This window comes from Budorcas taxicolor, chromosome 6, assembly GCF_023091745.1.
Source record: "Budorcas taxicolor isolate Tak-1 chromosome 6, Takin1.1, whole genome shotgun sequence".
In the NCBI taxonomy this organism is placed as follows: Eukaryota; Metazoa; Chordata; class Mammalia; order Artiodactyla; family Bovidae; genus Budorcas; species Budorcas taxicolor.
The window spans coordinates 20,642,224-20,714,312 of NC_068915.1; positions in this window are offsets into that span (position 1 = coordinate 20,642,224).

Sequence of the window (72,089 nt, forward strand, 5' to 3'; positions counted from 1 at the left end):
GTATCTGAGAAGGTTAGACTCTTGAATCAGTAAGGAAAATATATATTCGTGAATAAAATATTTGTCCAGTATGCAACCAGTTGGGGAAGGGTGTCAGTTTACAGTGCTCTTTACATTCTTGATACTTGTTTAAAAAAAGACAAAAGTAACAGACAAAAAATATGGGCAAATTTTAAAGAGAATATTGGGGTGGAGAAGGATGATTTTCTTCAGTATGATGTGAAAGCCAGAAATGATAAAAAAAAAAAAAAAAGCAGATTGATAAATTTAACTGTGTGCTCAGTCACTTCAGTCACGTCTGACTCTATGTGACCTCATGGACTGTAGCCTGCCAGGCTCCTCTGTCCATGGGATTCTCCAGACAAGAATACTAGAGTGGGTTGCCATACCCTTCTCCAGGGGATCTTCCCAAACCAGGGATCAAACCTGAATCTCTTACATTACTTGCATTGACAGAGAGGTTCTTTACCAATAACGCCACCTGGGAAGCTCTATTTAACAATGAAAGTTAAATTTTATAAATGGAATGAATACTGCACATGAGATTTAAAGAACAATGGGCAGGAGGAGAAAGTATTTTTCACATGCATGATAGCCAGAGGTCTACTATCCTTAACCTACAAAGTGACGTGCAATGAAAGTCGCTCAGTTGTGTCCGACTATTTCTGACCCCATGGACCATACAGTCCATGGAATTCTCTAGGCCTGAAAACTGGAGTGGGTAGCCTTTCCCAATCCAGGGATCAAACTCAGGTCTCCCGCATTGCAGGCAGATTCTTTACCAGCTGAGCCACAAGAGAAACCCTAACCTACAAAAATATCTTGCAAATTAATAAGAATATAACCCCCAAGAGAAAAAAATGGGGAAAATTAAAAAGATACAGCCTACCCAAGAAATGTTTTGGCTGTGCAATAAAATTAGTGGGAGATGAAGATCAGAAAAGGAGGAGAACTGACTAAACTTAAGAGGTAGAAGTAAAAAAAAACAAAGCAAAACAGAATTCTGACTAGTTAGTGGAAGAGGCAAATGTTTTTGTTACGGTGTAACTATTTCAAATTTTATTACATTGTTATATAAATGCTTGTATTATATACTGAATGTGATTCTAGTCTTCAGCAAAGGTGAAGGTCTTTTAAAATTAAACTTAAGGAAAAAAAAAAAAAGTTAAGTAAAAATGGGTAGCAATTGGGTCACATAACTGAAAAGTCCAGAGAGTGAACTACCTTCAGGCATGGTTGAGTTTAGGACCACAAACTTTATTCCTCTGCACTGACTCCAGTCCCTGATTGGCTCAGTGTGGCAGGCCCTGTTTATTTAAGAATTTCATCTTATAAAACTAAGCAACCTTAGTAAAAGGTGTTTTTCTTCCTGCACAGTTCAGTTGAGTACCATTGTACCAACTTGAATCATGTGACTGTTCTGGAACATGTCACTAGGATTCAAGAGATGGAGTAGGCTGATGAGGTCTGAGTCTCATGTCTACCCATAAATGAGACCATCTGAACCTCATGGACTGAAAGTAGGGACAGGTGGTTCCAAAAAACATGAGGCCTTGTTATAAGGAGATGGGATGGACTCGATAAGGAGATGAAACAGATTCTGGGCAAAAATTAAACCTTCATTTTGAGATAATTCTAGGTTCATTTGCAGTTGTAAGAAATAATATAAAGAGATTCCTTTAACCAATTTCCCCCAACGGGAAATCTTGTAAAGCTATAGTACAATATCATAACCTGGCTATTGCTGTTAATGGAGTCAAATACCAGAAGGTTTCTATCACCACAAGGATTCTTCCTGTTGCTCTTTTATAGCCACACCCACTTCCCCTCTGCCTTTTTCCCATCCTAAACCACTAATCTGTTCTCCATTTCTATAACTTCGTCCTTACAAGATTGTTGTATGAATGGAATCATACAGCTTGTAACCTAAACCTAAAGTGGTTAGTTTTTTTCACTCAACATAATTTCCTGGAGATTGATTTAGGGTTTGTTGTGTATATCAATATTGCTTTTTGTTTTTGAGTAGTATTTCATGGTATGGATGTATTGCAGCTTGCACAACCATCTACCTGTTGAAGGTCATCTGGGTTGTTGCCAGTTTTGGGTACTAGATATAAAGTTGTTAGAAACATTAGTATATAGGTTTTTGCGTATACCAAAACCTGGGATTTCATTTCCCTGAGGGTAAACTTGCAAAAGTAAAATAAAAGTGCTTTTAAAGGAAGACTATTTTATCCTAAAGAATGTCCCCACACTTTTTAAAAAGTGTTTTCCAAGGGTGTTCGCTTGTTCTCAGCTAAAGGGCTGCTGATGAAAACAGAGTTAAGGGGGCAAAGAGAAAGTGTTTGGTATACTCACAGAAATAGAATGGATGTGAAACAAGTAAAAAGACAATGGGAAATCACTCTGCTCCAATGATTCCTTAGGATGATAAGGTAAGGCAACTTCGAGCAAAATTCCATAAAGCCAGAAGACTTCCTAGGAAGTTTTGAGATACGACAAATGCTGTGTGACCATCTCAGGACTTTTGACTATACCGTTTAAAGTGAAAGTTACATGAATGAGTTTGAACTTTTTCTTTAATAATTATATGCTCCTTATAAATGTAATAGTTTCAAAAATGACTAAAATAAAATCTCCCAGGAATGCTTTTAAGCAGAGGTAGGACTTAAGCTTATTAAAAAAATATTTACTTTTATTTTTGGCTGTGCTGGGTCTTTGTTGCTCTGCTCGGGCTTTCTGTAGTTGCAGTGAATGGGCTTCTCATTGTGGTGGCCTCTCTTGTTGCGGAGCACAGGTTCTGGGTGCACGAGCTTCTGTAGTTACGGCTTGCTGGCTCTAGAGTGTCGGAGCTTCAGTAGTTGTCCACAGGGGTTCATTGGTTGTGGCTCAGGGGTCCTAGAGCATGCAGACATTGGTAGTTGGGGTGTGTGGGCTCTAGAGCACGGGCTCAGTAGATGTGGCACCTGGATGGCCTCAGCAGCTCCAAAGCATGTGAAATCTTCCCGGACCAGGGAGGCAACCTGTGTCCCCTGCATTAGCAGGCAGATTCCTATCCACTACACCACCAAGAAAGTTCTAAGCTTTCTTTTTTATTCGAAAAATCTTTTTTGCCCCATTTTGGATTTCTTGTAGGAAAGAATAATTTTTCTCCCCTAGAACTGAGAATCATTACAGCTTGATAATGTTTTTGAGAAGTAATTTATTATGATAAATTAGGAAACTGACACTCTGCAGTTGAAGTCACACCAGTGTAGATATTGAAAAACATCATTTGAGCCCAATACATTCCTAATATGACCTGGCTAGGCTGACTGACAAACTGTATGTAACATGCATTCATATCCATAAAACATTTTTATTATAGGATCTCATGCACTTCAAAAACATAAAGTTGCAACCATGTCAGAGAATCTGAATAATATCCATAGCAGTATTATTATAATTTAATATTCACTGAGTGCCAGCAGTGATCTAGGCTTTCTATAAAACACAGGGGAGCTGGTTCCTGTCCTCTGGAAAACCACTCTTTATACAAAATTTTTACTGAGGGCTTTTGTTTGTTTGTAAAACAAAGCACAAGAAATTGTCATTGGAAAAGTATAGAATGATTCTGATTAGAAAGCTCAAAATTTAAATTAGCTATAGCACCATACCTTATGTCTCATCAGTTCAGTCCCGTTCAGTCGCTCAGTCATGTCCGACTCTTTGCGACCCCATAGTTAGCGAATAATTTTTGATTGATTGGTCTAGTCATTGACCATTTATTTAAACTTTGAATTTTATCAACCAGATCACATCATATATTTTATAAATTTATGAAGTACTTGCCATATGCAAATCTAAGTGGAGAAAAGATAGGATGGTAAGAAAGTGTGTGATGTTTGGGCAAGGATTAATTATCCAGTGGGACTGCACTACATGAAGCAGAACTGACCAGACAGGCTGCTTTGGCTGCAAGTATCAAAAATTGCAAGTAGTAGAGGCTTACATAACTAGGGTTTCATTTTTTCTCACATAGCAGGAAGCAAGAACATAGATGGTTACTGACAATATTTACATTGCTCACAATGCTATCAAAATTATAGCCTCAGTCCAGTTTTCCATTCTGCCTTCCTTCATTTACTGGGTTTTCCCTATTCTGCTTGAGGCCCCCATGATTTTTAATATCACTACCATAGAGTTTCAAAGCAAGAAGAGATAAGAAAGCCTTCTTCAGTGATCAGTGCAAAGAAATAGAGGAAAACAACAGAATGGGAAAGACTAGAGATCTCTTCAAGAAAATTAGAGATACCAAGGGAACATTTCATGCAAAGATGGGCTCGATAAAGGACAGAAATGGTATGGATCTAACAGAAGCAGAAGATATTAAGAAGAGGTGGCAAGAATACACAGAAGAACTGTACAAAAAGAATCTTCACAACCCGGATAATCACGATGGTGTGATCACTTATCTAGAGCCAGACATCCTGGAATGTGAAGTCAAGTGGTCCTTAGAAAGCATCACTACAAACAAAGCTAGTGGAGGTGATGGAATTCCAGTTGAGCTATTTCAAATCCTGAAAGATGATGCTGTGAAAGTGTTGCACTCAATGTGCCAGCAAATGTGGAAAACTCAGCAGTGGCCACAGGAGTGGAAAAGGTCAGTTTTCATTCCAATCCCAAAGAAAGGCAATGCCAAAGAATGCTCAAACTACCGCACAATTGCGCTGATCTCACACACTAGTAAAGTAATGCTCAAAATTCTCCAAGCCAGGCTTCAGCAATACGCGAACCATGAACTTCCTGTTGTTAAAGCTGGTTTTAGAAAAGGCAGAGGAACCAGAGATCAAATTGCCAACATCTGCTGGATCATGGAAAAAGCAAGAGAGTTTCAGAAAAACATCTATTTCTGCTTTATTGACTATGCCAAAGCCTTTGACTGTGTGGATCACAATAAACTGTGGAAAATTCTGAAAGAGATGGGAATACCAGACCACCTAACCTGCCTCTTGAGAAATCTGTATGCAGACCAGGAAGCAAGTTAGAACTGGACATGGAACAACAGACTGGCTCCAAACAGGAAAAGGAGTACGTCAAGACTATATGTTGTCACCCTGCTTATTTAACTTATATGCAGAGTACATCATGAGAAACGCTGGACTGGAAGAAACACAAGCTGGAATCAAGATTGCCGGGAGAAATATCAAAAACCTCAGATATGCAGATGACACCACCCTTATGGCAGAAAGTGAAGAGAAACTAAAAAGCCTCTTGATGAAAGTGAAAGAGGAGAGTGAAAAAGTTGGCTTAAAGCTCAACATTCAGAAAGCGAAGATCATGGCATCTGGTCCCATCCCTCCATGGGAAATAGACAGGGAAACAGTGGAAACAGTGTCAGACTTTATTTTTGGGGGGCTCCAAAACCACTGCAGATGGTGATTGCAGCCATGAAAGTAAAAGATGTTTACTCCTTGGAAGAAAAGTTATGAGCAACCTAGATAGCATATTCAAAAGCAGAGACATTACTTTGCCGACTAAGGTCCGTCTAGTCAAGGCTATGGTTTTTCCAGTAGCCATGTATGGATGTGAGAGTTGGACTGTGAAGAAGGCTGAGTGCCGAAGAATTGATGCCTTTGAACTGTGGTGTTGGAGAAGACTCTTGAGAGTCCCTTGGACTGCAAGGAGATCCAACCAGGATCCAACGAGGAGATTCATTCTAAAGGAGATCAGTCCTGGGTGTTCTTTGGAAGGAATGAGGCTAAAGCTGAAACTCCAGTACTTTGGCCACCTCATGTGAAGAGTTGACTCATTGGAAAAGACTTTGATGCTGGGAGGGATTGGGGGCAGGAGGAGAAGGGGACGACTGAGGATGAGATGGCTGGATGGCATCACTGACTCGATGGACGTGAGTCTGAGTGAACTCCAGGAGATGGTGATGGACAGGGAGGCCTGGCGTGGTGCGACTCATGGGGTCGCAAAGAGTCGGACAGGACTGAGCAACTGAACTGAATACCAGGTATCCTATCCATACAGGAAGAAGAGAGGAAAGGAACTTTCAGCAAAGCCTATCCCTTTTTATCAGGAAATATGGTCACTCCTAGTTGCAAAGGAGGGTGGAAGCATAGTAAATATTGACTTAAAATGATCATAATCCACCCCGTGGAAACGAATCCATCCAGACTAGAGTTCTGATAGCAGAAACAGGGCAGACAGACTGCTTGCAGAGAACTTAAAAGTATTCCACAGAGGCGGAAGAAAATCAAGTTGGTTGCAAAATCCTGGGGTTCTTTCAGGCAGGTTTAGGAGTTTTAGGCTTTATCAACAAAGATTAGTATTTGATAAGAGTCTCTGGTTAATGGATTGGGTGTTTGATTGCATAAACTACTGGAATACTTCTAGGGTTTTAGTTTGCATTGTGATTATGAAAATTTTCTTGGTATTCTAACTTTACGTCATAGAAAAATACTTGCCAAACAGGTTTTACAGAGGGAAACTTTTGCAACCTATTTGGCAAAATAGCCTAAAAAATAGCCTATTTAGGAGAATGTAAGAAAAGATGGACCTATTATTCATCCACCACAAGACAGCTTTACCCTGGAGCAGCCTATGTAGCTTCAGAATTCCCTGAAGATTTGAGGGAGAGAGACGCAAGTTTTCCCTACAACCTGGCAGTTTCAAGTGACTGGCAGGCTGTTTTCCCTCCAACTCATGCACTGACTGGCTCTAAGGGAATTTGCGGATACTCAGTCAACACATACATACTCAGTGCCTCATGTCTAAATGTGATATGAAGGCAACAATGGAACGTTTTTGAAATAACATCTGTATACACAGAATTTGCCTATGTGTCACCATGTTATGCTAAAAGTGTTCATTTGATTAACTCTCAACATAAATTTAACTTACTATTAAAATACCCTGGTGGCTCAGACGGTAAAGCGTCTGCCTACAATGCGGGAGACCTGGGTTCAATCCCTGGGTCGGGAAGATCTCCTGGAGAAAGAAATGGCAGCCCACTCCAGTATTCTTGCCTGGAAAATCCCATGGATGGAGGAGCCTGGTGGGCTACAGTTCATGGGGTCGCAAAGAGTCGGACACGACTGAGTGACAACTCACTCACTCACTCACTTATTAAAATACCAATAATCTTTGACCTAATATGGCAGATACTAGGAAGTCTAAAATACTATGATTTACGATGTTTGGGGAAAAGATTCCTTTTAAGGAAACTGTTACAAAGGAAATCTCTGAGAATTTAACCAGCTGTTTCCCTACCTAGTGAATATGCGTGTCCTTGGTGTATGTATGTATGATATGGCACTTATGATGTGGTGGTGAGTGGCACCTATCTTTTTTGGTATTACTTGGTCCTAATTTTTAGTGATTATGTAAATTAGATAAATCTTTGACCTTTTGGAGGTTTGTTTCCTTTTCCATTATTGTTTAAAGAGTTTTTAATAAGTTCTAGATCTTTGTGAGAAATGGGATCAGTATTGGGATGATTTCTTAAAAGCTAAAATCCTTAGTGGTTTTCTTATTTAGAATGAGAGAATATATAAAAGGAAGATTCAGACTTCTTCAGGAAAGAGGGGAAGATCATGATGCGTTAACTTGCTTCTGTCATATCATGTTCCTTTCCTGTGGGAAAATATGAAAATGTGGTGGTTCATTAAGACATGTCAACCAGGAAGTAGAGTCCCTATGGCCATCTCACATCTAGGAGCAAAATTATATAACTGTTGCTAAGACAGATTTAGTCAGCAAGAACCAAGGCTTGAGGCAATCACAGATAAACAGAGATATAAGTACTGGTGACATTGTAATTTAAAAATCTAATAATTTTTAGCTGATCTAAAAGACCATCTAAGAGCATTTTTTAAGACTTCTTGTATCATCATTTTCATATAGGCTATGCTACCATTTCATGGACTGCTGTTCTGCTAAATCCACTGGAAATTAGGGACTTTAGTAATAGGGGCTAGCTGATGCAGCCTGGGTCTAGAATGTACATTTTCAGAGCAAATATGCAAGGGTCTACCTATAAAGATGATAGATCTAGGTGAATTCTGAACGTTATCTCAAAACCTCTGCATCTTGAAGTTGCAAGCATAACTTTATTTCTTACATTGGGATTTTTCTTTATAATAATGTTATTTCTTTTTATCTTTTGTGTCTGTGGTATGCAGATCACTTCAGTTTTCAGTGGGCTATTTAAAGTTTTCAACACAGATATGTTCTGTAAATACAGGTGAACCTTGAAGGTTAATCTGCATATAACTTAGAGCTGGACCTCTATATGCATGGTTCTGTATCCGCGGATTCAACCGATCATGGATTCTGTAGCGATGGAGTATATTTTAAAAATGTCTGCATATAAATGGACCTGGATAATTCAAACCCTCATTGTTTAAGGGTCAACTGTAATGATGGCTGTAGTTGGGTTGTCAGAGGATGATAAGATCTGAGAGTGTTCCTTTGGCATTGTGGAGCAGGATGCAAGAGGAAGAGGGTTCCTCCTTCCCTCTGTCCTTCCTGGCTTCCTAGATAGCTTGAATTTCCTCTTGAACGAAATATTTCAATGCCTATAATTAGAAAAAAATTGACAAAAAAGAAAACTGAACATTGAGTGGCTCATAGCTGCAGAGTTAGAAATACTGGTCAGGTCTTCCCTCTTTTGACTCAACGTACTTTCTAATACAGCATTCTTTTGGGTACAGCATTGTTTCTCTGGCATATGTAGTTTCAGAAAGTATTCAGTTGAATCTCAAAATGTAATCTAGGCCATTAATATTAGTCTATGAAAGAATATTTACACATGTTCTTTATCCTGCAGGTTTCCCTAATAGCTCAGTTGGCAAAGAATCTGCCTGCAATGCAGGACACCCCAGTTTGATTTCTGGGTCGGGATAATCAGCTGGAGAAGGGATAGGCTACCCATTCCAGTATTCTTGGGCTTCCCTTGTAGCTCAGCTGGTAAAGAATCCACCTGCAATGTGGGAGACCTGAGTTCAATCCCTGGGTTGGGAAGATCCCTTGGAGAAGGGAACTCCATATTCTAGCTTGGAAAATTCCATGGACTGCATTAGTCCATGGGCTTGCAAACAGTTGGCCATGACTGAGTGACTTTTGCTTTATCCTGTTTCTGGCTTTAATGGGTCTGGGGTTTCCTAGGTGGCTCAGTGGTAAAGTCACTGAGTGGTAAAACTCGCTTGTCAATGCAGGAGACGTGGGTTTGATCCCTGAGTCGGAAATTCCCCTACTCCCCTGGAGTAGGAAATGGCAATCCACTCCAGTATTCTTGCCTAGGAAATCCCATGGACAGAGGAGTCTGGCGGGCTACAGTTCATGGGGTCTCAAAGAGTCAGAAATGACTGACTGAGCACATACACACACATGCATTTACCCAGAAAATAGCTCCATTCGAGGAGACTTTCCACTAAAAAGACACCACGATATTTCCAGTGTGGTGAAATAAACCGCTTCTGTTCTGAAGAGCACTGGATTGCTTATGAAGGGTGTTGGCCCCATTAGAACTATATAGCAAACAGGGTGAGAATTTCCAAATCACCTTTGTATTCAGGTAGGTAAATGCCAAAAGCTTACAGAAGAATTAATGCTTACTTTATGGGAAGGGTTGGTAGGAAAGCCTTCTTATGAATCATGTGTTACAGGGAAACTGCTCTCCAGACTCCAAGTATGGTAAAAAGCAAAGAAGGAGATATAAGTTGCTTTCAGTTACTGGTGGAAGGATTTCATAATGTGCTAGGAGGACAGTGATGAATCTCCAGTGTGGAACTATGAGTGTGAACTGTACATTCAGGGTGAAAATAACATCAGTTATGGAATTCTTTAAGTTGCTTGACATGACATTTTATACTTTAAGCCTGTCTGCTTTCAAATATATCTTAAAGGCAATACTATATATAAATATAAATATATAGATAGATAGATGGAGAAGCTCTATACAGGCAGGAAAAACAAGACTAGGAGTTGACTGTGGCTCAGATCATGAACTTCTTATTGCCAAATTCAGACTGAAACTGAAGAAAGTGTGGAAAACCACTAGACCATTCAGGTATGACCTAAATCAAATCCCTTATGATTACACAGTGGAAGTGACAAATAGATTCAACAGATTAGATTTGATAGAGTTCTTGAAGAACTATGGATGGAAGTTTGTGACATTGTACAGGAGGCAGTGATCAAGACCATCCCCAAGAAAAAGAAATGCAAAAAGGCAAAATGGTTGTCTGAGGAGGCCTTACAAATAGCTGAGCAAAAGAAAAAAAGACACAAAGGCAAAGGAGAAAAGGAAAGATATACCCATTTGAATGCAGAGTTCTAAAGAATAGCGAGGAGAGATAAGAAAACCTTCTTCAGTGATCAGTGCAAAGAAATAGAGGAAAACAACAGAATGGGAAAGACTAGAGATCTCTTCAAGAAAATTAGAGATACCAAGGGAACATTTCATGCAAAGGTGGGCACAATAAAGAAGAGAAATGGTATGGACCTAACAGAAGCAGAAGATATTAAGAGGTGGCAAGAATACACAGAAGAACTATAAGAAAAAGATCTTCCTGACCCAGATAACTATGATGGTGTGACCACTTACCTAGAGCCAGACATCCTGGAATGCAAAGTGAGGTGGGCCTTAGGAAGCATCACTATGAACAAAGCTAGTGGAGGTGATGGAATTCCAGTTGAGCTATTTCAAATCCTAGAAGATGATGCTGTGAAAGTGCTGCATTCAATATGCCAGCAAATTTGGAAAACTCAGCAGTGGCCACAGGACTGGAAAAGGTCAGTTTTCATTACAATCCCAAAGAAGTTCAGTTCAGTTCAGTTCACTTCAGTCGCTCAGTCGTGTCCGACTCTTTGCGACCCCATGAATTGCAGCATGCCAGGCCTCCCTGTCCATCACCATCTCCCGGAGTTCACTCAGACTCACGTCCATCGAGTCAGTGATGCCATCCAGCCATCTCATCCTCGGTCATCCCCTTCTCCTCCTGCCCCCAGTCCCTCCCAGCATCAGAGTCTTTTCCAATGAGTCAGCTCTTCACATGAGGTGGCCAAAGTATTGGAGCTTCAGCTTTAGCATCATTCCTTCCAAAGAAATCCCAGGGCTGATCTCCTTCAGAATGGACTGGTTGGATCTCCTTGCAGTCCAGGGGACTCTCAAGAGTCTTCTCCAACACCACAGTTCAAAAGCATCAATTCTTCAGTGCTCAGCCTTCTTCACAGTCCAACTCTCACATCCATACATGACCACAGGAAAAACCATAGCCTTGACTTAGATGGACCTTAGTTGGCAAAGTAATGTCTCTGCTTTTGAATATGCTATCTAGGTTGCTCATAACTTTTCTTCCAAGGAGTAAGCATCTTTTAATTTCATGGCTGCAGTCACCATCTGCAGTTATTTTGGAGCCCAAAAAAATGAAGTCTGACACTGTTTCTACTGTTTCCCCATCTATTTCCCATGAAGTGATGGGACCGGATGCCATGATCTTCATTTTCTGAATGTTGAGCTTTAAGCCAACTTTTAGGCAATGCCAAAGAATGCTCAAACTCCCGCACAATTTGTACTCATCTCACACATTAGCAAAGTAATGCTCAAAATTCTCCAAGCAAGTCTTCAGCAGTACATGAATCATGAACTTCTAGATATTCAAGCTGGATTTAGAAAAGGCAGAGAAACCATAGATCAAATTGTCAATATCCATAGGATCACAGAAAAATCAAGAGAGTTCCAGAAAAACATCTACTTCTGCTTTATTGACTACACCAAAGCTTTTTTTTTTTTTTAATATTTATTTTTACTTTATTTTACTTTACAATACTGTATTGGTTTTGCCATACATTGACATGAATCCGCCATGGGTGTACATGCGTGGATCACAACAAACTGTGGAAAATTCTGAAAGAGATGGGAATACCAGACCACCTGAGCTGCCTCCTGAGAAATCTGTATGCAGATCAAGAAGCAACAGTTAGAAGTGGATATGGAACAACAGCCTGGTTCCAAATAGGAAAAGGAGTATGTCAAGGCTATATACTGTCATCCTGCTTATTTAACTTTTATGTAGAGTACATCATGCGAAATGCCAAGCTGGATGAAGCACAAGCTGGAATCAAGATTGCCAGAAGAAATATCAATAACCTTAGATATGCGGATAGCACCATCCTTATGGCAGAAAGTGAAGAACTAAAGAGTCCCTTGATGAAAGTGAAAGAGGAGAGTGAAAAAGTTGGCAAAAATTCAACATTCAGAAAACTAAAATCTTGGCATCTGGGCCCATCACTTCACAGCAAATAGATTGGGAAACATTGAGAAACTTTATTTTCTTGGGCTCCAAAATCACTGTAGATGGTGACTGAAGCCATGAAATTAAAAGACGCTTGTTCCTAGGAAGAAAAGCTGTGACTTACCTAGACAGCATATTAAAAAGCTGAGACCTTAGCCAACAAAGGTCCATCTAGTCAAAGCTATGGTTTTTCTGGTAGTCATGTATGGATGTGAGAGTTTGACTATAAAGAAAGCTGAGCACGGAAGAATTGATGCTTTTGAACTGTGGTGTTGGAGAAGACTCTTGAGAGTCCCTTGGACTGCAGGGAGATCCAACCAGTCCATCCTAAAGGAAATCATTCCTGAATATTCATTGGGAGGACTGATGCTGAAGCTGAAACTCCAGTACTTTGGCCACCTTATACAAAGAACTGATCATTGGAAAAGACCCTGATGCTGTGAAAGATTGAAGGCAGGAGGAAAATGGGATGACAGAGGATGAGATGACTGGATGGCATCACCGACTCTATGGACATGAGTTTGAATAAACTCTGGACTTGATGATGGACAGGGAAGCCTGGCAAGGTGCAGTCTGTGGGGTTGCAAAGGGTCAGAAATGACTAAGTGACCGAACTGATATATAAATAAACCTGCTTGTTTTATTTTTTAAAAAATATTTACTTATTTGACTGTGCCAGGTCTTAGCCACAGCATATGCAGTCTAATTCCCTGATCAGGGATCGAACCTGGGCCCCTGCATTGGTCCTGAGCCTCTGGACCACCAGGGAAGTCCTGAGCTTATTTATATTAGATAATTGGTTACAGGAATAATGTATAACATCTCCATCATCTTCTATGTTTAATTTAGCTGGACTGAATTCGTGTGTGTGTGTGTGTGTGATGGGATTAACATTTGGAGGTTCTGCCAGGTATCTAAAGGCAGGCCTTCTGTGGCTTTCAAAGCCCACAGAACTCTGCTATCTCAGAGGAGTTGGCTTGATTTACAGCAGCAACCAGGTACAAGAGGAAAAACAAACACCAGATCTGGTTCATTCTAGATTACTATCTGCCTGCTAATGTTGTGTTTGAGCAGCTAGTGGAAAAGGATGGTGAGTGCATGTGTGTATGTATTGGGTGTGGGGGTTAGTTTTGACTCTCACAGGTGGCTTCTTGTTTTGTTCGATTTGTTGACTCTCCTTATAGAAAACAGCCATGTCCTGTTTATCAGGTTTCTTTAAAATCCTTTTTCTCAGTGCTATCCAAAATGCATTAGCTATTATTCACTTGTGTGTCAACATGCCTTTTTTCTTGAGCATAGAAAATAAGGCAGCTTCCTTCAAATGTAATCCAACCCCGAAGGGCAAATTTTTTTTGTCATCATTTACTTGGGTAATTACAGGTATTTCTGCTGTAATTTATAAAATTATAGGAAGTTTAATTTTTCTTAGTTGTGGGTTTCCAGCACAGAAAGTTGTCTGACTAGTTTCAAAGCTTGCCTTTCAAATCTGTTGTAATACATTAAATTTTGACTTTAAATTGCAGTTCTATTGTTTTCCACCACCATGATGAAAGTGGATGGTAAATAAGTTAGAAGAGCTTAGATCTGAAAAGAAAAAAAAGTCCTTCAGCTAATTCAGATTCCAGTCTATCTGTCTAGAAGTTTTTTGTTTTGTATTTATTTATATATTATTTAGCCAGTAGATTCAGCTACTGACTAACAATGTACTACTATTGGCTTAACAAACATGCAGTGTAAGAATAAAGGTTAGGCTATTCCACTCCTGTTTCCTCCCAGTGTGTTAATTTATAAACATAAAGTTTTAGCCAAACACAACGAAAGAAATAGTGGTAAATTTTAATCATGTTTCATTCCAGATATAAGATTTTTGTTTAATCATAATAACATTATGTTTTCATTCTCTAGAGCAGTTTATACACTTGGTTCCTATAATCTCTTCTGCATAAAAGAGGCTAAGATAAATCACTAGATGGCTTTAAGGAAGTCAAAGTAAAATTGAAGTTACTATTTGAAATAGTCTAAGTGTAAACTCTGTATGTGTTTAAATTTCCCATTGATTATTTCATGTGAGAGTAATCAGTGTCTTTGGCAATAAAATATTTGAGTGAAACATTGCTTTTCTACTAGAACAAAAGTAGAGAGAAATTTGAAACCCAAATGGGTTTCTCCTGGGTTCTGACATGACCGACTTAGATAAAAGTATGCAACATAAAGTTGAAGAATATTTCTTTTCTTAATTAAAAACAGAGAATCTCTTTTTGAGATAAATATAAATGAGATATATTTCCAAAGTGACCCAAGGAAAGATGGCGGTGGTGGTGGTGATTGTTATAAATGTTCTCAGGAAGAAATCTTCAGATATATTGTAAACAGGACCAGTCATTTAATAAATAGAAACTAATTGTATTCTCCCTGTTTGTGTGTGTGAGTCACTCAGTCGTGTTTAACTCTTTGCGATCCCGTGGGCTGTGGCCCACAAGGCTTCTCTGTCCATGGGATTCTCTAGGCAAGAATACCGGAGTGAGTAGCCACTCCCTTCTCCAGGGGCTCTTCTCGACCCAGGGATTGGACCCAGGTCTCCTGCATTTCAGGCAGATTCTTTACTGTCTGAGCCACCAGGGAAGCCCTCCCTGCTTAAACCTTTCCTATAGATGTTGTGGGGATGTATTCAAAGGGTCAATATATCCTCAAGCAATCTTTTTTTTGAGGTGTTTTTGTCTTTCCTCTGTACATTCCAGTAGCATCTCAGATCTTGCAGCACTCTGAATTAACATTTTCTGGATGACATTTTTGTGGCCTGAGTGAATTAACTATTTCGTCTCTTTAAACCAACAGTAAGCCTTTTCATTACTAACTGACATATATAAGTGAATATCTAAGTATCGTAATTTTTCGTATTAATAGTTTTAAGCTATAATGTTAATCTTAAAAAATCAACACATGCCCATTGCAGATTACTTATAAAATGAGAGGCATGAGGAAGTGATGGCTGTGTGTAGTTACATACCTTTCACTTCTTCAGATTAAATGAAGAGAGGACCAAGTGTCCCCATGCTGATCTACTTGTCTCTCTTTTGGGGGTTCTCTCTCTCCTAGTGGTCCATTAGATTTTCAGACCAAGAATGTGGTTATTCTTGCTGCCATTATTTCTGGCTGTACCCTTGTAGTTCTGAAAAGTGATTACCTCTCTTAGGACAACCATTCTTTTCGGCCACTGCAGGAGAGTCTTGCTCTTTCTGCCCTTGCTCCCAGTTTGGACCTATGAGGTATTTCAGTTTAATTTCAATCCAGGTTGCCTCTTCTTGGAGTCCAGGGTTTGTTCTCAGCACCCAGTGACTTGACTCCCCCATGCCAATCTTCTTTGAAAGGACTTTAGTTCCCAGAAGTCCTGGGATAAAATTGATTTGCCATGTCCAGTATGGCCTACAGCCATGTCCATCTTTCTAATCCTGAGAAATCCATCTAGCCATCAAGTGATCTTTCCTTAGAGCCTTCAAAGTGCACTTTTCCTCAGGTGACTTATCCTCCTATAGATGACTCTCTGGTATTTGCTCCCAGGAGTCAGCAGGATGAAAACATTCTTATATTTGAACCGAAAAGGCAAAACATGGAATCATTAGTGTAGCAGCCCTTCTATCTAAGCAAATAAAAATTACCTAGTGTCATTCATCCTACTGAGAGATAAGAACCATCAGAGTCACTGGGTGGGCAGCAACAGGGGGTGCTTTTCTTAGTGGAATCCATGTAACTGGCTCCTCTTGGAGTTGTGCTGTGTATAGCTGTTATGGCTCTGAATACTACTTAAATGGACTAAAGTTAAATAATTGTTTTCCATGCACATTTTTGAATCAGTTCAGTTCAGTTCATTGGCTCAGTCGTGTCCGACTCTTTGAGACCCCATGAACCACAGCATGCCAGGCCCCCCTATCCATCACCAACTCCATGTTCATAGTCGGTGATGCCATCCAACCATCTTATCCTCTGTCGTCCCTTCTCCTCCTGTCCTCAATCTTTCCATATTCATATATATCCACATATATACATTTACATGAATACACACACACGCATATGTAAAATCGGACATTTTTATACAAGTGCCCTAGGTTCAGGCATCCAGGACAGTAGCAGTCAAATGACCCTCCCTGGCATATCTCTTGGAACACAGAGAGAGCATAGATTTTGCCACAAGAAAAGCTGGCAGCCTTTTTGCATGGAAGTGTATAGGAACAGAGGGACTTAATAGGAGGAAACTGGAGCCTGGTGCACTGTAGTCCGTGGGGTCGCTAAGAGTTGGACACGACTGAGTGACTTCATTTTCACTTTTCATTTTCATGCATTGGAGAAGGAAATGGCAGTCCACTCCAGTGTTCTTGCCTGAAGAATCCCAGGAACGGGGAAGCCTGGTGGGCTGCCATCTATGGGGTCGCACAGAGTCGGACACGACTGAAGCGACTTAGCAGCAGTAGAGCCTCAAGATATTTTCCTTTTCAGTTTAAAATTTATTAAAACCTGTAGGATAGACCAAGGTGATGCTAACCAAGTTACAATATCAATGAAGTGTAAAGAAATGTTGATGTGTAACAAGAATGTATTGATAAGGTGTGGCTAGGTTAAACTAGCAGGTAGGAAAATGCATTGAAGGAAGGTTGATTCTGGGTCTACAAGGAGCTTGACTCAGAGCGTTTTGAAACCCTACCAGTTTGAAATGAAAGTGGGAGTGTGCATGAACCCGAAGAGATGCATCTTGGAGATGGAGCTGGATTTGACACAGGTTGTAGTCCTGTGTTGTTTAGAACTTCTTTTCCTGGGTCAAAATCTTAGCTGGAACTTCTGACAAAGATTAGAGTAGTATGTCTCGATCCTACTGTGCAGCACAGGGAACTCTGCTCAATGTTATGTGGCAGCCTGGATGGGAGGGGAGTTTGGGGGAGAGTGGATACATGTGTATGTATGGTTGAGTTTCTCTGCTGTTCACGTGAAACTATCACAACATTGTTAATTGGCTATACTCCAATATAAAATAAAATGTTTTTTTAAAAAGTAGATGTCTTGGTGCAAACTCACTCTGTGGTTGACCCTGGCTTACTGTTCACTGTGGTGTTGGGCAAGGACACCCAGGGCATGGTCTATTCAGGAAGCATCAGGCATGGCTACCAAGTGTCCAGCATTGACCACAGAACAGCAGTACAGAAGAAGGCTCTGGAACAAACAACACTGAGACAGCAGTCATTAGGTGGACCTCTAGCTTAAGAAGAAATATTTTGTTTTGGGTCTTAGGGCAAGACTATAACAAACAAGTTTGATTCTTTGGGCAGAATAAGTACCATGGGAATAATTGCACATACTGGGGAGAAGAATTAAGAAATAGACGGGGCAACTTGGAGTTATACTTAGAGTCACCTTGTTTGTATCTTAGCTGAGGAAGATAATACCAATTATCTATTCACACTCACTGGTCGTATGAAAAACTTTACTTTGTATCTCCCAAGTCATTAAAGGCTTTTCAAAATCATGAGTTTGAATGATTAAATTGTTCAATTTTTTAATCTGTAAAATGGGGTTAATAATACCTCCTTTGCTTTACTGGGTGGTTGTAAGAATGAAATAAGACAGTGTTTGTTAAAGAACCTAAATAACAATAGGCAGCCAATATGAGGTAGCTATTGTAATGGGCAAATTAATTCTTTAACTTCTTATTTCAGCAGGATTTAAATTTATACCTTAATGTAGTGGTTAGTAAGGCACACATTTTTAAAAATGATATTTGTAAGTCCTTCTGTATTAAAAAAAATTGCTGAAAGTAAAAAGAACTGAAACAAACTCCTTGTGATAGCATCTCTCTCTAAATATTATTGCAAAATTGTTGGTTTGCAACATTGCATTAGCTTTAAAAAGTTAAATAGAAATGCAGCATGTTAAAGCGAATATTCTAAATAAAGAAGTGGCTTTTATAATTCTCAGAAGTCCATATAGATAATACTACAATGGAAAGTTTTACAAGATAATTAACAGTTACGTAATTTTGCTTCTTAAAAATTTCATTATACATACAGCATTACATTAAGCTAAATTTATAAATTTGAAAGCAAAGGATTAAAACAATTATTTGGAAAACATCTCTTGAGGAAAAGGTGTTTGTGGGTCTCACAGATGGCTTGGCTTCTGTGAGCTATCTCATGACATGGAAAAGACTTATCTTTTATCTAGGGTCTGTCTTTTTCTAAAAGGACAGTTGCATTTAGCATTTGAAGTACTCATGGGGTATTTTTTTAATTGATTTAGATATGTTAATATTTGTTTCAAAACCTCACTTAATTTAAAATTATTATAAAAATATAGTCATGATAGAAAATCTGGAAAATATAGATAAATAGAAGAAAATAAAACCAACTACAATTCCATCAGTTAGAGATAGTTGCTGGATATCTGAGTCTTAAAAAATGTGTTTATATCTGTTTTAGTTTGGGCTGCTCTGACAAGTCACTATTGACCAGGTCGCTTATAAACAATAGAAGTTTATTATCTCATAGTTTTAGAGGCTAGAAATTTGAGATCAGAGTGCCATCGTGGTCCAGATATGGTGAAGACCCTCTTCCAGGTTGCTTCCCTGATAGCTCAGCTGGTAAAGAATTCTGCTGTAATGCAGGAGACCCCAGTTCAATTCCTGGGTCAGGAAGATCTGCTGGAGAAGGCTACCCACTCCAGTATTCTTTGGCATCCTTTGGGCTCAGCTGGTAAAGAATCTGCCTACAATGTGGAAGACCTGGGTTCGATCCCTGGGATGGGAAGATACCCTGGAGAATGGAATGGCTACCCACTCCAGTATTCTGGCCTGGAGAATTCCATGGACACAGTCCATAGGGTCACAAAGAGTCGGACACAACTGAATGACTTTCACTTTCTCTTCCAGGTTGCAGTCTGGTGACTTGTTGCTGTATCTTCACATGGAAAGAGAAGGAACTAGCTCTCTGGGCTCTTATAAGGGCCTTAATCCCATGTGAATACTCAACCCTCATGATTTAATTACCTCTCAAATACCATCACATTGGGGGTTAGATTTCAACAAATGGATTTTTGTGGCCCACACACACTCAATCCACAGTAACACCTTTATATACATGTTTAAAGCAAAAACACAGTCACACATTGAAATATTTACTTTTTCAGCATAGCGATGTATTTGGAACATTTGGCCATAGTACTTAATGTTTCTTCATTTCCTTTTTAACAACCATAGGTTTCATTTATATGAATAAGCTACAATTTGTTTAACCAATCTTCTATCATTAACCTTTTAACTTTTTACAAAATTTCACCAGTTATAAATAGTATTTCCACATTTCTGTGGCTCTTTGCACACATCTGTGATTTTGTATAGAAGGAAATTATGGTTCAAAGGCAATAGGCAAAAATATTAGAAATGTTTGATATATATATTGCATATTGCCCTTCAGAAGAAAGTTACAAAATAACATTCCTTCCTCTGATCCTTCGGTGCATATTTCCTTAAGTCTTCAACACAGCTAATTACTTCTCTTAAAAAAATTTTCTAAATTGATAAGACTAAAATGCATATAATTTTACATTTGTCCTTATTTATCTATGATTATATTTTCTTATATTTGTCTATTACTAGCTGTAAAGGTTCCTACTTGAATGTGCAAATGAATGTTGAATTGTTTGTGTTGAATGCTGAACATAAAAAAGATATATGCTGACTTGTTTTCCTACATTTATTGTCAAGTCTTTACTTTTCTCAGCCCCTTTTGTATAGGATCTCACTCAATTCCTTAAGTAGTCATATTTAATTTAATTGATTAATTTTTTATTCAAGTATGGTTGATTTACAACTTTGTGCTATATAACAAAGTGACTTTGTTTTATACAAACATTCTTTTTTTATACTCTTTTTCATTATGGTTTATCCCAGGAGATTGGATATAGTTTGCTACACTATACAGTAGGACCTTGTTGTTTAACCTCATTAAATGCAATAGTAGGCATCTACCAATACCAAGCCCCTGGCCTATCCTTCCTCCTCCATCTCCCTACCTTGGCAACTGTGTATCTGTTCTCCATGTCTGTGAGTCTGTTTCTGTTTTGAAGATAGATTCGTTTGTGATGTATTGTAGACTTCACATACAAGTGATATCATATGGTATATGTCTTCTTTGGATTTACTTCACTTAGTATGATAGTCTCAAGTTGCATCCATCTTGCTGCAAATGACATTATTTTGTCCTATTTTATGGCTGAGTAATATTCCATTGTGTATTTGTACCACATCTTCTTTGTCCATTCATCTGTCAATGGACAGTTAGCTTGCTTCCATGTCTTTGCTATTGTGAATAGTGCTGCTGTGGACATAGGGATCCATGCATGTTTTTGATTATAGTTTTGTCTATAATATTATAATATAATATAATATTATAGGTTTATGCCCAGGAGTGGGATGGTTGTATCATATAGTAGCAACATATTTAGTTTTACAAGGAACCTCCATACTGATCTCCATAGTTTTGTCTATAATATTATAATATAATATTATAGGTTTATGCCCAGGATTGGGATGGCTGTATCATATAGTAGCAACATATTTAGTTTTACAAGGAACCTCCATACTGATCTCCATAGTAGCTGCACCAACTTGCATTCCCATCAACAGTGTAGGAGGGTTCCATTTACTCCACATCCTCTCTGGCATTTGTTATTTGTAGACTTCTTAATGATGGCCATTCTGACTGGTGTCAAGTGGATACCCTTCCTCATCACTTGTATTCAACATAATACTGGAAATCCTAGCCACAGAAGACAAGAGAAAGAAATAAAAGGTATCCAAATGGGAAGGGAAAAGGTAAAATGTCACTATATGCAGATAACATGGTAGTATATACATTAAGCCATAAAGACTCCACAGAAACTTACTGTATCTAGTAAATGGATTCAGCAAAGTAACAGGATACAAGTAACATTCAGAAATTGGTTGCATTTCTCTACACTAACAATGAAATAACTGAAAGAGAATGTAAAAAAAAAAAAAAAAGAATCTTTTAAAATGCACCAAAAAATACCAAGGAATAACCTGACCAAGAAGATGAAAGACATATACTGAGAAATATGAAACATTAATAAAATAAAGAGGATTCAAAGACACACAAAAATATCCCATACTCTTGAACTGGAAGTATTACTATTATTAAAATAGCCATACTGCCCAAAGCAATCTACAGATTGAATGTGATCCCTGTCAAATTACCTATGACATTTTTCACAGAACTAGAACAAATAATGCAAAAATTTATGTTGGTGTTCAGTCACTAAGTTGGGTCTGACTCTTTGTGACCGCATGGACTGCAGCACTCCAGGCTTCCCTGTCCTTCACTATTTCACAGAGTTTGCTCAAACTCTTGCCCATTGAGTTGGAGTTACCATCCAACCATCTTATCCTTTGTTGCCTTCTTCTCTTCCTGCCCTCAATCTTTCCCAGCATCAGGGAAAGAGTTGGGTCTTTGCATCAGGTGGGCCAAAGTATTAGAGTTTCAGCATCAGTCCTTCCAATGAATTTTCAGGGTTGATTTCTTTTAGGATTGACTGGTTTGATCTCCTTGCTGTCCAAGGGATTCTCAAGAGTCTTCTCTAACACCACAGTTCAAAAGCATCAATTCTTTGGCACTCAGCCTTCTTTATGATTCATCTCTCACATCCATACATGACTACTGGAAAAGCCATAGCTTTAACTATTAGACTTTTGTTGGCAAAGCAACAAGGGTTGCTTTTTAATACCTTTGTAGGTTTGTCACAGCTTTTCTTCCAAGGAGCAAGTGTCTTTTAATTTAGTGGTTGCTGTCACTGTCTGCAATGATTTTGGAGCCCAAGAAAATAGTCTGTCACTGTTTCCACTTTTTCCGCAACTGTTTGCCACGAAGTGATGGGACTAGATTCCATGATCTTCATTTTTTGAATGTTGAGTTTTAAGCCAGCTTTATCACTCTCTGCTTTCACTTTCATCAGGAGGTTCTTTAGTTCTTCTTTTCTTTCTGTTTTTATATTAGTGTCATATGCATATCTGAAGTTATTGATATTTCTCCTAGCAATCTTGATTCCAGCTTGTGCTTCATCCAGCATGGCATTTCCCATGATGTACTCTGCATATAAGTTAAATAAGCAGGGTGACAATATACAGCCTCCTTTCCCAATTTTGAACCAGTCTGTTTTTCATTGTCCATTTCTAACTGTTGCTTCTCAACCTGCATACAGGTTTGTCAGGAAACAGATGAGGTAGTCTGGTATTCCCATCTCTAGAAGAATTTTCCACAGTTTGCTGTGATACACAGAGTGAAAAACTTTTACATAGTCATTGAAGCAGAAGTAGATTTTTTTTGGAATTCTCTTGCTGCTTCTATGATCCAGTGAATGTTGGCATTTTGATCTCTGGTTCCTGTGCCTTTTCTAAATCCAGCTCATACATCTGGAAGTTCTTGATTCACATATTGTTGAAGGCTAACTTGAAGGATTTTGAGCATTACATTGCTAGCATATGAAATGAGCACAGTTGTGGAGTAGTTGGAACATTCTTTGGCATTGCCTTTCACTGGGATTGGAATGAAAACTGAGCTTTCCCAGTCCTGATGCCACTGCTGAGTTTTCTAGATTTGCTGGCATGTTGACTGCAGCACTTTAATAGCATCATTTTTTAGGATTTGAAATAGCTCAGCTGGAATTCCATCACCTTCACTAGTTTTTGTTTGTAGTAATGCTTCCTATGGCCCACTTGACTTCACATTCGAAGATGTCTGGCTCTAGGTGAATGAACACACCAAAATTTTATGTGGGGTGATAGAAGATCCAGAATTGCCAAAGCAATTCTGAGGAGAAAAAGCACAAGGCATAACTCTTCCAGACTTCAGACAATACTACAAAGCTAGAGTAATCAAAACAATGTGGTATCAGTACAAAAATAGGCATATGAATTAATGAAGTGAAAGAGAGCCCAGAAATAAACCCACAAATCTATAGACAATTAATCTTCAACAGAGCAGGCAAGAATATAAAATGGATAAAAAAATAGGCTCTTTAGCAAGTGGTTATCAGAAAGTTGGACAGCTACAGGTAAATCAATGAAATTAGAATGCACCCTCACACCATGCACAAAAATAAGCTCAAAATGACTGAAGACTTAAACATATGATATGACACCATAAAACTCCTAGAAGAGAGTATAGGCAAAACATTCTCTGACATAAATCATACCAATGTTTTCTTGGGTTGGTCTCCCAAGGTAGTAGCAAAAGTAAACAAATGGGACCTAATGAAACTTCTAAGCTTTTGCACAGCTAACGAAACAAGCAAGCAAAAAAAGACAACCTAGGGACTGGGAGAAAATATTTGCAAATTATGTGACAGACAAGAACTTAATGTCCAAAATATACAAACAGCTCATATAGTTTAACAACAAAAATATTCAATCACAAAATGGGCAAAAGACCTTAATAGACATTTCTCCAAAGAAGATAGAGGGCCAGCATATGAAAAGATGCTCAGCATCACTAATTATTAAAACAATGCAAGTCGTATTTTAAATTACAAGGAACTGAAAATTAATTTTACTTGGAAGTTCAAATGGTAGCTCAAATTCATGATTTAAGCTAATAAAGAAAAGCCTTGGTCAAATTCAAACTCTATAAACATACATCACCTCACATTGTTCCTGCACCTTTCATCTACAGACCAGGTAGGTTCAAAAAGCATAAATATAAATAATGTGATTCATCATTCAGAGCCCTGAAATGGTGAGCAAAAAGGGCTTTTAAAGTTCTGAAGTTCACAACCTAGTTAGTTCACAGAGGAAGAAATTAAAACTTGGTATAATGGAAAACAGTTAGGCTTCAGAGTTAAGAGTTGGGGGTTAGAGTTAGAGTTAGGGGCTTCCCTGGTGGCTCAGATGGTGAAGAATCTGCCTGCAATGCAGGAGACCCAGGTTTAATCCCTGGGTCGCGAAGATCCCCTGGAGAATGAAGTGGCTACCCACTCCAGTATCCTTGCTTGGAGAATTCCATGGACAGAGGAGCCTGGTGGGATACAGTCCATAGGGTCTAAAAGAGTTGGACATGATTGAATGACTAACACTTTTACTTTTTAGAGTTAGGTGCTTTGATTCAAACCTGGATCCTGCAACTTTTCAAACATAAAGAGAAGGAAAATACACTCAGACTCTTGCAGTTTATAGTTTTGCTATCTCAAACACAGTTAACGTTAGCTAGTTCACTTAGATGAATGTAAGGTCAGTTCCTTTCCTGCCCTTCAGTGTCTTACCTGAGGTCACTTAACTGGTAAACTGGACAGAGCTGATTAGAGCTTTTGTCCCTTGGTTCTTCTTCATATGCTCTGTTCACTATATCCTGACTCCTTTTCCATTTAAGGATTTTGAAGTCTGAACTGTTAGGGTACACCATTTTAATTAGACTAGAATGGAACAAAGCTGTGGCAAATACTTCTTTGGCTGACTGAGTCTTAAATGCCTTCCAGCCAAAGACCACCAGAAACATACCTGTGATTGAACAAGTTGGATTTAGTAACATATGGAAGGAAGAAGGCCCACAAACCATGGGAAATGTCAGACATTTTAGTAAAAGGTATTTGAAAGGATTCTCATGGGATGGGGACACACACTAGGGAACTTTGGGGGAGGGTTTTAAAAAGTGGCTTTGTTATGGATTACATGCTTTTGGGAACTGAGGATAAGCCAATAATTAGATATTTTAAAAATCTTATAAGATGGACAAAATAAAATGAGGCTAAAGCTATGGTTGGGAAAGGAGTGAGAAGGCTTCAGATTAGGGTGTGGAGATACTTGGAATATTTGTGGTTTGTACAATGACCTTGTTTCTGTGCTTAGAAGATTATGGACTCATCTTGTTTTTCTCACTTAATCTTGATAGCTGGTGATTTAGAAGCTGGTTTGTGGTCAACAGAAGAATACCAAGGCCTAGTATCAGTGCTGCAATAACTTTTCACAATGTTAAGGTTCAGGTTATGTTAGGTTGATTTCTGGGTGTCAGAAGATGCTTTTCTTGTTCTCTTTGTCCCCTTTCTCTCTTTTCCTCACCTGTAGGCCAGCAATGACTCTGGGGCAAAATTCTGGCCAATGAAAAACAAACATGTTCTGGGAACTTCCTCATATAGTGTTTACTTTAGATATTGGCACCGCCCCTTCTCACTGTTCCATCTTCCTTTTTCATGGTGGAAGAGGGATATGATTGCTGAAGCTGCAGCAACCTTTTTGTAATTATGAGTAATTACAAGGAAATCTCAGGGTCTTTTCCACCATTGATCTACTAATTTAGTCCAGCATTGGTAATTCTGGATTTCTCACTATGGGAAAAAAAATATTCCCCAATTAAAAAAAAAAAAAAGCCACTCTAGTTAGACTGTTTGTTACCTGTAGCTGAAAGCATTCCTAAAACGTTAGATATTCATGTTCATTATTTACTGAATTAGACACTCTTCTAGTAGCCTATGAATGATGGCTCAGAGCACATTCCATTTGGAAATAGAGCTTGGCAATTCATGCCCCCCACCCCCATGTTTTTTAAATTAGCCTTATGTTAGGTGAATAAATTATTGTTCTTTCTGCTTCATAAGGTTTGTCATTATTACTTCATTCAGATGCAATTGTTTTCTTGGTTTGAGACACCTGCATAAAAATGAAAGCTTTAGAAACCTTCCAGATCAAGTTCAGCAGGAAGAAGTGGGTACATTTGTAGACTTGATTATTGAAAGGGTGAATATAAATGTAAATCTAATTGCTGGATAATTGTAACTTCACTATTGCAATTTGTAGGTCCCTATAGCCTTTGTGATTTGTTAAACTTAATGTGTTGGTTGTTTTAATGATCATTGACTTAGAGGTAGAAAAAACTCCTCTCCTCCTAGGGGGATAATTCCCTGGTTACTCTACCACTGTGGTTATCACATTAGACTCCATCACACAGAATCAATGCTCACTGGAATACTGCTAATGTATTGGGAGGTGGGAATAAGAAAGAGTTTATGACCATTAATATTCTGTGTGCAGGAAAGCTAAACCACCATGCTAGTAGGAATCCAATGTCTGCTGGATGCTAGGTGAGAGTTCTTAATAAAAGTGGAAATGTTCAGGAAAACTTCATGTGCTGACAGCTACGATTTGTCTCTTGAAAATTATGTTCCTGTGGTTGGAATAAATTTTACTGTAGCCAACAACTGATAATTATTCTACACATGTTTACTGTAGCCAACAACTGATAATTATTCTACACATGTTTCTGCACATAGTAGGCACAAAATAGTTCTTCAAGAATTATTTGAAAATGTTCCTGTGGTTGGAATAAATTTTACTGTAGCCAACAACTGATAATTATTCTACACATGTTTACTGTAGCCAACAACTGATAATTATTCTACACATGTTTCTGCACATAGTAGGCACAAAATAGTTCTTCAAGAATTATTTGAAAATGTATTAAAATGTATCTTTGCATGATGATTCCATAATAGTGACAGTAGTAATTTATCAAAATATTCTCTATAACTAGTAAATTATTTAGCAGATCACCATTTATATATTACAGATATATGACCAAATAAAATATGTTAATGTTCACTGTTGTGAATATAAAATATCCAGATGCAGGGAAATTAGTAATCGATAAGAATTCTTGTCTACTTAGTTAACTGGAATATGAATCTTGCACGGAGTGCTTGGCTATACCAGGAAAATATGTCAGTGCATGAAACAGACTAGTGGCTGTCTTTTTCAAGAAAAATGTAACAATAAATTACAACAAAATAGTTTCACAAGGTATATTTAACATGTATTTCATAAACATTTGAAATGCTTATAAAAAGACTGATCTTTTTCCTCTAGTTCTTATAGGCAGATGAAATAAATCCATCCAAATAAAATTATTCAGATAATTTAATACACTGCATGTTATGTGTTGTAGGTATATGTTGAAGTTTATGGGTACTGTACACCTTCATGCATGTTTAGTAAATTGCAGAAATTTCCTAACAGAGGTACATGCAGAATCCTGGTTTTGTGATAGCCATATTCAGTATGTCAATATGCAGGCTTCTCAGAGTTGTTCTCCATTTTGTTACTCCAAGAAGTATGCTCTTTGAAAAGAATAAGAGATCTATGCTGGAAAAGATATTACAAACAGTTTAGAGGCTGGTTTGTTTTTCTTATTTTGGGATTTTTATTGTGCTGTCAATTTTCCTGCAGAAAACTTAATTCAAATTCTGGTGAAGTATGTGTTTTGATGAATTGATTTTGAGAGAATGAATGAATGAATGCATGAAAGAGAATTCTCAGCATTTATTTAAAAGCAAGTTTACTAGGAACTTCTCTTTGAATTTGTTGAAAGCCATAATTAGGGCAGTGAAGGGACAGTTGCAATTCATTGTAACAACTACTAGTTTGGATATATATGCTCCACAGTAAAGAGAGGAGGGAGCCTGGGAGTGACCTTATTTTCTGGAATAATATTTGAGATCACTTTTAGGGGAGAAGTGGGAGTTTTCCAGATGATCAAAGAATAGGGAGGGCAGAACAGTTTTCTACTGTAGCTAGTGACATTCTTAAAACAGGCCATGGCATCTGAGAAATCTGATGACATTTTATCAGGACTCCTAAGGCCTTTTTTTTTTTTTTTCTTTTTCTGGCAGAGAGAAATGTCAAGAGGTGAGCTTCCCTGGTGGCTCAGACTGTAAAGAGTGTGCCTACAATGTGAAAGACCTGGGTTTAATCCCTAGGTTGGAAAGATCCCCTGGAGAAGGAAATGGCAACCGACTCCAGTATTCTTGCTTGGAAAATCCCCTGGATGTAGGAGCCTGGCGGGCTGTGGTCCATGGAAGTCCTAAAGAGTTGGACACGACTGGGTAACTAACTTTTTTTTTTTTCAAAGCCTTTTTTTTTCTCTTTCTGGCAGAGAGAAACGTCAAGAGATGGTATATAGGCTGTTCAGCATTAGACTGTGCAGACATTGAATGACTTGGGAGAGTTTAGACTGTATTCTGTAGTCTCTGTACTGCTAAGCATCGAAGCAGGAAGCGTGTCTGCCTTATTCAGGGCAGCAGTCTTGGTGACGGGGAGGGTGTCTGACACATTGTAATTGTTTAGTGTGTATTAAGTGAATGAATGAGGAGCCAATAAAGAATTCAAAGAAAAGGAGCAACCAATTAAGATTTAAATGTTGGAGCCGTCACTGATAGCAGTAAGAACCGAGAAGTGAAGTGTGCATTTATTTTCTATTACTACTGTAAAATATTACTGCAAACTTAGTGGCTTAAAACTACACAAATGTATTGTTTTACAGTTCTTTGGGTCAGAAGTCTGACACCTGTCTCACTTGGCTAGTATCAAGGGCTTGGCAGGGCTGTGTTCCTTTCTGGAGGAGAATCCATTTCCTTGCTCTTTCAGCTTCTAGAAGCTGTCTGCATTCTTGGCTCATGGCCCCCTTCCTTCAAACACATTGCCTCTCTTGGACCCTTCCTCCATCTTCCTATCTCTCTGACTTTCATTCAGAAAGGTTCTCCATTTTTAAGGGTCCATGTGATTACATTGAACCCACTTTGGATAATCCAAGAGACTCTCCCATGTAAGATTCTTAACTTTAATCACATTTGCAAAAGTCCCTGTTGCTGTGTAACATAACACATTCACAGGTTCTGGAGAATAGGATGTGGACATGTCTGGGAAGCTGTTATTCTGCCAATGACAAGAGGCATTAAGGCCGTTCATAGGACAGGGCTTGATATAGGAGACCAGTTAGGAGGAAGGTTGTGACAGGGATAAAGATAGTTCACTAAGCTATTTCACTTTTCCTCTCTGGCAGAAAGGCTGGCTACATTTGGCACCTTGTTTTGCACTTAAAAATGATTAAGTTCTGATCAATAGGGTTATGTCGACCTCCTCCAGGCCTGACTCATAAAACACCTCCTACTCAATCCTCCATGCTGTTTCTTTTCTCTCATCTGTTGGCTGGATGAAGAGGGATCCAGTCTGCTCTCTGAGGCCCTGAGGGGTGGTAGGATGGCTAGCTAGAAGCAGCTGGGTTCCTTTGTAGAGCAGAGACCCCCCCAACCAAACACCCGCACCATGATTTGCATGATAAAGAACACCTCTGTTATGTTAGCCTCTGAAAGCGAGAAGCGTTTGCTAAGGTAGCCTATCCTGACTAATACTGAAATTTGTGCCATTTCAAATTCGTAACAGTGGGGTGCTTCTTGACAGCAACAAACGTGGCACTGACTCCTGCTTGGTCAGTGAGGGCCCTAGTATTAGGGGCTTGAAATACAGTAGCTCATGTTCTGAAGGGGAAACATCTTGGATAATCTGATGTTTGGAATAACTTGAAAGGCAAGATTTATGCCTAAAAATCTTAAAACTTTAGGATAGTGATTCTTACCCTTGCCTATATAGTAGAGTCACTTGGAGGATTTAATAAAACTATCCATGCTTAGACCTGCTTCCAGAGATTCTGATTTAATTGCTCAGTGTGTATATGTTGGGGGAGGGAAAAGGATACTGGTTTTATTTCAACTGTTTTCCAGGTGATTTCTAATGTGCACCCAGGCTTGAGAACCAAAGCTCTGGAACAGGAGTCAACACACATTTTCCATGAAGGCAAACTAGTAAGTGTTTTGGGATTTGGGGAGCAATATCATTTCTCTTATAAATATTCAACTCTGCCATTACAGCATAAAAGCATCCATGACAACATGGAAGTACATGGGTGTGCCTGTGTGCCAATTAAACTTTATTTACATAACAGGCAAGTAACTGGATTTGACCTGTGGGCTGTATGCTCCCTTCTCTAGGACCAAGATTCTCAAATGTTTTCTTCTCAGCGCTTCTTCACCCTTTGAAAAACTTTTGAGGATCCCCAAAGCTTTTGCTTGTGGGTTATATATAGCAAGAATTACCATCTTAAAACTGAAGTTAAAAAATACTGATGAATCAAAAACAGTCATAAACCCATTATGTTAATGTAAGCAATATTTTTATGATAACTGTGCTTCCAAAAAATTTATCAAAAAGAATGGCATTTTCTTTTTCACAAAACCATACTCTCTAGCTTAACAGAAGGCAGCTCGATTCTCATTTGTTTCTTCACTCTATTGTGATATGTCATTTTAACTGAAGTATATAAAGAAAATCTGACTTCACAGAGATGTATATATATTTCTTGTTAGAAGACCAACCTCCTTCTTTTAAAGGAATATTTTAATAGCCTTTTCAGATAATTGTAGATATTCTTGGATACCACCTAGTAATTCAATAGGTGATAATTTGTTAAAAGTTGATTGCAAGGTGGAATCTTGAAATCATATCAATGAACTTTTCACATGCTTATAACATTAAAATTGGTTGGTTTGATTGCACTTTAAAGGAGTCATTTACCTACATATGTTTTAAAGGTATCTTGCATTGGTTACTTAGAAAATATTGTTTCCTTGAGTTATATCACTGGTATACTTCATTATATTGTATTTTTAAAATCACATTTGCTAATATCACTTACTGGTCTGTTCAGAAAAATCTTTAAGAATTCGGAAGTTGTCAAGCTCATAGTACGAGTTTTCCAAAATTCTAATTTTCGCTTGAAAGCTGAAGTTTTATCATTGTCAACAAATAGTGTCAGGTTGTTCGCCTTCAAGTGACAGGCTCACTTCATTTATTTTCAAGAAAATGACTGTCAAATACCCGAGTCTGAGTAACCATATTTTATCACTTGTTCTCTCAAGTGAAAATAGTGTTCCACAAAAAAAGAGATAGTTCAGTTCACAACTCAAACAATCGCACACTGCTTTTCCTCAAGACAAACATTGAATTCAGGTACGCAGCAGAAGTCGTGTGTGTGTGTGTGTGTGTGTGTGTTTTCCTTCTGGTCTCACAGAATATTTAGGACTTGTTCTCCAGGATTGAGATTTAATAAAGTGAATAATTTTTACTGTTTCAAGTACATTTTTAAATGAAACTGGCTTTTAAAAAATCAACTGAGTACATGAAAAGATAGGATGCAATGTTCAGTCAATGATGCAATACAATGATACAGTTTGATGACATTGTTTTGATTTGTGTTAAATATCAACAGCTTTACATGAGGTTGCTTTGGTACTATCTGTGGGAATGTCAACACAATGAAAAAAGAAAATAACCTCTTAGTATTATGAAAGTATTTTTGACGTAGTGGATCCACTAAAAGGGGTCTCTGGCATTCTTAGGGTTGGGCAGAGAACACTTTGAAACCTCTGCTTTAGGGGATGTGCTTTAAATACAGTCTGTGTTAGTGTACGATAGCTATTATCGGCTGCCTTTGCTAAGGTGTTTCATAAAAGGCATGAACCCAGAAAGAACTGGCCAGTTATCAAGCTGAACAGAAAATGATGGAGTCCAAAGACTTGCAGTGAAAAATGGTTGGAAAATCAATTGCTTCCAGATCCCAAATGGAGCCACAAAAGGTCAGTAGAACTGCCTAGTTGGACAACATGATTTACTTCCATGGAAGAGGTTAGAATTAAGGGTGTGCCCTTGCAGGAAGAAATAATCAAAATAGCTGCAGTTAAGGAGAGAGGGGGTGAGAGGAGAATTAAACCTGAGTATTATAGATGGAAGCAAATACAACAGAAACCTATCAAGATTTTGAAGAACTTGTATTGTCAAGAAGTGCTGAATATCCGACTAAAAACTCTTGGAGCTATAAAATCACCTTTTGGCTTTCAAACTTTTGAGAACATTCATTTCAGTTGTGTCCAAAGGGAAGACATAGACAATAAGAACTCCTGAAAGCTAAGAAAAAGGAGTATATCAAGGCTATATATTGTCACCCTGCTTATTTAACTTCTGTGCAGAGTACATCATGAGAAGCGCTGGGCTGGAAGAAGCACAAGATGGAATCAAGATTGCCTGAAGAAATATCAATAACCTCAGATATGCAGATGACACCACCCTTATGGCAGAAAGTGAAGAGGAACTAAAAAGCCTCCTGATGAAAGTGCAAGAGGAGAGTGAAAAAGTTGGCTTAAAGCTCAACATTCAGAAAACTAAGATCTTGGCATCTGGTTCCATCACTTCATGGCAAATAGATGGGGAAACAGTGGAAATAGTGTCAGACTTAATTTTGGGGGGCTCCAAAATCACTGCAGATGGTGATTGCAGCCGTGAAATTAAAAGACACCTACTCCTTGGAAGAAAACTTATGACCAACCTAGATAGCATATTGAAAAGCAGAGACATTCCTTTGCCAACAAAGGTCCATCTAGTCAAGGCTATGGTTTTTCCAGTGGTCATGTATGGATGTGAGAGTTGGACTGTGAAGAAGGCTGAGCATCAAAGAATTGATGCTTTTGAACTGTGGTGTTGGAGAAGACTCTTGAGAGTCCCTTGGACTGCAAGGAGATCCAACCAGTCCATTCTAAAGGAGATCAGTCCTGGTTGTTCCTTGGAAAGACGGATGCTAAAGCTGAAACTCCAATACTTCAGCCACCTCATGAGAAGAGTTGACTCATTGGAAAAGACTCTGATGCTGGGAGGGATTGGGGGCAGGAAGAGAAGGGGACGACAGAGAATGAGATGGCTGGATGGCATCACCAACTCGATGGATGTGAGTTTGGGTGAACTCTGGGAGTTGGTGATGGACAGGGAGGCCTCGTGTGCTGCAATTCATGGGGTTGCAAAGAGTCAGACATGACTGAACTGAAAAGCTAAGGACCAATGAGGAAATTATTTTCAGAGAGCAGAATTAAAGTTTAATCAAGTAACTCACCCTCTCTCCATGGTAGGGGACTTCCTAAGGCCTTCCAAGTAGGGTTTCAGAATTGTCATGTGCTAGTGAACACTGTGCATCTCCCAGTATTACCTGCCCATTTTGAAATGGGAGTTTTAATTATATTTTTTTTTACATCTGTGATCCACTACTGTAATTAGGCTAATCCCAAAACTGAGTTCTACCTTCTCTTCTCTCAGTCATTTGCCAATTACAGTGGGGGAGGGGGATGTTGGTCTGGTGGGGGATTCCTCTAGGAGGTGGTGTGGCTTCTAGATAGAAGAAACCTAGTCACCTGAATGGAGCAGATCCTGTCCCACCATTTGCACTGGATTCTAACATGAGCAAGAAAAAAGAAATTCTTTACTGTGCTAAAGCACTGAGACTTTTGTTATAATACTCGTTACAAATGTTCTTTGTTGCAATATTTAGACTACTGTGAATAATGCAGAGGCCATTCTATTAATCTAAACTTGTGGCCTTGATTACTATAGTAGTGACATAAAGAATAAGAAGCAATAGCATAGTTTAATGGTAGAATCAATGTTTTTGTAGACCAGGGACTGTGAGAGCAGAATAAAGGGGAAAGAAAGGTCTAGCTTCTTATCTTGGGTTGAAATGGATGGAAGTTTGGACAGTACTCCTAGGACAATCCAATGAAGTTGTCTGACAGAGGCAATTTGGAGACAAAGAACTTGGGACAGAGGTCTGAACATGAGGCACAGGGGAAAGAGTAATGGTGGATAGAATTTGTTGGAAAGATAGTTCAGTGGGAGAAGAGCACAGAGGTCATTTAATTAACAATATAGAGAGAATAGTCTATCAAACAAGAGTGATAATGAACAATAAGGAAGGGAGAAAATGGCAGAAAGGGGTAGATCAAACTGTTTTCTCATTTGGTTTCTGGGAAGACTGATGAAATGGTTGAGTCAAATATTACAAAGATATTAAATATGATAAGAGCTAAATATTAAATTTTAAAGCTAAGTGTACTGGTGAACTTCATGAAGATAATTTTAAAGGAGCATTGATGTAAAATTCATACCATTTTAGGATAAGTGTCTTATGATTTTATGGATGAAAATGCAGACTGAAGATGTTAGATCATGACCAAAGTCCACAGTACATGTTGGAGCTTGGCTTTGTTCTTTTGCCTATCCGGTACCACAGCCCACACTCCTTCATTCTTCCAAACTGAGCCAGAAAAGGGCACTTCATTAAGATGCTGATTCAGATATAATTTTTAAAGCATGATAAAATAGAAGGTTTCTAGCAATCATAAGGATCAATATGTATTTTCAGAGATAAATGTGTAGGGAGGTTGCTAATTCTTATAGTTCCCAAGAAAGGGTTTCTCCTCTTCCCTCCCTCTTATTTCTCTTAAGTTGATTATATTTTCAACTGGAGTTAAATTGTATAATATGGGTATATCAGTGTCATATTTTTAAAAATAGGGGTTTTTTTTAGTTTTATTTATTTTTTTTTGAAAAAAATTTTTATTAATTAATTTATTTATTTAAATTTTAAAATCTTTAATTCTTACATGCGTTCCCAAACATGAACCCCCCTCCCACCTCCCTCCCCATAACATCTCTCTGGGGCATCCCCATGCACCAGCCCCAAGCATGCTGTATCCTGCGTCAGACATAGACTGGCGATTGGATTCTTACATGATAGTATACATGTTAGAATGCCATTCTCCCAAATCATCCCACCCTCTCCCTCTCCCTCTGAGTCCAAAAGTCCGTTATACACATCTATGTCTTTTTTGCTGTCTTGCATACAGGGTCGTCATTGCCATCCTTCTAAATTCCATATATATGTGTTAGTATACTGTATTGGTGTTTTTCTTTCTGGCTTACTTCACTCTGTATAATCGGCTCCAGTTTCATCCATCTCATCAGAACTGATTCAAATGAATTCTTTTTAATGGCTGAGTAATACTCCATTGTGTATATGTACCACAGCTTTCTTATCCAGTCATCTGCTGATGGACATCTAGGTTGTTTCCATGTCCTGGCTATTATAATCAGTGCTGCGATGAACATTGGGGTACATGTGTCTCTTTCAATTCTGGTTTCCTCGGTGTGTATGCCCAGCAGTGGGATTGCTGGGTCACATGGCAGTTCTATTTCCAGTTTTTTAAGGAATCTCCACACTGTTCTCCATAGTGGCTGTACTAGTTTGCATTCCCACCAACAGTGTAGGAGGGTTCCCTTTTCTCCACACCCACTCCAGCATTTATTGCTTGCAGATTTTTGGATCGCAGCCATTTTGACTGGTGTGAAGTGGTACCTCATTGTGGTTTTGATTTGCATTTCTCTGATAATGAGTGATGTTGAGCATCTTTTCATGTGTTTGTTAGCCATCCGTATGTCTTTTTTGGAGAAATGTCTATTTAGTTCTTTGGCCCATTTTTTGATTGGGTCGTTTATTTTTCTGGAATTGAGCTGCATAAGTTGCTTGTATATTTTTGAGATTAGTTGTGTGTCAGTTGCTTCATTTGCTATTATTTTCTCCCATTCAGAAGGCTGTCTTTTCACCTTGCTTATATTTTCGTTTGTTGTGCAGAAGCTTTTAATTTTAATTAGATCCCATTTGTTTATTTTTGCTTTTATTTCCAGAATTCTGGGAGGTGGATCATAGAGGATCCTGCTGTGATTTATGTCAGAGAGTGTTTTGCCTATGTTCTCCTCTAGGAGTTTTATAGTTTCTGGTCTTACATTTAGATCTTTAATCCATTTTGAGTTTATTTTCGTGTGCGGTGTTAGAAAGTGATCTAGTTTCATTCTTTTACAAGTGGTTAACCAGTTTTCCCAGCACCACTTGTTCAAGAGATTGTCTTTAGTCCATTGTATATTCTTGCCTCCTTTGTCAAAGATAAGGTGTCCATATGTGTGTGGATTTATCTCTGGGCTTTGTATTTTGTTCCATTGATCTATATTTCTGTCTTTGTGCCAGTACCATACTGTTTTGATGACTGTGGCTTTGTAGTAGAGCCTGAAGTCAGGCAAGTTGATTCCTCCAGTTCCATTCTTCTTTCTCAAGATTGCTTTGGCAATTCGAGGTTTTTTGTATTTCCATACAAATCTTGAAATTATTTGTTCTAGTTCTGTGAAAAATATGGCTGGTAGCTTGATAGGGATTGCATTGAATTTGTAAATTGCTTTGGGTAGTATACTCATTTTCACTATATTGATTCTTCCAATCCATGAACATGGTATATTTCTCCATCTATTAGTGTCCTCTTTGATTTCTTTCATCAGTGTTTTATAGTTTTCTATATATAGGTCTTTAGTTTCTTTAGGTAGATATATTCCTAAGTATTTTATTCTTTTCGTTGCAATGGTGAATAGAATTGTTTCCTTAATTTCTTTTTCTACTTTCTCATTATAGTGTATAGGAATGCAAGGGATTTCTGTGTGTTGATTTTATATCCTGCAACTTTACTATATTCATTGATGAGCTCTAGTAATTTTCTGGTGGAGTCTTTAGGGTTTTCTATGTAGAGGATCATGTCATCTGCAAACAGTGAAAGTTTTACTTCTTCTTTTCCAATTTGGATTCCTTTTATTTCTTTTTCTGCTCTGATTGCTGTGGCCAAAACTTCCAGAACTATGTTGAATAGTAGCGGTGAAAGTGGGCACCCTTGTCTTGTTCCTGACTTTAGGGGAAATGCTTTCAATTTTTCACCCTTGAGGATAAAGTTTGCTGTGGGTTTGTCATATATAGCTTTTATTATGGTGAGGTATGTTCCTTCTATTCCTGCTTTCTCAAGAGTTTTTATCATAAATGGATGTTGAATTTTGTCAAAGGCCTTCTCTGCATCTATTGAGATAATCATATGGTTTTTATTTTTCAATTTGTTAATGTGGTGAATTACATTGATTGATTTGTGGATATTGAAGAATCCTTGCATCCCTGGGATAAAGCCCACTTGGTCATGGTGTATGATCTTTTTAATGTGTTGTTGGATTCTGATTGCTAGAATTTTGTTAAGGATTTTTGCATCTATGTTCATCAGTGATATTGGCCTGTAGTTTTCTTTTTTTGTGACATCTTTGTCAGGTTTTGGTATTAGAGTGATGGTGGCCTCATAGAATGAGTTTGGAAGTTTACCTTCCTCTGCAATTTTCTGGAAGAGTTTGAGTAGGATAGGTGTTAGCTCTTCTCGAAATTTTTGGTAGAATTCAGCTGTGAAGCCGTCTGGACCTGGGCTTTTGTTTGCTGGAAGATTTCTGATTACAGTTTCAATTTCCATGCTTGTGATGGGTCTGTTAAGATTTTCTATTTCTTCCTGGTTCAGTTTTGGAAAATTGTACTTTTCTAAGAATTTGTCCATTTCTTCCACGTTGTCCATTTTATTGGCATATAATTGCTGATAGTAGTCTCTTATGATCCTTTGTATTTCTGTGTTGTCTGTTGTGATCTCTCCATTTTCATTTCTAATGTTATTGATTTGATTTTTCTCTCTTTGCTTCTTGATGAGTCTGGCTAATGGTTTGTTAATTTTATTTATCCTTTCAAAGAACCAGCTTTTGGCTTTGTTGATTTTTGCTATGGTCTCTTTTGTTTCTTTTGCATTTATTTCTGCCCTAATTTTTAAGATTTCTTTCCTTCTATTAACTCTGGGGTTCTCCAATTCTTCCTTTTCTAGTTGCTTTAGGTGTAGAGTTAGGTTATTTGACTTTTTTCTTGTTTCTTGAGGCATGCCTGTATTGCTATGAACTTTCCTCTTAGCACTGCTTTTATAGTGTCCCACAGGTTTTGGGTTGTTGTGTTTTCATTTTCATTAGTTTCTATGCATATTTTGATTTCTTTTTTGATTTCTTCTGTGATTTGTTGGTTCTTCAGAAGTGTGTTGTTCAACCTCCATATGTTGGAATTTTTAATAGTTTTTCTCCTGTAATTGAGATCTAATCTTAATGCATTATGGTCAGAAAAGATGCTTGGAATGATTTCGATTTTTTTGAATTTATCAAGTTTAGATTTATGGCCCAGGATGTGGTCTATCCTGGAGAAGGTTCCATGAGCACTTGAAAAAAAGGTGAAATTCATTGTTTTGGGGTGAAATGTCCTATAGATATCAATTAGGTCTAACTGATCTAATGTATCATTTAAACTTTGCGTTTCTTTGTTAATTTTCTGTTTAGTTGATCTGTCCATAGGTGTGAGTGGGGTATTAAAGTCTCCCACTATTATTGTGTTATTATTGATTTCCCCTTTCATACTTGTTAGCATTTGTCTTACATATTGTGGTGCTCCTATATTGGGTGCATATATATTTATAATTGTTATATCTTCTTCTTGGATTGATCCTTTGATCATTATGTAGTGGCCTTCTTTGTCTCTTTTCACAGCCTTTGTTTTAAAGTCTATTTTATCGGATATGAGTATTGCCACTCCTGCTTTCTTTTGGTCTCTATTTGCGTGGTATATCTTTTTCCAGCCCTTCACTTTCAGTCTGTTTGTGTCCCTTGTTTTGAGGTGGGTCTCTTGTAAGCAGCATATAGAGGGGTCTTGTTTTTGTATCCATTCAGCCAGTCTTTGCCTTTTGGTTGGGGCGTTCAACCGATTTACATTTAAGGTAATTATTGATAAGTATGATCCCATTACCATTTACTTTATTGTTTTGGGTTCGGGTTTATACACCCTTTTCGTGTTTCCTGTCTAGAGAATATCCTTTAGAATTTGTTGGAGAGCTGGTTTGGTGGTGCTGAATTCTCTCAGCTTTTGCTTGTCTGTAAAGCTTTTGATTTCTCCTTCGTATTTGAATGAGATCCTTGCTGGGTACAGTAATCTGGGCTGTAGGTTATTGTCTTTCATCACTTTAAGTATGTCTTGCCATTCCCTCCTGGCCTGAAGCGTTTCTATTGAAAGATCAGCTGTTATCCTTATGGGAATCCCCTTGTGTGTTATTTGTTGTTTTTCCCTTGCTGCTTTTAATATTTGTTCTTTGTGTTTGATCTTTGTTAATTTGATTAATATGTGTCCTGGGGTGTTTCGCCTTGGGTTTATCCTATATGGAACTCTCTGGGATTCTTGGACTTGGGTGATTATTTCCTTCCCCATTTTAGGGAAGTTTTCAACTATTATCTCCTCAAGGATTTTCTCATAATCTTTCTTTCTGTCTTCTTCTTCTGGGACTCCTATAATTCGAATGTTGGAGCGTTTCATATTGTCCTGGAGGTCTCTGAGATTGTCCTCGTTTCTTTTAATTCGTTTTTCTTGTTTCCTCTCTGATTCATTCATTTCTACCATTCTATCTTCTATTTCACTAATCCTATCTTCTGCCTCCGTTATTCTACTATTTGTTGCCTCCAGAGTGTTTCTGATCTCATTTATTGCGTTATTCATTATATTTTGACTCTTTTTTATTTCTTCTAGGTCCTTGTTAAACCTTTGTTGCATCTTCTCAATCCTTGTCTCTAGGCTATTTATCTGTGATTCCATTTTGATTTCAAGATTTTGGATCATTTTCACTATCAATATTCGGAATTCCTTCTCAGGTAGATTCCCTACTTCTTCCTCTTTTGTTTGGTTTGGTGGGCAACTCTCCTGTTCCTTTACCTGCTGAGTATTCCTCTGTCTCTTCATCTTGGTTATATTGCTGCGTTTGGGGTGGCCTTTTTATATTCTGGTAATTTGTGGAGTTCTCTTTATTATGGAGCTTCCTCACTATGGGTGGGGTTCTATCAGTGGCTTGTCAAGGTTTCCTGGTTAGGGAGGCTTGTGTTGGGGTTCTGGTGTGTGGAGCTGGGTTTCTTCTCTCTGGAGTGCAGTGGAGTGACCAGTAATGGGTTATGAGACGTCAAAGGTTTTGGAGTAATTTTGAGCTGCCTGTATATTGAAGCTCAGGGGAGTGTTCCTGTGTTGCTGGAGAATTTGAGTGGTATGTCTTGTTTTGGAACTTGTTGGCCCTTGGGTGGAGCTTGGTTTCAGTGTAGATATGGAGGCATTTGATGAGCTCCTATTGCTTAATGTTCCCTGAATTCAGGAGTTCTCTGATGTTTTCAGGCTTTGGACTTAAGCCTCCTGCTCCTGGTTTTCAGTTTTATTTTTACAGTAGCCTCTAGATTTATCCATCTATACAGCACCGATGATAAAACATCTAGGTTAAAGATGAAAAGTTTCTCCACATTGAGGGACACCCAGAGAGGTTCACTGAGTTACAAGGAGAAGAGAAGAGGGAGGGGGTAGTTAGAGGTGACTGGAATGAGATGTGGTGAGATCAAAAGAGGAGAGAGCAAGCTAGCCAGTAGTCACTTCCTTATGTGCGCTCTATAGTCTGGACCGCTCAGAGGTATTTACGGAGTTATACAGGGAAGAGGAGAGGGAGGAAGTAGACAGAGGTGGCCAGGAGGATAAGAGAGAGGAATGAGAAGGAGAGAGACAAATCCTGCCAGTAACCAGTTCCTTAGGTGTTCTCCACCGTCTGGAACACACAGAGATTCACAGAGTTGGATAGAGAAGAGATGGGGGAGAAAAGAGACAGAGGCCACCTGGTGGAGAAAAAGGAGAGTCCAAAGGAGGAGAGAGTGGTCAAGCCAGTAATCTCGCTCTCAGGTAAACTTGGGTAGTGAAGTTTGGGTTTTTAAATGTACAAAATTGACACCAAAAACCTAAGAGCAAAGATTAAAAATCTAGAGTAGAGGTTGGATTTTCAAAAATACAATATTAAAGAAATGAAGCAGAAGGAAAAAGGAAGAAAAAAAAAAAAGAATTATTAAAAAAAAAAAAACCCACCAACAACCATCCAAAGACTATATATGGTGTTTGCCTTAAAAAAAAAAATCTTTTTTTTAAAAATAGTAATAGTAGGTTTTAGAAATAAAAATTAGAGGAGAAATAGAAGACTTAACAGTTAAAAAAAAAGAAAAAAAAAGAAAAACAAAGGAATGATTTTAAAAATAGTAAAAATATATCTGGCCCTTCTCTGATGTTGTGGGCCGTGTGGGATCACTTCCAAGGTGGTTCCCTCTGTTTAACTTCTTCTGTTTGCTGGTTTTTAAGGCTCACTAGTTCAGTCGCGCTGTGGGGAGGAGGGATGCTGCAAACAAATAGCACTGTCGTGTGCACACAGTGTCTCAGCCCCGCTTGACCTGTCCCTTCTCGCGGCACACAAACCGTTCTGGCTCTACGATGCTCAGCCGGGAACCATCTGGGGCTGGCCCTAGGCTGCGTGCACTTCCCCGGTCCAAGCCGCTCAGGTTCGGCGCTTAGAACACAGGATGTACCATATGCTAAAATAACTTTTTCCTAAAGCTATAATATCTAAGTAAGTTGACTGACAAACTGTTCTCTCTCTAAAGTCTTTATAAAACTTAATTAGCAAGATCAAAGGCTACAAAAATTTAACAGCCACCTTCACATTTACCAGATGCCTTGTTAGTAATTTTGTATTTAAGGTATAATCTCTAAACAAGCCAAAAATGGAGCCAAATGTTTTTTAGGAGATAGTTAATATAATTTTTTTCTTTAATAAACTTAATAGAAACCCCTAAATGCTGTCATAGAGCACTATTCAAAATAAGCTCCTTAGCAAAATAAATGAAAGACATGTAGAAACCTGAAGAAGCATTTATTCTTGAGAGCCAAGGTGTCTGCAAATCTTATGTAGGTAAATCTCACTTTCTTTCATTTCATAAAGAAATTTTGTGTGAAATGAAGGCAAGTAATTGGCATCACTTGAATCCATTATTCATTAAATTTTACTATTTTGTACAAAGGAAACTTTCTTGGCATGTACTGATTTCCTAATCTGGAATGCCAGCTAAAATATTTTCATTAAGATGTACTATTTTTAGCAGTAAAGAACCTTCCAATTTGGGACTCAGCACATTCAATTTGGGGTATACATAAAGCCAAGAATAAATACAGTCAGCATTCTTAAACATAAACCTTGATACTGCCTTACTTCAGCTGCAGTTTTGGATAGCATAATTGAGTATTATTTATCCCCTTTGCTTTTCTATAGCAACTGCTTCTGTGCAACTTAGGTGTTTGGTTGAAATGCCTTAGTAGAATAGAAAAGAAGTATTTATACTTTTTCTGAAGGTTGTGTTGTAATGATAAGGAATGGAGAAATGGCCTGTCTTGTATGAAAGACTAAAAATATATCTCTTTATATGTGTACAAATGTGTGCACCTACATGGGTGATGCATGTCCCATTTTAAAGACATTAAGTCTCATCAGATTACCCATATGCTCTTAAAACAGAGTGGCAGATGATAATCTCATTTTAAAATGTGTTAATTGAGAGGAAACAATTTAAAAAGGAAAAAGAAATATGCGGTCACATCTTGAAAAATCCGTATTATTTTTAAATTGCACATGTGGATCTTAGTAAAATATTAGTAGAAAAATGTAGCTGTCAGATAACTATTATACATGCTACATAAGAGTTAGGATAGCAGGGTATACTTCTCATTTTAAGAGACAGTATTTTGAAACTCAAACTGCCACATAGGAAATCTAAACAATCCCCTCCCTCCCAAAACAAACCTGAAACAGTTTATGAAAAAACTAAACGAAGATTATTTTTGCTTCCAAACCAAGCTTATTTCTTTAGCAATGTTAAAACATCTTTCTTGGTTGTTCTCATCAAGACTAAAATGTATGCTGGTCTAACAATGAATTCAGATGGTCCCAAAACTTTTGTACTTATGAAATTGAGTATCTGAAGAGGTCTAAATTTTAGAGAATGTTTTCAGAGTCTGCTGTATTATATGCTGGCATCACGGCTTCTGAATCTCTTGTCAAGTGTTAGGACTGTTTAATACAACTTATAAAACCAGTGAAAACAGAAAATTTCACATTTTAAGCTACATATTCCTAAAATATTTGAACAATAAACATGTTTTGTGTGGAGATGAAACAGTAAGGCTGGAACTTTGGTTTTTAAAATTAGAATAGTTGTCTTTTGCAGTATCAGTTATATACAGTAAAAGTGAAATATTTGGTGATTTTATAATACTAATTGTATTCATTCATTCATTGAACAAGTATGAATTATTTACTTTGTGACGTTATTATACTTATATTCCTAGATGTATAACAAATGGTTAGCTGCTTAACATTTTCTGGCATTTCAGGACTAATTCTTAATGTCCCTCTGAAGTGAGACCATTTGTAGCATATACACAGCAAAAGAAAAACAAAACAAAAAGTATGTCAATGAATAACAAAAACTACTATTTAACTGGGTTGGGATCAAAGGTTGTTAGTGCTGTTGACCCATAACTATCTGAAAAAACCCCCAAAATGTCAGGCTGACCTCTCTCTCATGACTGGGTGAATACCAAGTGACAGTGGTTTGTTCTGGGTGCACGTCCAAGCATTTGGATGTCTGTCCCACATTTTTAGTTAAGAGTTCTCTTCTTCTATTAACATAGTTTAGAAAAACATAAGAGTGACTTTTATAGACCACTCGTGGTTCTATTTTTATCATATTAAAGAAATGAAAGCAGCCCATTTTTTGGAAGGTACTTCCTTTTCTTAAGTTCACATGGGGTTGAAGTATGTCAGTTATTTATGAATTGCTGTTGATAGCAGGAATACAAATACTGTGAATTCAGAACTTGAGAGATAGGAAATAAATTATTATGGGCTGTGACACACTCTGTGAAAGGCAGAAATGGGTAATGTGGAGATAGTAACAGGGGGCAGAGGGGAGAAGAAGGGCCAAGAAGAATCTCTCTCAGAAGGTAACATATACACTGTGGTCTGAAGGATGAAAAGTCATAGGAAGGGCTAGGAAAAGAGCCTTCTAGGGAGAGAAAACTGAAAGCCTAGGACTACGCAGGAAGGAGGGTAGCTGAAAGTCCCCTAGGAAGGATCTGTCTGACTTAGAAGATCTTGTCTCTAATGGAGAATTCCCTGAGATCAAGAAGGAGAGCCTAGGTTATGCCACAGTAACTAACCGTCCCCTCTGTCAGCCGCTGTAATTAACCAGATGGATTTCTCACTCACTCAGTCTACCTGTTGCAGGTTGGCCAGCGCGCTGGTCCGCCTCCTTCTCACTCCACGACGCACACTGACAGATCAGTCACTATCCGGAACGCAGCACTTACAGTGGCAGAGTCAAAAGAGAAAGCATTGCACATTGAGTATAGGCTCTTTAGACTTCCACACACATCACTTCCACTCTCATTTCATTGGTCAAAGACACTAACCTCAAATCACAAAGAAGTGTAATTCTCCAGCGTCCCCAGAAGAGGAGTGGAACTGGGAGTGTTGATGAGCATAGAACTATCTCCTCTGAGAAGTCCCTGAACAAGCTGGAATTTTATGTAGAAGTGTGTGTGTGTGTGTGTCTGACACAATAACAATTAAAAACTGCTGGACCAGTTGAAACTGTCATGTAAACAACTAATTGCCATACAAGGCAATTTGCAGCATGAGTGAGAGGCTGAAATGATTAAAGAATTGTGGGTTTGTTTGTATGCATGCAAGCGTATGCATGATGATGAGGAAAGAAGTTGAGCAAATTTGTAGACCGAAGGGTAGAAGCCAGAGAGCACGGAGTGATGGATCAAAGACCAACATGTGAAGGGAAATGACTGATGTCAGGAGGTCCCCACAAGATGGCTGAGGAGATGTGTCCAATGTCTTATAGAAGCGCCAACTTGGAGGATGAGGAAAGATGACTCTTCTCTGATTTAGGAGGAAGGGAGGGAAAAGATGGGCAACCCTGTGGGTGTCAGGCAGGCTGCAGGCAGAAGGGAAAGAGAGGGCTTCTGTTTTGTTTTTGAGAACGAGGGGATCTCTGAGCATGTTGAAAGGTTAGGACAGCTGTAGGGAAATCTGAAACGGAGCTGACTCGGGACAAACACAAGGACTGCCAGTAGCCCTGGGGGCCCAGCCACTGCTGGGGATCATAGATTTGTTGCTGTGCCAGTAAATAGAATTATGGGATTTTTCTTTCCCTGCCCAGCTGCCTGGAAGCAGGAGTGGAGAGTTAGTGGTAGAAGTGACCCAGGGCTGGGGATTGGCAGAGCAGGTGTAGCAATGTGTTTTGCTGATAATCTGAAGTTTAAGACTCTCTGGTTAGGGAAAAAGGACTACTTTTACTTTCACAAAAATCAGTCAGTCAAGAATGGCGAGAAGGAGGTTTACAACTAAAGTTACTCTTTGTGAGTTGTAATCCTCAATCCCGGTATGATTTGTTTTGAGCTGACAGCGGATAGAACTGTCTAGTCATGTGGTGGAAGGTAAGTGGCATAGCTCATCCCTCACTGTTTAAGTAAAATTAATCATGCTGCAGCCACCTAAAATTTTATGTGTTCTTAATACTCCCTGACTCCACTAGTAAAATCTGACAGAGGAAGGCAAGAGAAAAAAAACAAAGCTCCAAACACATAATTACATACTCAGACAGGATTGCTGACCTAAGCATCTTGCTATTAATTAGTATGTTGTAAATTTTGCTGCCTTGGCTGATACTGAGACATTGTATTTAGAGGAACCATTAAATGAGGACAAAAGGAAAACGCCTGGAGTAGCCTAGCTCCAGCACAGACTGCAGTCTGAAGTGGCATTGTATTGCATTTCTCTTTTCCCGCCTGCCAAATCCCTGAATTTCCCTGATTTGGGTGCCATTGCATCATAAGCATTTGATAAAAAGGTGTTGCTGTTCATGAAGGCTTCGTATGCATCCTGAAGGCAAACATAGCCGTGATCATCATTTTTGTGGTTTGTTGCACCAGCGTCCTTGAAATCTGTCATTTTGTTCTCCATTTGCTCAGAATGGAGGTTTTGTCTCTGACGCATCTTTTGATGATGGACAAGTGAGGTGAGCAAGCCAGGTCTTATCATCTAGAATTGCATTTGAGGCTGAAGTTCAATGCAACCACCTTTTGCATCCTTCCTCAACAGAAAGTCATCAAGAGACGAATAAGTTAATATTCTCAAATATATTGTTGCTGCAAATGGCTCCTCTCCAGAAAACCCTCTCTCAGAATTTCAGTTGTTGAAACTAGCAGGTTTTTTTCCCGGGAACTAAGATAAATTTCTCTTCGCTCTGGTCTGCCAACTTGTAGACTGTCTTCAGCTGAGGCAGAGCTGCCAGGATGAATAGCTGGAGAATCTATTCGACTCTCTATTTATTTTAGAGTATGATAATTTGAGGGAAAATTAAAATTGTCAGTTTTTCATTACACCCGAAAGCTCTCGGAGCCGGTTATCCCATCAGGCCTCACAAATACACTTCTGCAGAAAATTGTATAAACAGATGGAAAAGCCAGGAAGAAAAAGATTCATGTCTTGCCAGAGCCCACACAGTGTGTTCAGGGCTGAACTGGACACCAGAACCTCCTGACTGTTCTGACCAAGGTCTCCCCATTCCAGCCCCACAGCAGGGGAGCATGTGGGTGCTGGGGTCATGAAGTAACAGCTGGGCAAGGACTTGGTTAAGCAAGCGGCAAGGAGAATGGCTTTTAAGTACATACAAAAAGACCTACAGCAAGCTGTACCAGGAGCCCAGAGACTCTGAGTGTTCTGAGGACTGTCTGTTCATTTTTACATGCCGGGCCCCAGCTCAAATGCCTGGCATGTCCGTAGAAACCCAATCAGCGGTGAATGTATTTTGTCAAATTCAGAATCTTTAAAAATATAAGTCAGATAATCTCATTTCTATGCTCAAAATGCATTATGCCATGGCTTCCCATTTTCCTCCGAGTGAAAGTCAAAGCCCTGACCTGGACAGTCTGGCCTTGGCTGCCCCTCTGGCTGTGTTACCCATTCCCCCTTCTTTGCTGCCTCCTCCAGACCCCATCCTTTTACACCTTCTCTTACAGGGGACAGCTCACTTTGCACTGGCTGTTCTTCAGGCTTGGACTCTCATTCTACGGATGTAAAAGGCCACCTCTTTTATTTCAAGATTTTTCCCAAATGTCACTTTTCATAAAGTCATTCCCACTGCCCTTTTAAAAACTTGCAGCCCTTTCCTCGGCCCCCTGACCACACATACTCTTTATCTTCCTTAGTCTGCTTTCTTTCTTTCATAACCCTACTCAGCTGTTAACTCTTATTGACTGTCATTTACTATGTGTTAGGTTGTTTTATTATCGGTCTTCCTCTTGCTAGGATGTCCAGCTCTGCCAACAAGGGTGAGGCATTTTGTCTCTTTGGTTCACTGATATCCCTAGTGTTTCATCCAGCACCCCGACACCCAGGATGCTTTGTAAAAAAAAAAAAAAAGTGTTGAATGAATAAATGAATAGAACCGAATAGTGAAGCAAATGAGTGGGCAAGGAGTTGAAGAAGAGTGAAAATGACAAAGCATCACAGCCAAGTGTAAAGGTGACTGGACCATCAATTGTGATGAATTTAGAGAAATAAACACTCATTTTCACATTCAGAAAGCTTTTGCAACTTTCAGAGTCAAAGCTACAGACATCCAACCTAATAATTGTCAAGCCTTTTTTGTTAATGATGTGTAGTTCAATCTCTGGTAAATTTAGGCAGAAAAGCACGTGTATGACTGGTATTTCTCAAAGTGTGGTATGAGGCCCTCTGTATTAGGGTTGCTTGGTATCTATTCAAGTTCCTGAGCCTTATCTGGGTACTGAAAAATCGCTATGGATTAGATCCCCAAGTGATTCGAATGCATGCTAAACTTTGAAAATTGCAAATATACAGAAATTTATGGAAAACGATCAAACTGTAGTATAATGGGATTTCCTCCACTGTAGTGTAATTGTTCTATAAGATGTTGAAAATATTTCAGTTAAAAAAAATTCCATGAATTAATAAAGTAGGGTAACATTAAATTAAGGGATTTTTTTGGTAACAGGAATTCTCAAAATATTTTATAAGCTGACATCACGGAAAACTGCCAATGGTAGGATATGGTATGTAGTATACAGTTTGACTCCATCATGGGCATTTCTTTTTAAGTACCTCTTATTGAATCTTAGGGGAGAGGTTTTTCTTTAAATAAAAAGTCTGCACGTTACTGTTTGGAATAATACCTAAAATTCATTTTTGGTTCTAACAGTCTGTAATTCTCTATGATTCTGTTTTCTTTCTGGTTAAGTCCCCTTGGTTTATAATGTAACTGGGGCTTTTTAATCCCTTGAGAAAAAAGCATGCAATAGTATGTCTGGATTTCATGGTTCTCAGGTCTCACCCTTGCAGATGGAAGAGGTGTTTTGTATTTGTGTGCGTGTGCGTGTGCATGTGTGCACGCGTGCACGTGAGTGAGAGGGACCAAAGGATGAATGCTAGTTCAGAGAGGGCATACAGGCTAGCCTTTACATACAGTACTCCTGAATGAGTGGATCTGCTTGTTAAGGTCCAGTTTGGTAGGTTAGTAAGTGAGGGTGCTGTCCCTTGTGTGGTGGGTTGTATACTAGTGGCATGCACACATATAAACATCTTACTGGGTTTAAGTACGTGTGGGGCCTGGTTGTCCTGTGTTGATCACCACTCATCTATTCCTTCTGCCGCTTTCCATTCCTTTGGCGTGGCCCCTGGAAACAAGATAGGTTTGTGCCTGGAATAAACCGCTTTCTCCCCCTTTGAAAGCCGTTCGAGGTCTACGGCACATTACCTCTTTCTGTGTAATGGAAGTATCCACACATGGGCAATCGCTGTCCACAGATGTAATGAACCAAGTGGGAGGTAATGAGAAGTGACTGTTAACGCCATCTCCAGGGCCCCGTTCCTCCCACCACACAATTACACTGTGACCCTAGAGAAACAGAGAAGACAGTAGCATTCTCCGCCTTCCTAATGGTCTTAGAGCCAGCCCTTGCTGACCAGGGGGGAGCTGAAACACAGCGTTCTTCATTTGACAGTCCAGAGGCCATCCAAGGAAATATATGATGATAACATGGGAGGCAGTGCTATACACAGTCACACACTGTTTCCTTAGTTCCGACTTGGCCTCTTGCCTGAAAGATGCCAGCAGACTGAGATAGTCCTTCCCTGCTTCCCCCTGGCATGTGTTTTTGGGGTGAGAACTGTTACTTCTTTCATAAGAGTCCAGGAACAGGCTACTGGACAGAACTGCATTTTTGTTAGAGAAATACAGGCTGAAGATTTACCAGAAAAGCTCTTTTAAGTAATGATGATAAGTGCAGTGATAACAGCTCCTGAGTGCACCGTCTCACCAATCTTATTTCTGAGTTGCGTTTCACAGAGAGCTCTGATTATGATGTCCATTTCCACTGGCTTGTTCTTGTGGTGAGAGGGAGCCGGCAGGGTGGCAGAAAAGGTAGAAGGTTGCCCGCTGAGCTGATCATTAGAGAGGGAGCATACAGAGGGAAGCCTTTTAAAATTCCTTTCATTGTCTTCATTTTGCTGCTATAGCTGAGGCTTGCCCAGGCTGTGAGGGAAGTCGGCCAAGTGCTTGCTGCACAGTGAATGGGAGCAAGCTGGGCTGCTGTGTTGCCTGGCAAAGAGAGAATAGTGGTGCAGGCTGGCTGCGGGCGGCTTGGCTGCACCATTTTCCACTCCACCCCGCTCCCCTCCTCGCCCACGGCCTGCAGGAAGCCCCCAGGTGGCATTAGGGAGAATTAGCGTGCAAATCACAAGGCTTGCTAATTTCTCACCACTTCATTAGCTGACAGTTCGATGCAAGCCCTCTCCCGCCATTCACCTCATGTCCATGGCGCTGATGCTTCTCATCAGTGAAAACGGGGTTCAAACGTGTTGTGTCGACACGCTTGAGTGTTTGGCCGCCCCCCTCCCCACCAGTGCCTGCTACTTTCTTCTCTGACCCTGCTACTAGCAATTACTTCCTGGGATTTCTCTGCAATCTCCTCTTGGTTCAGACATGGGTTAGTATCACCAGGAACAGGTGGAAATTTCTCCGGATGCAGTTGTGTCTTTTTACAGAATAGGTTTAAAGATAAGTAGCTAAGAAAGGAAAAAAATAATACACTATGTTTAAAAGGACTTTTTCTCAGAGCATTACTAACAGCTAATAGTTTTTTAGTGTTTATCATGTACCAGGTATTGTTCTGAGCACTTTACAGTTTATTAAGTCCTGTTATTTCTATTTTATGCAAGGGGAAACTGAGGCACAGAGAGCTTAAGTTTATTGTCTAGGACATACAGCATTTGAATATAGATGATCAGGATCCAGGGGCCACACTCTAGGTATTTTGCTTTCATTAATCAATTACTTAGTTCCTGGAATTGTTCAGTAAAAATAAAGTACCAACTATGTGTCATTTACTATGCCAGAATTTCTTAGCTATCAATCCTTTGATTTTCATTTCCATCAATCAGAAGCTGTTTCTTGGAAACTTCCTATCTCTCCAGGGTTGTGCTCATGCAGTTATAAGAGAAATGCAGGGTATAATTTTGCCATTGAGAAATTTACAGATGTGTGGACCAGGGCTTGACAAACTTTTCTTTTTAAAGGGCCAAACAGTAAAATTATTTTTGGCAATAAAGGACATATGGTCTCTGTCCCACAGAAGTGAAAGCATCTATAGGCAATATATAAATAAATAAGCATGTCTATGTTCTAATGAAACTTGACAAACATGCGCAGCAGGCAAAATTTGGCTCATGGGCTGCCTGCTCTGAAGGATAAAAGAAGCCCTGATGGAATTGTATAGGGGTTCCCTTGTGGTTTAGGGATAAAGAATCTTGAAGTGCAGGAGATGTGAATTAGATCCCTGGGTCGGGAAGATCCCCTGGAGAATGAAATGGCAACCTACTCCACTATTCTTGCCTGAGAAATCCTGTGGACAGAGGAGCCTGGCGGGCTACCGTTCATGGGGTCACAAAGATTCGGACATGACTTAGTATCTATACAACAAGAACAAAGAGAAGCATATAGAGCAGCAAATAGTGATAGTGTGGCTAGAAGCAGGGCTGTGTGTTGCTGCCCGTTCCTGCCTGTGAGGACCACAAAGTGAAGTATCAGGGAGCAGAGATACTAGTGTGTGCTTTAGTCAGGCAAGAGGTGGAGCGTGACCTTTCCTATTTGATGGGAAGTATTTGATGAACGCCTGGGAAGTTGTTAGGTGGGTTTCATGAATCAGTTCCGTGGTTCTTATTATGATGGATAGCTGGCAAGTTGGTTGAGTGATTTCCTTTGTTGCTTCCTTCTTTGCTAACAGAACCTCAAATTTGTTTGGCAACACCACAGGTTCAGCTCTAAGCATTGACTCATCAGTGATTCAATTCAACTTTAATAGTAGTATTCTTTAATTTCCCAGACATTTGGCCCATTTCTGATCAATGAGATGCAGGGGATTCCTGTTGAGTGAAGTGGTGAGGGACTTTTCAAAAACCTTTTGCTTTTCTCATCCAAGGGACAGACAAAGCTAGTGCTGCACATCCCTTATGTTCTCCTTTCACCGCAGGAACACCGAGCTTCCCAGATGGTACTAGTGGTAAAGAACCTACCTGCCAATACATGAGACAAAAGAGACATGAGTTTGATTCCTTGGTTGGGAAGATCCCCTGGAGGAGGACATGGCAACCCACTCCAGTATTCTTGCCTGGAGGATCTCCTGGACAGAGGAGCCTGGCAGGCTACAGTCTGCAGGGTCACAGAGTCACACATGACTGAAATGGCTTAGCATGCACACATGGGAACACCAAGAGAAGTTGTGACAGTCATTCTGGGACTTGGAAGGAGCAGATCCACATGTTGAGGCCAGGTATGGGGGCCAGAGAAAAAGAGCCAGGACCTCTGATGATGCCACTGAGCTACTGCACAGGTGCTGGGCTGCCGACCCCCAGCCTCCTCAAGAGCTCACTAGATGTTTTTATTGCTTTGTTGTTCAGTCACTAAGTCCAACTTTATTGCTCTAAGTCACTGTTAATTGAATAAAAAAATGTGTCTCCAAATTTTTTATGAGAAGTAACAAAGAATGAGTTACTTCTAGAAGTTCCCTATTTCCTTAGATATTTCAGAAAGTTGTATGAAATCAGATAAGAATTGCTTCTAATACTTTTCAATACATTTCATTTTCTTGATAATTTCCTTCTCTACAATATGCTAATTAGGAAAGAAAATATATTACTGAAGCATAGTCACTCATTTTTATTTAAAGGCATAAATGTCTTAAGATGTGTACAAGGGGATCATAGTTCTTGTGCATGGGTAATTGTTTCTTGCTAGATGTCAGAATTCAGTTTCAGTTCAGTCACTCAGTCGTGTCCGACTTTGCAACCCCATGGACTGTAGCACACTAGGCTTCCCTGTACATCACCAACCCCAGAGGTTGCTCAAACTCACATCCATTGTGTTGATTATTCCATCTAACAATCTCGTCCTCTGTCATCCCCTTCTTCTGCCTTCAATCTTTCCAAGACTTGGGGTCTTTTCCAATGAGTCAGTTCTTTGCATCAGGTGGCTAAAGTATTGGAGTTTCAGCTTCAGCATCAGTTCTTCCAATGAATATTCAGGACTGATTTTCTCTAAGATTGGCTGGTTTGATCTCCTTGCAGTCCAATGGATTCTCAAGAGTCTTTTCCAACACCACAGTTCAAAAGCATCAATTCTTCAGCACTCAGCTTTCTTTAGAGTCCAACTATCACATCCCTACATGACTACTGGAAAAACCATAGCCTTGACTAGATGGACCTTTGTCGGTAAAGTAATGTCTCTGCTTTTTAATATGCTGTCGAGGTTGATCATAGCTTTTCTTTCAAGGATCAAGCATCTTTTAAGTTCATGATTGCAGTCACCATCTGCAGTGATTAGCAGTATGTGTTTTTTTTTTGCTTTATTTTTCTAACTTTTCTACAGAAAATATATAAACAGAAAAAAATTTAAATGACTCTTGGAAAAAACCAAAATAATTTTGTTCCTAATGCAAGCTTCTTTCCTGGCTTCCACTATTTTTCTCTTTGTTTTTCTTTTGGTTTTCTAAGCTAACCTCTTATGAATTTTCTTTTGCATATTATTGTTTTTTGTTTGTTTTAAAACCATTGTCTTTCTAGACATATTCTGTTTTAATGCAGTGTTTAGTATGATGCTGCAAGTATAAATTATGTCTTTGAAGTTGGAGTCTTGTGTTATAGTCATTCATTTATTTAACAGTTATTTTCATGTTGATAGTTTATGTTTTGGAGAAGGTGATGGCACCCCACTCCAGTACTCTTGCCTGGAAAATCCCATGGACAGAGGAGCCTGGTAGGCTGCGGTCCATGGGATCACGAAAAGTTGGACACAACTGAGTGACTTCACTTTCACTTTTCACTTTCATGCATTGGAGAAGGAAATGGCAACCCACTTCAGTGTTCTTGCCTGGAGAATCCCAGGGACGGGGGAGCCTGGTGGGCTGCCGTCTATGGGGTCGCAGAGTCAGACACGACTGAAGCGACTTAGCAGCAGTTTATTGGTGTATATTCTTGTCTGGATGGTGGACTCCTTTAGGGGAGCTACTCTGTCATTGCAGTTCCCCTAGTGTCCAGCCCTATGTTACTCTTTTCAACAGCCATACATAGACCTGCAGTAAGGGCTGTGGCCACATGAATTGCATGCTCAGTTACATGTTTTCTGTGCAGAATGCCTGAACATGCCCTCTCTCTCGTCACACCTTATCCTGACTGTCTGTTCTGACCAATGCACTGACCGTGCTTCTTTTTACCTTCCTCCCCTCCTTGCAGCAAAGACTTCCCTGGTGGCTCAGATGGTAAAGCGTCTGTCTACAATGAGGGAGATCCAGGTTTGATCCCTGGGTTGGGAAGATACCCTGGAGAAGGCAATGGCAGCCCACTCCAGTACTCTTGCCTGGGAAATCCCATGGACGGAGGAGCCTGATAGACTACAGTCCATGGGGTCGCGAAGAGTCAGACACGACTGAGCGACTTCACTTTCCCCCTTGTGGAGCCCTCGCCCCTTTTCTTTTCTAGCCCTTCTTGTCTGTGTGGCCTCCCGAACTTTCTTACTTTGAAAACAAGACCTAGATCTCAGGAGAATAACCTAGGGAACAATTTCATTTTACACTCAGTGAGCCCTCAATCAATAATGTGTTTCATAGATAGGTGGATGAGCAAGTGAATGTTTGTAGAAGAATTAAAGATTTTAAAATTAAAAAAAAAAAAAATGAAAAAAATAAAAAAAATTAAAAAAAAATCTGGTGCTGTTTATAATAAGTTTGGAGTAAGGGAAAATAAACAATACCATTGACTGCTAGTGGTATTTAATGAAATGTGGGAAGGAACACAAATATAGACATGAAAGCTTCACTGTGACCCACCAGGCCAGTATTCTCCCTTCATCTGGCCCCTGTGCATCACATTCTTAATGGTATAGTAATACTCTTTAAATAAGGGGGGAAATAAGAAAAATAAGAATACACAACTCTTTTCCAACTCAAGTTAGATCAGGAAATTAAGGCAATTTTTGGACTGTCGAGTAAAAAGGGAAGAATTAATCCTGCTAGCCCAAAATGAGAAGCTGTCACCACCAAATCTGTAACTCTCTAAATGAATATAACACCTCTGAAAACTCCCAGATTGGTGCCAAGTATTTACATGTTCTCTGTGAATGTGGCATCTAACAGCAAGTGGTTCTGGTCATGAAGCACACCATCTGTGTGATTACCCACCCCTTGCGAGAGTGCTCTGAACTCAGCAGTTGTACAACAGATGCATTTAAATATACAGTATTCCTCCTCACATAGTTCAGAATGGGTGTTAAGGACCGAGGGAAAACAATCAGCTTTCTTTAAATGCGGGCTCCATCTGACATCTTTCCAGACACCTTCCATAACCATACTATGCCACATGTAATCCTGGTAGATAAGATTATCCTAATAGATTTTAGATCGTTAAACAGGTCAGCTTGACAGAGAACATCAGCAGCTGCCTTCCCAATTGCTAATGAGTCTCTCAGTCTGGAAGGTGAAACCAGATGACTGTTTTGGTTTTCATTTAAGTGCACGTCTATGTAGTCATGGGTAATAGAGAACTATAGAAGTCAGTGTATATCTACTTCAAAGAGATGGCTAAAAGGAATTTCACTATAATTTGTCACTACTGTATTCGTAGATTCATCTCTTTGGAAAAATAACAGCAGGCTAAATAGTTTTTTGATGAATTATGAAGCTAAGAATGAAAGACCAAATTCCATCTTATCCTTTAAACTTCATTTATTTAGATAAACTACAGGTATTAAGCAAGATATTTTCTTTGGGGATTGGTTTGTCCTAATTGCAAGATGAAGATCTGAAGTTCTGTTTCTAAGAATGTGAATGTCTGTCAAGGCTGTTTAGACTTTCTGAATTACATCCTGACTTGTCTCCAGTTAGTGAGCTGACGTCACGCTCTCTGAGGCTGGTCACAGCCACGCCAGGCCAAGGATGCGCTTTCCTTACATAAAAGGGACATTTTTTTCACTTTGCTCACAAACCCCTCTCCCGTTTTCCTTCATGGTGGTGGTGTACAGGCAGCAGTCAGCGTTGAAAAGAACACATGCTAGAAATAACCTCAAGAATTTTAGAAATGGATGAAAGATTTGTCATTCTACATTGTGTGATAAAATTCCAAACATTAAGTTTAACATGACCAGAAAATGAATTGCCGTTCACATTTTCTTACAAACTCTTGGTAAGAGTTGCATTGTGACTGTCTTCATGGAGCACGGTAGCCACCTTTGAGACAGTCACTGGAAAGCGGTATTCATGGGCAGCTCAGAGGCTGAGGAAGCATTGCTGGTGATGTAACCAGAATTCTGTAGATGATTTAGAGGTGAGATGATCTATATTGTATCAATACAAACAAGGCCCAAGAGCCTTGGCATTGTCTTAACAGCGATGCTGCTTTTTTTTTTTCTCTCAGTGGGAAAAAAATACAAAGAGCATAATTATTTTTGAACTCAGATTAGGTCAGGAACTGGCAACAATTTCTGGAATGTGAGGAGTAAAAATAAGAAATGGAGACTTAATCCTGTTAGGATTAACAGGCTTATGAGAAGTTTGTGCCACCACCAGAAGATAATGACAAGATGGTTACCAGAATCTAAGCTAAAAAAGATGGATCCTGAAGAATCTTTACCTCCACAGAATGGTTAATAAATAAATATGTAAACCCATCTTCTCTATTTATGATTTAAAATTTTCATCCATAAATCACTGTACCTCACATGGGTGTATAGATTCTTAGTGCATTTTTAATAAAAGTCATTTAAATAGATAGGGGCTCTGCAGAAAGCTATTTGCCCAGCGTCCCACACACCTGAGAGGTGGCCCTGACCTGGAGACCAAGATTGACTCTGAACTATATTTGGTAGTCAATAAGTAAACTCTAAAAGAACATTTATCAAAATGTAACAACCAAAATTTCCTTCAGAATTATAATATGCAAAGAGACTTTGTAAGGTGATTTGTTTTGTTGTAGTTTAGTTGCTAAGTCATGTCCAACTCTTTTGTGACTCAAGGACCATAGCCCATCAGGTGCCTCTGTTCATGGGATTCTCCAGGCAAGAATACTGGAGTGGGTTGCCATTCCCTTCTGCAGGGGATCTTCACCACCCAGGGACTGAACCCATGTCCCCTGCATTACTGTGGATTCTTTACCAACTGAGCCACCAGGGAAGCCCTGTAGGGTGATTTAGGGAGTGTGAAAGGTGCAATCATAGGTCCAGGAAGGTTGGAAAAATGATGGAATTGTCATATGTGGATGGACAGTGCAAGTGGATGGATGGACAGTGTGAGTGGAAGAATTGAGTCTTCAAACATAGAGGGGAAATAAGAATGCTCATGTCTTTAGCAGAATTAGCGACATCTGAAGAAAAAAGATGCTTTTGAAGGGAAAGAAGATGCATTTGGAATTTTATGCTTTGGAACATTGGTTATTTAATTTGAATTTTAAGAAGGATGCCACTAGTGGAATATCTAACCGAGTTTTGCTCGCATTGAAATCCAAAGGTCTTTTGGCTGCAATTTATCAGAAACATTCATTAAGTCTTTGAATAATCAGAAAGTGTATTTAGACATTCAGCAGAGGTCTGCAAACCTGCTGATACCTAAGCATTTCCAAATCAGATAAGTTTCCCAAAACAAGTAGGAGAGAAATGGTCTGGCTTTTCCATATTTAGAGCTGCTTCCATCCTCATCTGTATACTGCACTATTTTTTGGTCCAACTGGAAACAGTTAAAAAAGTATCCAGGCAGTTTTAATGTTTCTGACTTACTTCTGTTGAATATAAAATTCAGACCACATTACCAAGTAATTATTCAGATAGAACTTTACAGAAACAAGTCCAATCAGTAAAAGTGAAAGAAACTTATCTCGGGCTTTGTTATGGTGTGTGTGGTTTGTTATGGTGTGTGTGGGGTGTGTGTGTGTACATGTACATAAGCGCTTGTGTGCACAACACCCCAGGCTTTCACCAAATGGGAGGTGCTGACTTTGGCAAACAATTTAATATAAAGCAAAGGCATGGGAGATTAAAATTATTATCCGTGGTTATCAACATTTGACTAATAGTTACACTGTTGTAATAAAGGTCCCAGACAGACTTAGTGATCAAGATTCTCACAAAATGCTTCTTTTCATAACCATGTTGTGTATTTGCATACCTGATGACTGGTTCAGCAAAATTCTGTTAAGTGCTGCTCACTGGTTAGCATGGCTTAGAGAAGTACCAGGAAAAGGACTACTTACAGAGTCACAATGTATTAGGTATTTCAAAATGTAGTAATTTTAGAGTATTACAATTTGAATTTAAATTAATGTTGTTTGGGGAAGAATTTATAATAATCCTACACTAATTTCTTTGAAGTACACAAACTTTTTTCCCAACATTTTCCATATTACCTGTCCATAACATGACTAATGAACATAATAATGCTTTGATGAGGAAATTGAAGCATATACTTTAAGAAACATTTGCACAGTTGTTTAGTGTTGCAGGCAGAAATAAGGAGTAGAACCTTTAGGGCCTTCCTACTAGATCATGCTTTTTCGCTATTCACTTTGATTCCCATTCAACTTCAAAAGTATATATGTAGTAGGTGACGTTTAACAGATATAAAATCAATTCAACCTAAATGTCAGGCCTCTCAAATATTGGTTATCCCATTGTTTAAATTCTGTAACTGATAAGACCAAAACTTTTGCTTGCCTGGAAAATTCCATGGACAGAGGAGCCTGGTGGGCTACAGTCTATGGGGTTGCAAAGAATTGGACACGGCTGAGAGACTAACACTTTCACTTTTCACTTCAAAATAAGAATAAATAGTGTAAAACTTGTTATACCAATGACTGACAGTTAATCCCATTGTATAATGGGAAGATGTTTGACTAGGTATCAGAACTAACTCTAGAACCATCCTCTCATTGTCTAGTTAATTGTTATAGGAAAGTATTTCCTTCTGTCCTCTCCTCCCTTCCTCCCCTCCTCTTTCTTTACCTTTCTTTCTTTTCTCTATGAATTCCATTGTTCTCATCTGACAAAAGGTTGGGGAAAATAAGACCTACCATACAGCTACCTCAAGGAGCTATTAGGGCAGTTGCATGAGCCATGGAAGTAGTTTTGCCCCTTTCCTCTTGGTTCTTCTCTCCTCGACCTGTCTAAGCTCAAGTCCTTTACGATGGCCTCCAGCAATTCCCACTCTTCTCCTGCTCGCTGCTGCCATCCAGACCCCCATCCTAGCAGCTAACTTATCTCCCTGCTTTCTGTCTTGTCCTCATTCAATGTATTCTTTAGTAGCCGAATGATCTTTTAAAACCAAAATCCTGCTATTTCCATATTTAAAGCCTCTGGTGGCCTCCCGCTGTATTCAGAATAAAATGCAGAAAACTCTCCATGGACTCTGTAGCAGACTCCAGATGGCAGAGATTCTTTGACTCTGCTCCCTCTGAATCTGGGCTGGCCTTACAACTGTGTGTGACAAAATTGGTAGAAGTAATGCTCTGTGAGTTCAGGAGAGTCATCAGGAATCCTGAAGCCTGGGTCAAGGCTTGCTCTGGGGGAAGCCCGTCTTCATGTAAGGAGCCTGCCGACCATGAGACAGCCTTGATGCCACTTGGGAGAGTAACAAGCCTCCTGGAGAGGCCTCAGACGTGAGGTGCCCTGTAGAGAGAGGCCAGGGAGCGCTGAGGCACCAGGCACTGAATGAAGAAATCCCCTGGGAATGCGTTCTCTAGTTTCAGCTGCCCCAGCTAGTACCACATGCATCAGCGATAAACTGTCTAGAAGAACTTTCCCCTAATTCTAGTCTCCAAATTGTGAGCCAAATATAATCTTTGGTTTCATCCACTATGTTTTAGGGGTGATTTCACAAGAATTGATAGCCCAGTAGCTTCGAATGACCTACAACTGTGGACCCTGCCTCTAAGTTCATCTCCTTTCATTTTTTCTCTTGCTTACCCTCTAGCAACCGCATTCGCTTCTCTGAATGTCAAGCTTGTTAATGCATCAGCCCCTTAGCCCTTGCTGTACCCTCTGCTCCAGTTCTGACCCCAGGGTTTTTCAGTGTTATCCTCTCCTTGTCGTGGGGCTCAGGTGTCAGGGTTCCTGCTAGGTCTTCCAGATCATTCCGTTTACATTTGCCTTACCTTCTCCATATCACTCTAGTTTATCACTGTGCTTTATTTGTCAAACACTGATAACTATCTGAAATGCTTTTGTTCATTTATTTATTTCTTACTGATTCTTTTGCTAACTAGAATGTTAACCTCTGGGATCAGGGGTTTTATCTGTGTTTTTCACAAATTTGTCCCTAATGCCTTTTATATATATATATTTTTTCTTCATGAAGAAAAAATATTTTCTAAAATATTCCTCTGAGATTAGTTATTTCAGAAAGTCATGTTGGTTTTTTTTTTTTCTTCATGAAGGTGTGTAAAAGTACTTCAAACCTACAAGTTTTCGTTATTATTTATTGCAAGAAAAATAATTGAGTGCTAGAAAAATACAGACGAGGAGGCACTCAGGCATAAAGCAATAAGATAATAGGAATTTAGAATTTTCTAAAATTGTAGAGAATTAGAAATATCCCGCAATATCAGTACCTTTAAGTACACTTGAGTCAATCATAGTGGCTTATTTCCTCATTATTTTTTAGAAAACCGACAGTTCAGTTGTGATATTTTTCTATCCCATCTAGGCACCTGGCTCAGTTTTCTATTTTTCTGCATCTCTCCTTTAGGAATAAAGTGAAAAATAAGGTATTCTTTTTGGCTTACCCATTCATAAAGTCATTGACCAAAGACTCTATGAGAATGTCAAATGTGTTAATCATTTAATGCAGAGGCACTGGCCCCCCTCAAAGAAGTGACAATAAGCCGACAGTCCAATTTGTGCGAATTTGTTTTGTTGTACATTTAACACCCAGTGATCTTAGGAGGGGCTTCCCAGGTGACTCAGTGGTAAAGGATTCACTTGCCAACGCAGGTAACTTGGGTTCGATCCTTGGGTTAGGAAGATCCCCCGGAGAAGGAAATGGCAACCCATTTGCAGTATTCTTGCCTTGGAAATCCAATGGACAGAGGAGCCTGGTGGGTTATAGTCCACGGAATTGCAGAGAGTGAGACGTGACTTAGCAGCTGAGCACACTCGCATGCACGCGCACTTAGAAAGAAGGCTGTTGCTAATCGATAGTTTTTAAGCTAACCAAGGGGAGGGAGAACACAGCTTTATAAATTTGTGGAAAGAGCATCTCTACAGGGATTTAAGAGACAAGTTTGATCTGATTTGATTTCAAGAAACATTGGTGTGATAAGCTGTGTAATTGTCAGCATGTATCAGGAGAGCAAGTTTAATATATATTACTCTAGCACACATTTTAATATAGTGAGCTAGAGAAACTCACTGACTAGCAAGGAATTGAAATGTTGAAATGGAAATCCAGGCTTTGAGATTCCTAGAATCTCTGAAACCATCTTGCATCTTTCTCTCCATCTGCCTGTCAACATGACTTTCTGAAATAACTAATCTCAGAGGAATATTTTAGAAAAAAAAAATATCGTGTGGATGTGTTTCCCCCCCTCCCTAATAAATGCCAATCTCAGGCAGTGTTTTTGTCAGGAGACTCTGTTCCAGCTTTAAAAGCCAAAGGAAAGATGAAAATGAGTATACCAAAATGTAATTTAAAATGCAAATACAGATTCTGCAGAAAAGCAGCAAAAGCTAATTGTAGTTTTTTCTCATGCATGGCTCTGTAGACAGTGTGCTGTTACTTTCTTCCTGCTGGGAATGCCCAGACTGCAGCTGCACTGCCACACTTTGACCTCTCAGATAAAACACATTTGACCTAAAAAAAAAAAGACAACACAAAACCCCAAGCCCTAGTCACAGAAATCAATAGGAACTTAACCCTCAACAGTACTAGGTGGAAAGTCAACCATATGTGACAGTATGGCTGTTAACTCATGAGAAATCCCCAGAATAGAAATAGCAACTGCATTTCATAAAGAAAGGGTAGCAAATCTATGTTCTCCAAGAGTTCACATAGTATAGGTTAAAAAAAACGCAACCCCTGAATTAGGGACACCATTTGTTTTCAGCCTAGCAAAGCTGCACGAATATTTCAAACTTAGATTGACTTGGAGTCAATTCTGAAATATGAAATTTTAGCTCTTTTTTGGTTTTATTCCTATCTTCCTTGGTGCAGTAGGCTCCATACTATGCTGAGCTTAGGTAAGCATATTATTTGCAGCAAAACTCTGTTCACTCTTTTAAATCTTAGGACTTGTTTATGAAAATGTATAAAATCCTGATTTCTTTACTGTCTGCCTTTTCTTCGAGTTGCTACTGCTGCTGCTGTCGCTTCAGTCGTGTCCGACTCTGTGCGACCCCATAGACGGCAGCCCACCAGGCTCCCCAGTCCCTGGGATTCTCCAGGCAAGAACACTGGAGTGGGTTGCCATTTCCTTCTCCAATGCATGAAAGTGAAAAGTGAAAGTGAAGTCGCTCAGTCGTGTCCGACTCTTAGCAACCCCATGGACTGTAGCCCACCAGGCTCCTCTGTCCATGGGAGCTATAGTAAATTCAATCAGCATTTTGTCACACAATATGAGTTGTCTTATGTACAAGGAGAGCCTGCTCAAATGTATTATTCTAAGAGAAGAATGAATTTGCTAAATAAAATAACTGCTGGGAAAGTCTTGACTCAGTCACAGAATTAGAAGTTTGAATTCTATTCAATGATTCAGAAGCTCAAGTGAGATCCATTCTCCATTATGTATGTTAATTAGGACCACTGACACTGGGGAAAAAAGAATTTAATTCTTCACTGTCAAAACTTTATGAACTCAGTTGAGAGTTCTATTGGTTCTCTGTGCCCTTTCCTGCCCTCTAGTGGGGGTGCTACTGTGCTAGAAAACAAGAAAGGGGCTGCGAGTTGGGATAGTTGCATTTATCACACCAGGTGGGGCGTCCACATGTGTGCCAAGACCAAGAGGCTGCTGGGGCTTCTCGGGGAGAGAGGGGTGCAAAGGCTCTTGTGCAGGCTTAGGCAGCACAAGGGTTTGGGACCCACAGCAGTTATATTATGTTGCTTTGTTCCTACCTTTTTCCTCTTTCCAAGTAAAAAGGAAAAAAAAAAGGTAGGAACAAAGCAACACAGTATAATTGACAGGACTGAGCGACTGAACTGAACTATGAACTTAGCGGGAAATGGTGTAAAGAGTGAGTGTTAAAGCAAGTTTGGCAGGTGTCAGTCATTTCTATATGCTGAATCTTAAAATTTTACCAAATGAATCAGACTGTGGCTCATGCATAACTGCTTTTATTTTCCCTGCAATTTTTTTTTTTTTTTGCCTTTAGTTTCAAAGATATTCTTTATTTCACTTTTTTTTTTGTGGGGGTGGGGGGAGGGAAAGAGGTGAACTCTGAGGGTCACTTCTCAGAAGCCTTATAACTGAGTTCATCTGTGTGAGAATAGAGGAAAGTAGATGTTTTATATTGGAGAAGGAAATGGCAACCCACTCCAGTGTTCTTGCCTGGAGAATCCCAGGGACAGGGAGCCTGGCGGGCTGCCGTCTATGGGGTCGCACAGAGTCGGACATGATGGAAGTGACTCAGCAGCAGCAGCAGACATTTTATAATACTGCTTGGAAATATATTTTTTCTTTTAGTAATTCTTTTTGATGAATATTGTACTCTGTTTTATACAGTGAAGACTGGAGCCATCCTTCAGTGTCTGTCCTGCAGAGAAGGGGGTGCATTCTAAACTCATTTGTTTATTATTCCTTTACAGAATACCATAACCATGGTATGTGTGACCACAGTACATATCAAATTGAAAAAAGAAATTTCAAGTGAATCAGGAGGTATGTGAGATCTAAATGCAGGAGGGAGAACAGGTCAGTTAGAAGTAGGAAAATGCTCAGGAAAATCCAGTTTAGGGCTAACTATGGTCAGACCTGTCCCTGGTGGCCCAGATGGTAAAGAGCAAGGCAGGAGACCCGGGTTTGATCCCTGGGTCAGGAAGATCCCCTGAAGAAGAGAATGGTAACCCACTCGAGCATTCTTGCCTGGAGAATCTCATGGACAGAGGAGCCTGGCAGACTACATTCCATGGGGTTGCGGAGTTGGACATGATAGCAGCTATCATGGTCAGACCTATCTCTGATGTGTAGTTCAGTCCCTTGTTTATTTTTCTTGCTAATGTTGCTTTATATAGTAGTTCCTGCCTTTCCCAAATGTGTGGGTGCTTCTCCCCACCCCCAACCAAACTGAAGATTTATTCCCTTTTGCCCTCTTGCAGCCAGTTGTCATTATTTCTGATGTGAGTCTGGCAGTTTGAATTAAAAAAAGAACTAATTATTTTGCTAAACTGTAGCATATTTGAATTTAAAAAAAAAATAATTTCCTTTACTCTGTTCCCAGCTAAGGACAAATCTTTATCCAAAATAACTGATGGATCTGAGACCTTATTTGATTGAGGGTCTATGTGATTCTTAAGCTCCTTTTCATTTTCTGTGATTCTCTAAGTTACTTATATTCTTCATGACTATCACATTAGAGTATTCCCATTTATGGAAAATTGTTCCCTCTGCAGCCTCTATAGGATGACTGTAATAATAATAATAAAACTACTACTAATGATGATAGCAAATGCTATAATATTGCTATGTGTTAGGAACTATTTCAAGTGCTACATATTAACCCATTTATTTTCTAACAACCTTACTATTACTATCTACACTTTACAGATGAGAAAACTGGGGCACAGGTTGGTTCACCCAGTGGTGACCACACTGCCAGTAAGTTTGGAACTATGATTCAAAAGCTAGTGCTGCGGATCTAGAATTACTGTTCTTTTTTTAAAAATCATAGAATTTGAATGGCAAGAAAATGCTTATGTCATATGTTGAACAAGCAGCAGGGAACAGTACAGTATGAAGAAGACTCCTTAAACTATCACAAGAAAAGACTAGAAGGAAGTATTTGCCTTGTGGGATAGTTTTTAAAAAATTTTATTGAAGTATAGTCGATTTACACTGCTGTGTTAGTTTCAGGTATACAGCAAAGTGAATCAGTTATACATATACATACATTATTAAAATCTAGTTTTTAGATTCTGTTCCTGTACTGCTCATTACAGAGTATTGAGTAGAGTTTCCTGTGCTATACAGTAGGCTCTTATTATTTACTTTATATGTAGTAGTCTGTATATGTCAATCCCAATCTCCCAATTTACCCTCCCCTGTATCCCCTGATAACCATTAATTTGTTTTCCATATCTGTGACTCTACTTCTGTTTTGTAAAGAAGTTCATTTGTACCTTCTTTTTACATTCCACATATAAGCAATATCTGGAGTCGGAAATGGCAACCCAGTGTTCTTGCCTGGAAAATTCCATGGACAGAGCAGCCTGGCAGATGACAGTCCATGGGGTCACAAACAGTCAGACGTGGCGGAGTAACTTGAGTGCATAAGCAATACCATACAACATTTGTCTTCCTGTGTCTGACTTCACTCACTATGACAATCTCTAGGTCCCTCCATGTTGCTGCAAATGGCTCATTTTGTTCCTTTCTTATGGCTAAGTGACATTTCACTGTGTATATGAACCGTATCTTTTTTTATCAATCCCTCTGTGGATAGACTTCCAGGTTGCTTCTGTGTCCATGGCTATTCTGAACTAGTGCTGCTATGAACCCTGGGGTGCATGTATATTTTTGAATTATGTTTTTTTCCAGATAGATGCCTAGGAGTTGGATTGCTGGATCATATGGTAGTTCTATTTTCAGTTTTTTAAGGAACCTTCCTACTGTTTTCCAGAGTGGCTATGCCTAGAATTAATGTTCTTAACAACCATAATGATGTCATTTTTATATAATAATTGTTAAAACTCGTTGCGTATTTACTGTCAACAATGTAAAATAATACATTTTCAACACTGTACTTGGTAGAGTAGCACTCACTCTACCTGGTACTTTGAGATGCCTTGAAATTGAAGTGCCAGAAAAAACGTTCATTCTTGTAAGTCACTAGAACTGCAGGACTGTGCAGGGTGTTAAATAGATCCCTAGGTCTGAAAAAGGGACTCTGTGCCAAGGGAGCTTTGCATGGATGTCTGAATCATCAGGAGGAGACCTGAGAGGCACAGCACCTACAGAGGGGCCAGCCTGGCTTTAGTTGCATGACCTCAGGCATGTTGTCTAATCTCTAAACCTCAGATGCGTCCTCTATAAAAGACACAAAATTTTGATCCCTTAGGTTGCTGGAGGCTATATTAGAAATTAGAAACTGTCATTGTGTTGTACGAACACAGATTTTGCTAGCGTTCTAGAGGAGAGAAATGCTGGTAGAACCAGCTCACCACTTGGGGTATAAGACTTTCAGTAACTAGAACCCAAAGCACCTGTACCGTAGAGGTATTACCATTTTCACATTGTGAGTAGACATGCAATATACACTGCTGGGTATCTCCTTTACTGACATACACATAGCAATTCTGACACCAGCAGTGATTTTTTTTTTTTCCACATCATGTAATTCTGTGACACCAGCTGGGTGACAGACAATTCGGTTCAGCACCTTGACTCTCTACCTGGAGTTAGCATCAGACCCTCACATGTGAAGGGCGCAGTTCCATACGATTGTTCTTACTTCAAACACCAATTACAAGTCTCAGGCTTTCCTGGGTATTTCTGACCAAATGACTATAAACTGAAATTCTCATGACCCATGCCTTGGGTTTTTTATTTTGCTAGAATGGCTCACAGAACTCCTGGAAGCACTTATTTACATTCACTAGCTGATTTTATCAAGGTTACAGATAAGCAGGCAGATGCAGATACAGAGGGTGAGGTCTGAAAGAGTGGGGAGTACCACTTCTGTCCATGTGTGTGCCAGCCTGGCCTGTGCATGTACTCAGCAAAATCCTTGCTTTGGGGATTTTTACGGAGGCTTCATCATGTATGCATGATCAATTATTAACTCAATCTCTAGCCCCTCTCCCCTTCCTGAAGGATGAGGGTAAGGCTGAAAGTTCTAAGCTCCTAATCATGGTTTGTTCTTTCTGGTGACCCATGTCTATCCTGAAGCTATCCAGGAACCCACCAAGAGTAGGCTCATTACAACCAAAGACATTCCTATAGCCCAGGGGATTACAAGAGTTTTAGGGGCTCTGTGTCATGAACAAGCAACAGAGACCAATATATTTTTTATTATTATTTCACAGACACCCCGAGAATGTCATCTTTGTGTGTACCAAATAGCAATAGTTTATTGGCAGTGTATGTAAGTGCTCCTGATTATGTTCAGTTCAGTTGCTCAGTCATGTCCAACTCTTTGTGACCCCATAAACTGCAGCACGCCAGGCCTCCCTGTCCATCACCAACTCCCGGAGTCCACCCAAACCCATGTCCATCGAGTTGATGATGCCATCCAACCATCTCATCCTCTGTTGTCCCTTTCTCCTCCTGCCCTCAATCTTTCCCAGCATCAGGGTCTTTTCCAGTGAGTGAGCTCTTCACATCAGGTGGCCAAAGTATTGGAGTTTCAGATTCAACATCAGTCCTTCCAATGAACACCCAGGACTGATCTCCTTTAGAATGGACTGGTTGGATCTCCTTGCAGCCCAAGGGACTCTCAAGATTCTTCTCCAACACCACAGTTCAAAAGCATCAATTCTTCAGCTCTCAGCTTTCTTCACAGTCTAACTCTTACATCCACACATGACCACTGGAAAAACCATAGCCTTGACGAGATGGACCTTTGTTGGCAAAGTAATGTCTCTGTTTTTAATATGCTGTCTAGGTTGGTCATAACTTTCCTTCCAAGAAGTGAGTATCTTTTAATTTCATTGCTGCAATCACCATCTGCAGTGATTTTGGAGCCCAGAAAAATAAAGTCAGCCACTGTTTCCACTGTTTCCCTGTCTGTCATGAAGTGATGGGACCACATGCCATGATCTTCGTTTTCTGAATGTTGAGCTTTAAGCCAACTTTTTCACTCTCCTCTTTCACTTGAATCAAGAAGCTCTTTAGTTCTTCTTCACTTTCTGCCATAAGGGTGGTGTCATCTGCATATCTGAGGTTATTGATATTTCTCCTGGCAATCTTGATTCCAGCTTGTGTTTCTTCCAGCCCAGCGTTTCTCATGATGTACTCTGCATATAAGTTAAATAAGCAGGTGACATTATACAGCCTTGATGTACTCCTTTTCCTATTTGGAACCAGTCTGTTATCCATGTCTAGTTCTAACTGTTGCTTCCTGACCTGCATATAGGTTTCTCAAGAGGCAGGCCAGGTGGTCTAGCGTTCCCATCTTTTTCAGAATTTTCCACAGTTTATTGTGATCCACACAGTCAAAGGCTTTGGCATAGTCAATAAAGCAGAAATAGATGTTTTTCTGGAACTCTCTTGCTTTTTCCATGATCCAGTAGATGTTGGCAATTTGATCTCTGGTTCCTCTGCCTTTTCTAAAACCAGCTTGAACATCTGGAAGTTCATGGTTCACATATAGCTGAAGCCTGACTTGGAGAATTTTAAGCATTACTTTGCTAGTATGTGAGATGTGTGCAATTGTGTGGTAGTTTGAGTATTCTTTGGTATCGCGTTTCTTTGGGATTGGAATGAAACTGACCTTTTCCAGTCCTGTGGCCACTGCTGAGTTTTCCATATTTGCTGACATATTGAGTGTAGCACTTTCAAAGCATCATCTTTCAGGATGATCATCTCAATTATGTTAAGAACTGCATCAGATTTTTTAAATGCAGACTTTAAAAATAAAACATGCTTCAAAGGTAGATAGTTGCCACTCCAGTATACATGTTCCTCTTTCATCTTAATAACATACCCAAGCCTGCAAACCATAAACAAGCAAATCTGCATTGCTCTTCTTTGTTTGCTACTAAGTATGGCCATACGATTGTGTGCATGCTAAGTTGCTTGTTGTGTCTGACTCTGTGGCCCCATGGGCTAGTTGGCCAGGCTGCTCTGTCCATGGAATTCTCCAGGCAAGAATACTGGAGTGGGTTGCCATTTCCTTCTCCAGGGGATCTTCCTAACTCAGGGCTCCTGGATTGCAGGCAGTTTCTTTACTACCTGAGCCACTGAGGGAAGCACATAGCCGTATGATTAAGTTTAGGCAAATGAAACATAAGTGTTAAAATTATGGCAAAACTGTTTAAAGGAGACTGACTCAATGGGAAGGAAGCTTTTCTCCCTTTCTGTTTGCTCTCTTTTTTGCCTTCAGTGTGGATGTGATGATTGGAATTCCAGCGTGGGCTCCATGGACAATGGGGTGATCTGAAAAATGGGAGGTGTGATTTAGGAGCAGAAATACAGGAGCCTGGATTTTGGTTGACATCATGGCTTCCCTGGATTAGTCATGGGCTGCCTATTTCTAGACTACTTTAATGATGGAAATATTAAAAAATCCAAAGAAATTCAAACCACTGGTATTTTTTCTCTCTATTAGCAAATTAAACTTTATTCATGTACCATGATACTAATGGTACATGGTACATGGAACTTGTACTAATTTTATCTTCAGTTAAACTGCAGACTGTCCCCAACTTATAATGGTTCATTTTAGGATTTTTTGACTTTATGGTGGTGTGAAGGTGATAAACCTTCAATAGAAATTGTACTTCAGATTTTGAATTTTGATCTTTTCCTGGGCTTGTGATATTCAGTAAGTTCCTTTCTCATGGTGCTGGGCAGGACAGTCAGCCACAGCTTTCAGTCATCCATGCCATCAGGAAAGTAAACAACCAATACACGTACAACCATTCTGTCCGCTGGAAACCACTGTGTTTTTCATTTTCAGTATGCTGCTACTGCTGCTAAGTTGCTTCAGTCATGTCCGACTCTGTGCGACCCCAGAGACGGCTGCCCACCAGGCTCCCCCATCCCTGGGATTCTCCAGGCAAGAACACTGGAGCGGGTTGCCATTTCCTTCTCCAATGCATGAAAGTGGAAAGTGAAGGTGAAGTCTCTCAGTCGTGTCCGACTCCTAGCGACCCCATGGACTGCAGCCTACCAGGCTCCTCCATCCATGGAATTCTCCAGGCAAGAGTACTGGAGTGGGTTGCCATTGCCTTGTTTGCATTTTCAGTATAGTGTTCAATAAATTCCATGGGATGTTCAACACTTGATTATAAAATAGGCTTTGTATTAGATGATTTTGCTTAGTTGTAGGCTAAAATGTTTCTGCACATATAAGGTAGGTTAGGCTAAACTATGGGGCTTCCCTGGTAGCTCAGCTGGTAAAAAATCTGCCTGCAATGCAAGAGACCCCAGTTTGATTCCTGGGTCAGGAAGATGCCCTGGAGAAGGGATAGGCTACCCAATCCAGTATTCTTGGGCTTCCCTGGTGGTTCAGATGGTAAAGAATCTGCCTGCCATGTGGAAGACCTGGGTTCGATCCCTGGGTTGGGAAGATCCCCTGGAGCAGGGCATGGCAACCCACTCCAGTATTCTTGGCCTGGAGAATCTCTATGGACAGGAGAGCCTGGAGAGCTAAGTCCATGGGGTTGCAAAGAGCTGGACATGCTGAGTAACTAAGCACAGTACAGGCTAAGCTATGATGTTCTGTAGGTCAGATATACTTCCTGCATTTTTGGTTTATGATATTTTCAACTTACAATGATTTCAACTTAACCCCATTGTAAATTGGGAAGCTCTGCAACCATTTTTATAAAGTTATTTACATTGGCATGTGAAAGTAGATCATTGTGGCTTTGATTAAATGTAAGTTCTGGAAATCTTGAAGTAGCAAAAAGAAGAAGCAACATCTTGAAGTGATCAATTTCATTATATGCTGCATGCTTAAGTTGAAAAGGCATTTATCTACATTCATATTATGGAATTCAACATACATAAATAGTTAAAACATAGAACCAAACCTGAGGGTATATTATCTATTATTTTTAATGCCAACACATTGGTTTAAGTAAAATGGCATTATCTATGATATTAAATTAGCTTGATAACTTGTTTATATTCATAGTTTGACTAATGCATAGATTAATTTTCTATTAATTTTATTTGTAAGCATAAGAAGCTTATATTTAAGTAGTATGAAAAAAGTCTTTGCCATTATTTTTTTAAAAAATGAATAAATTTGTCAAATTGGAAAAATAACCGTTGAGTACAGCAAAACTTATATTACTAGATTAGCTATAAATTAATCTGAAAAATAGAACAGTTGTAGAATCCAGGTACAAGAATCTTGGCTGACTTCTGTAGGTATCTAAAACTCTGTACATCACTTTTTGCCCGCAAACCACAGTTTCTCTTGTCTGATGTGCTAAGAAGTCTACATTATCACTTTAGGTTAAGCAAACTAACTCTTGGATGACCTGAGAAATGTTTTCTTCCTAGTACTAATAACTTTTGGAATTGTCCCCATTTTCTTCTTCTAAATGTCCCATTCCAACCATGGGCTCTTTCAGTCTACGTTGTCCTCAATTCCAGAGCCATTTCTCTAGTAAGAAACAAAAACACATCTTTTTATTTTGGCAAACAAACACACCTGGATTAGTCATGCATGGGTGTTGTTGCTATCGTTGTTATTAGCAAACATGTGCGTTTGTGCTAAGTCACTTCCGTTGTGTTCCACTCTGCAAGTCTATGGACCATAGCCTGCCAGGCTCCTCTGTCCCTGGGGATTCTCCAGGAAGGAATACTTGAGTTGGTAGTCATGCCCTCCTCCAGGAGATCTTTCTAACCCAGGGTTCAAACTCATGTCTTACATATCCTGCCTTAGCCCATGGGTTCTTCACTACTATTGCCACCTGGGAAGCCCATTAGCAAGTATAACCATATTAAAATAACTAGGATAATGGCAGGGAAGGGCAGCTTGTTTTATTAAAGCAAAAAGTGGCAGGAATGGAGGAAACACATTCAGAGAAGGCTTGAGAGTCTGTTAAGTTTACTAGAAGGAATGATACACAACATAGCGGAGTAAATGTTGACTTTGGAAGCAGACAGTCTTGAGTTTGAAGCTCTGCTGCCTAATACTACACGTCTGCCCATCAGTGATTTGCCCTCTCTGAATCTTAGATCCCTTGCATGTAAAATGGGATTAATAACACTTATCTTGGAGAGTTATTGTGAGGATTATGAGTTGCATAGACTTATGGGAAAATGATACTACAGTATTTAGCCCATGATAGATATGCAGTTCATGGTGATTGTTATTACCAGTTTAGATTGTGAGTCTCTCATATTGAGATGAAGACATGCAGTGAGAGCCTACACACCTCAAAAGATGGCAGGAACAAAAATTTATGAAAGCAGAGTAAATTACCACAGGTGCTATGGTATGAATGTTTGTGTCTCCCCCAAACACATATGCCCAATATGGTGGTATTAGGAGGTAGGGCATTTGGGAGGTGCTTAGGTCATGAGGCTGGGACCCTCATGAGAGGTATTCTTGTCCTCAGAAAACAGACCCCTCAGAGTTCCCTCACTGCTTCCAGTGTGTGAGGACACAGTGCAAAGATGGCCATTTATGAACCAGGAAGTGGGACAGACATCTCAGCAGACACCAGATCAGCTGGTACCCTGCCCTAATCATCTTAGCTTCCAGAACTATGAGAGAGAAATTTCTGTTGTTTACAAGTAACCCAGTCTGTGGCATTTTGCTATAGCAGCCAACATGCA